The sequence below is a fragment of the Propithecus coquereli genome, unplaced genomic scaffold, assembly GCF_000956105.1.
Source record: "Propithecus coquereli isolate 6110/MARCELLA unplaced genomic scaffold, Pcoq_1.0 Scaffold158, whole genome shotgun sequence".
Lineage (NCBI taxonomy): Eukaryota > Metazoa > Chordata > Mammalia > Primates > Indriidae > Propithecus > Propithecus coquereli.
This window is the reverse complement of record NW_012140302.1, coordinates 577577-648908: the sequence shown is the minus strand read 5'-3', so window position 1 is coordinate 648908 and position 71332 is coordinate 577577.

Here is a 71332-nt window from a genome sequence, read left to right as displayed (position 1 = left end):
AACCACAAGGCTGCTGGCCGGCCCCAAGCCTCGGTTTCCTCAAGGCCCAAAGGGGCTAATGAGAAACAGACCGGAGTGAGCTGCCCGTGAGCATGGATGGCCCAAATGCAGAACCCTGTTGGCCTGAGGGCCCTTCTCCTGGGACCTGGGTGGCCTCATACCAGCTGAGGCTCTCTCTGGGTCTTCCTTGTCATGGATGCAGAGAAGAAACCAGTGAGGCCAGAGCTGCCAGGCTGCCCTGAGATGACACTGGCGAGCCCAGCAGCTGGGAGCGCTGCCCGCCCCACCCAGCCATCGCTGTGCCCCTGCAGGGACAGCTGCGTAGTTTTCCTCAGCCGGTGAAAGAGGTAAGTGGCTGAGAGGAACTGCCCCCCATCCCTCCACAAAGGAGTCAGCCTGGCCCAGGGAGCAGGGAAGGAGGCAAGGGGCGGTGCTCTCTCCACGCCTCCCCGGCCCCAAATCAGATCTCCCGCATCACAGGCAGCTGGGGTGGGCGGTGGTGGGGTCATTAAGAACACAGATTCCTGGGACCGCCCCCCCGAAATCCCAACTAAGCAGGCCTGGGGGGGAGTTTGACCCAGAGTGGTGCAAACACAGCAAAGTGCAATATTCGAACAAGATCAGGCTTTGGAGGTCTGGGTTTGGATCTCTGCTCAATTTCTTCCCATCCTTAAAATGGGGTTAATAATATGACCTCATAGAGATAATAAGATAGATTCTCAATGCACGGTAGAAACAGTAACAGCAATAATAACCGAGCAGCGGCTTTGTGCCAAGCCTGCTCTGTCTTTGCAGGACTCACACCCAGGAGGCCAGGCTGGGGTACTCTGTACAGGGCCCCGGCCCTGCTGTCCCCTCCCTTGTAAATAGCAGACAGGAAGGGCCCCTCCTTTGGGTATGGCCTCACAGCTGCCCCTATTCACCTAGACCAGCAGTCCCAGAAGCCTCTGCTCTCTCGGGAGATGCAACCCAGAGCCCCCAGGAGCCAGACCTCGTTTCCTCCCCGGCTAATTGACTAATCGTCTGCCGCCTTGATAGCTGGAGGTCTGGACTTGACTGGCCGGGGGCTGGGCCCTCACCCTGCCCGTCTCCCTGGCCGGCTCTGAAGGAAGGATTAACATGCAGGCTGGATTCGCTCACCTAAGGCCTTATCGAGGCCCTGTCCTCTGACAAGGGAGGGCAGACGATTTCTGTCTACAGGCAAGGACCTTGGGAGGCTCTGGCCAGCAGGAGGGAGAGGGTAAATGGCAGCGAGGGGAGGGAGAGGAGGTGGCTCTCCCTCCAACCTCGCCTGCCTGGTCTCACCCACCCCTTCCCTTCCCCAGGAGTGTAGCCACAGACTCGAACCATCTCGGCTCACCCTGGAGCGCCGTGTGAGAGTGGGCCCTCAAAGAGCTTTGCTTTGCAGACAAGAAACCCCAGTGAGGGCTGGTGGCTGCCCTAACCGTTAGGTGTGGTGGAGCCAGGCCTCAAACCCAGGTCTCCAGACGCTGGACTGTGGGGCATTGACCCCTCATCTCCTGTCCATGGAGCAATGGCAGAGAAACAGCTCCCCGGGGGTCCCAGGCTGGGTTCCCGCCGGCAGAGCAGTCAGGGAGCGCAGGCTGCATTAGGCCCCCCAGGGAGAGGAGGCGAGAGGGGGACACAGGTGAGAAGGAGCTGGGCCCACGCAGGGAGTTAGCTCTGATGAGGCAGGATGGTTTAGGGCACAGGGACGTCAGAGACACCAGCACTAGGTCAAGAAGGCCTCTGAGGAAAGATGGGAAAGATGAGGCCTCAGCCCAGAGAAGAGAAGGTGTAGGCACTGTGTTGAGTACTCAACATGAATTGCTTCACTGATGAAATGTTACTATGTCTACAACCTCATAACATCGCTATTATTATTCCCATTTCACAGATGACAACACTGAAGCCTAGAGAGTCTCTGGAACTTGCCCAAGTTCACGTAGCTAGTAATGGACATAGCAGTGAACAGCCTGCCCTGCACCCAGCCCTGTCCCTCCAATCTGCTGCTTGCAGGAGTCAGCTAAGAATCCCAAGTCTCAGCCCCCAAGCCCCCAACAGCCCTGGCCTCCCACGCTGCCCATCCCCATGCCAGGAGCTGCTCAGTTCCCATCCCCTCCAGGAAGCTTCCTGGCCATCCCAGATCAATACACAGGCCAGTGGGTCCTGGTCTACTTGAATAGCTGCATGGAGCAGGGCTTAGCATGGGCTCTGGGCTCACACAACCCTGGCTTTGAAATCTAGCTCTCAGCTATGCCTTGTTGGTCACTGGTGCCTCAGGTTCCTCATCTGTAAAATGGGACTAATAGTGGCACCTACTTCAAAGGACAGTAAAGATTCAAAGGATTCACCCAGAGAGGTTAAAATGAGGCTCCGAAAATGAGTGTCTTCCCCAGCATCACAGAGCACACTAGCGGCAGTTAGCACCAGTACTTTCCAGCTGGCAAGTGAGGAATGAGGCCCACATAAGAGGCTGCCCCAGCTCTCTGGGCCCCTAGTCCCATGCTCCTGTCCTTCTGCCATGAAATCACAGGGTCCGCATGGTTGCGAGTGCTCTGAGTCAGGTGCTGGGAAGGCTGGAGAGTGACAGCTTTCAGGGCAGGCGCTCCTGCCCACCCTTCCGGCCCCACGCTCCCTCAGGAGCTGCCTCGGCCTGACCCCAGTGGTCCGTCTGGGATGTGGGGCTGTTTGCAACAGGCGCCTATTGTCTGCTGGCCTGAGTGCACCTGTAGTGCCTTGTCCCAGCCCGGTGAGTCAGCTCTTGGCAGGCCATGGGGCGGCCACTCCACATCATCTCGAGCCTGAAAGAGGACCTTTCTTTTCGCTTTTCTCCTCCTTCCTCTCTCCGCTCTCCATGAAGTGGTCATCTCCTCAGGGCAGCAGGGAACATCATCCTCTGCCAGGATTTCTTGAGTCTCCTTGGCCAGGAGACAGGGTGGGGCCTGGGAAACAAAGAGAGGACAGCCTAGGGCTGGCCAAAGCCCCCGGGCTACTTTAGGGCAACACTTGTGCCCTCAACGCCCCCAGCTTCCAGCGGGGCACGTAAGTCAGATTAAGGGCAGCAACACTTCACTCCTCTGGAGCCGTGTACTTGACAACCGCCACCATGCAGACCCAGACCTGAGATCAGAGGACTTTTCAGCAGACTAAAGATGCCCCTGACAATTGTTTGCCGAGAGTCTAACAATGAAACGTTAGAGCTTCACTGGTTGATTTTTCCCCTACCTGAATCAGAGCCTATCCGCTCTTACCTTCCATACTATTCTAGCAGGCTTGGCTATATAATACCCCAGCTCTTAGTTTCAATTACAGCAAGAGATAGTCTTAATGGGGACTCTGAGGGGTCAATGGAAAATTGGATTATGGTCAATTTCTGTTTAAGAAGGTTTGAGAGTATGTGATACATTTTTTAAAGGACTTTCATCTAAGAACATGCTTTTATTTTTCTGTGTTTTTTGACATTTAAAGAATTAAGTACATAAGAGTTAGTAATGGTAGACTAAGTGATTTAGACCCATACTCCCTCTGAGAACAACTAGAACAGTCGAACAAAATATTCTAAAAGTCTGCCTGAAGGCATCAGAGAGCTAGCAAGGTAGTGGAAAATTTGGGGGCCATGACTAAGACCTAGAGAGGTAAGAGTGGCATTTGAGGCCGTTTTCCCCCTGAGGATGTTTGCCCATTCAGGAGGAGTCAGCTGACAGCCCAAGAAGCTGAACAACTCTTTTGACAGCCTTGTAGTGCTAACAGGACATGGACTGGAGTTCCAGGCTTGCCAGGAGGTGCAACTTAGTAACTGCCTCTCTTGAGCAGGGACCCCAAAAGAGCTACGCCCTAGAAGTTAAGCATGAACTAGAAGTAGACAGCTCAGTTTCCAATCACTCAATCCTTAAAATTGAAGTAGGAGATGCTGTATTATTAGTGCCCTAGGCACCTGGCAGACACAAATGTGAATCCTCCCTGAAGGAAGGTAACTTCATTCTGGTCTTCAATTTCTTTCTACAAACAATTGTGGGCTGCAGTGAGCGATGATCACATCACTGCACTCTAGCCTGGGTGACAGAGCAAGACCCCATCTCTAAAAAAAAGAAAAGAAAAAAGAAAATTCCAGTAGATTGGTGGTCTCTTCTGAACAATGAGATGTTCTATACTTTATCCAAAGATGCTCTATACTTTATCCCAGCAATTGTAGAAATACAATGTCCAACACATAACAAAAATAACCACACACTTAAGGAGTCAGATAACATACTATTATTATAAAAACATCAGAAAAAATAGACGATAGAAACAGACCCATATAGGCTACGTGTATTAGGATAATCAGCAAAGATTTAAAGTAACTATGCTTACTATGTTCAAGGAGATTGTTGTGTTTACTATATCTGCATAACAAATTACCCCAGAACTTAGCAGTGTAAACAGCAACAGTTTTGTTGTCTCATAATTTTGTGGGTCAGCAGTTCAGGGAGGTCTTGCCTGGGTAGTTCTTGCTCAGAGTCTCTCGTGCAGTTGCTGTCAGATGTCAGCTAGGGCTGGATGCCGGAGAGAGCTCCCTCGCATGCCTTGCAGTTGGTGCTGATTGCTGGCCGGGAGCTCTGCTAGTGTTGTTGACCTGAGTACCTATACATGGCCTCTCTAGCACAGCAGTCTCAACTTGGATGTCTTATGTGGCAGCTGGCTTCCCTCAGAGTGAGTGAACCAAGACAGCCAGGAAGAAGACGCATGCCCTTTTCTGACCTAGCCTCAGAAGTCACACAGCGTCATTTCTGCGGAGTTCTTTTGGACACAGGAAGTGACTAAAGCCAGCCCAGATTGAATGGGAGGGATCAGAGACCTTACAACCTCTCAGTGGGAGGAATATTGAAAAATTTGCAGCCAAATTTTAAAAATTCCATGGAGATAAGTGTTGAGCTTCCACAAGTTAAGAAAATTCCAGCCAGTTATGGTGGCTCACACCTGTAATTCCAGCACTTTGGAAGGCCAAGGTGGAAAGATGGAAGGATCACTTGAGTTCAGGAGTTCAAGACCAGCCTGGGCAACAAAGCGAGACCCTGTCTCTACAAAAAAAACAAAAAAGAAAGAAAAAGAAAAAATTTTTTTAATTAGCCAGGTGTGCTGGCACGCACCTGTAGCCCCAGCTACTCAGGAGGCTGAGGCAGGAGGACTGGTTGAGCCCAGGAGTTTGAGGCTGCAGTGAGCTGTGGTCACATCACTGCACTCTAACCTGAGTGACAGAACAAGACCCCATCTCAAAAAAAGAAAAGAAAAAAGAAAGTTTCAGTAGATTGACGATCTCTTCTGTACAATGAGATATTCTATACTTTATCCAAATGAGCTGCGTATCACCCCTCCACCTCAGGAGGATCTCATTAGCCTGGCTGGGCCGGGTCACATAAACATCTCCACAACACAGTGCTCTGCTGGAGACGGTCACAGTGCAGACACGCCCCCGCTCCTCGTCTGCATTCACGGCGACCCCCTACCCGACCCTCACCCCTCCTGAGGTCTCTGCTTTCCCCACAGAGGTGGCAAGGAAACTCTTGACAAAGCCCAAGAATCTTAAAAGCATGAAGCAGCAGAAGTAGAAATGATCTCAGGGGCACATATCCATCCTTGCGCCTCCCAAACCCGACTGATCCTTCGCATACCTGCTAAGATGGGAGATTCTCAGACTGGGAGAAAATATTTGCAACTTCAAAACCTGGCAGGGATTAATACCTAAAATAGTCAAGGAACTCCTGTCAATGAACAAGACAAAGACAGGAAACCCAATAGGGAAAAAATGGGCAAAAGGAAAATACGAATAAGCAGTCACGAAGCGCAATGGCTGGCAATGTATGTGCAAATTCTCTAGTCATCAGAGAGATGCATCTTCAAACAACAATATGCCCCCGCGCCTAACCGAATGCACAAATTAGAAAGGTGGATCATGCCCAACGTGGGGAGACGGGACGCTTGTGTCCTACAGGTGAGAGAATAAACTAGTATAGCCATTCTGAGAGCAACCTGGCTGCATTTAGTGAAACTACGTATGTATGTGCCCTGCGTGCACACGGAATCTCACAAATGGGTGTAGAGCCTGGAAGAATGATCATGCAGGAACGAAAGAGCACTTGTGTGGGGTGCTCATGGCAGCAAAACCTGGGGTAGTAGGAAGTTGGAGGCAATTCAAATGTCTCTCCCTGGGGGTGTGGATAAGTGAGATGGGTGGCTCCCTTCCAAGTGGCAGTTAGAAACAAGCCAGATGTACATACGTAGATCTTAATAGCAATGTTAATGAAAAAAGCAAGGAATGGAGAGTTACAGCATAACACCATTTATATAAATTATAAAACATGCAGAAAACATCACCAGCCAGGATCCAGAGAAGATGCATATTTCGAGACCGATATCGAACACACAGAATGAAGGTCTAGGTCTGGTTAGAGGGGAGAGAATGAGAGTGGAGATGAGGGTGAAAGAGAAAAAAATAAAATGAAAAGTAACAATAAAGAGGGCTTTGAGCAGACACATCATGATCGTATGCTGGGAACCAAAGAGTACAATTAATTCAATTATCTGCATCTGAGGTAAAAATAAATCAACAAAGCAGATTTCCAGGCTTCGACTACAGAGATTCAGTTTCAATAGGCCTGCAGTGAGCCCAAGAATATGGCTCTCAGTGACTCTGTTAATGTCTCCTCCAACATCCTAGATGGGCGATCATCAGTGGCTATTTGAATACACGCAGTGATGGGGAGCTCATTCCTGTACTATTGGGCCATTCTGTTACATAGGACTTCCTGAGGTCAAAATTTATCTCCCTGTACCTTCCCAAACATAGATCCAAGCTATTTTCTGTGGAGCAAATAAAATAATCAAGTCCCTCCTGCTTCCATATGCCAGCCCTTCAGTGAACCGGAGAGAGCTGGCGTATTCCTCTCCCATCCCACCAGGCACAGGCACCTTGCCTTGTCCAAACTCACCGATCCTCCATTCCTCCAGCGTCCCTGCACCTGCAAAAGTTCTCTCCCCCACCCCACCTCCACCCCAGCCAAGCTGTCTGCCTAGGTCTGATCTAGCTCCCAGTGTTTCTCCTCAAACATGGCTCCCTCAGAGAGACGCTGCAGTCTGGGTGCAGCCTGACCAGCTCAGGGCAAGCAGGACATATACCTCCTTCAGTCAGGGCTCTATGCTCCTGTTAGTATAACCTCACATTATAGTCAGTTGCTTTTTTTTTTAAATCAACTCTCAGTGAGTTTATGGTCATCCAAACTCCCAGGTCTCTTTCACTAAAATTGCTAGGAGGCCTGCTCCATACACACAAACACACACACACACACACACACACACACACACACACACACACATGCATATGGCACAAAATAAAGGCACAAAAGATATACAGTGTAAAGCAAGACCCAGCCAACCACCTGGTTTCTTGTGTATCTGTTTGGAGATGATCGGTACATATATAAGTACAGACATATATTCCCAGCCACACAAGGAGAAGCATAGTCTACACTGTCAGTGTGCACTCTCATGTACCTTACTTTTTCACTTAACCAGGTATCCTGCAGAACTTTCCTTACCAGTATATAACTCCTTCTTTGCTCACTCTTTGTGTTGGCCCCTTAGCCTTGTGGATCTACCCAAAGTATTTTTTTTTTTTTTTTGAGACAGAGTCTCACTCTGTTGCCAGGGCTAGAGTGCCGTGACATCAGCCTAGCTCACAGCAACCTCAAACTCCTCGGCTCAAGCAATTCTCCCTCCTCAGCCTCCGAAGTAGCTGGGAATATAGGCGCGCACCGCTGTGCCCAGCTAATTTTTTCTATTTTTAGTAAAGACGGGGTCTTGCTCTTGCTCAGGCTGGTCTCGAACTCCTGACCTCAAGCAATCCTCCCACCTTGGCTTCCCAGACTGCTAGGAGTACAGGCCTGAGCCACAGTGCTGGGTTCTACCCAAAGTATTTAACCAATTCACTACTGGTGGACATTTAGGTTGTTTCCAGTCATTTGCAACATTCAAAGCAATGCTCCCAGGACTCCTTTTGCACATAAACCAGCATTTCTTTTTTCTTTTCATTTTTTGGAGACAAGGTCTCTCTCTGTCACCCAGGCTGGAGTGCAGTGGCACAATCATAGCTTGCTGCAGCCTCGAACTCCTGGGCAAGCCAGCATTCTGCAGGATCAATACCCATGTGCCTTGTGACTTGGATTTCTTTTTTTCACCCCAGAGCTGGCCTTGTCATTATGCCTACTGCTTCTCTCTCTTGTTGGTTTTGCCCATTGTCCCAGGCACAGGCAGACTGGTTTTGTGCTGCAGAGCCTGTTCCTCTCTGCCATGGGTCACCTGTGAACAGGAGGAGGGAGCCTCTCAGGCCTTCATTCAGCCATTGATAAAAATGTCAGCGGGATGGGGCCAAGGACAAGGGCCCTGGGGCAAACCCTAGAGAATTCCAGGTGTCCATTCATCAGTTGTCACCGTGGGTGTGTGCCCCCCGGTTGTCATGGGAGCCGGCCTCACTAGAGTATCCTCACAGGCCTTTGTCACTCTCCTGGCCAAGATCCAGCTTTCTCATGTCCAGCAGCCCAGCGAGAAAGACAGCTGGGGGCGGGTGACACGGCATCATGTGCTCCTAGTAGAACCAGCTGGAGGGGCTGGGGAGGACCCCTGACCTTTGTGGGCAGCAGAGCTAGCAGCCCATCCTGCCTGTCTCTAGCTACATGATTTGGGGCAAATTGCTTAACCTCCAAAAGCCTCAGTTTCCTCACTTGCCAACCGGTGGTAACAAAAGCCACCTCTCCGTGTTTAGAGTAGATATGAAATGGCATGTCTGAGCAGGGTCCTACTACTGTTATCTGTCTTCTTTATCTATTAATTCACGTGCCAAGTCATCAATTCCCAAGTATTGGGACTGGGGGACTGACTTCAAGCTCAGAAGTCTGTCATAGGCCAAGTAGACTCTTCCCACTTCTGAACATCAGAGCGTGGTGGGCCCAGCTCTGGTTTTCTGCCCTCCGTCCGTAGCTGGGATTTCTGTGCTCATGAGCAAGAGGTCTTTCAGCTCTGGAAATGAGACTCCCTCTGGCCCCAGACTTAAGCTCCATGAAGATGGCCTGTTCCATCCTAACATCTCCTCTGGTCTTTTCTGGAACTGACCTATTGGACCCACTCTTCTCTGCTTTAGGTTTGTCCTCCTTGTGGGGAGAGTTGGACCTATCTTTTGCTCCAACAGAGCTGAAAGAAAGAATGCGGCTTGAGGTCTTTATCCCTGAGATCTCAGCCCCGGCTTCTCTGCAGGTGAGCCATGCACTGGTATTTGGCCTACAGTCCATTTGGGCAGATTTCGAGCACAGACTTTCAAAATGGAGTTTGTTTCAGCAGCCCGTGTCACCTGCAGTGCACCCTCCTCCCTCCACCTGGCCGGGCCACAAAGGGTTGGGTGGAAAGGGCTCCATTTCCCAGCCTCTCAAGCCTCCACGCTCCCGATGCCTTCCAAGGTGTAAAGCCATGAGATCCTTGCTCTCCCCTGGTACTGCTTCCCAGCAAACTGCTTTCCTGGAGTCAGGATGCCCATCACCTTGAACTCACTGCTGAGCATTCACAACGATAAGGCCGTTGTCATTTCCAGCTGATGCTCACACGGGCAAGGACCCAATTCAATTCGGCCTCCTTTGTTCAATAATCAAGTGTTACGGGCCCATTCCGGGCCAGGTCCTGCACTAGGCGCTGGGACCACAAAGAGGACTGTGACCTGGCTGTTGCCCTGGCGGAGATGCATGAAGGCCTGGCCAGCATTAGCTGCCATGATGGGCTGCACGTGCCCCGAGCACGGGGCTGGCTGAAACCTCCTTCTGCAAGTTTTCTCTCTGTTGGTTTCATGACTTTCATCAGGTCTCTGGCCCCATCCTGCCAGCTCTGGGCTCTGAGATGAGCAGAACCTTCATCCAATGGGGTGGCCTGAGCCCATGTCTCCAAAGGCATCACTTCTACTCTCAAACGTTTGAAAGGGAGGGACATGGGGATAGGAGCAGTTAGGGAGAGCCAGGACACGAACCCAGGTGTGTAACTTCCAGCCCGGGGTTCTTTCTATTGTTCCACGCCTCCCGCACCCCAGGCTTACTCCCCACTCCCCACTGGCTTCTGTTCTGTTTTCTGGGAGAGGTGGCAGGAAGAACTAGCTCTGTATCAAGCCCTGTGCTGAGTGGACTCAGATCCAAGTCCTGCCTTCCCAGGCGTGTCTCCACCCTTGGGAGTCAGATGTGTGTGTGAACGACTGAGGTCAAGGGGAAGGTGCACTGTGCCCATGGGAGAGGTGTGGTTCCCATGCATCCCAGGCTCAGAGGAGAGTGGGTGCCGTCCAGCTGTGGGGTGCTGGGGGGAGTGCCATGGGCATGCATAGTGAGGAGACTGCAGGGGACAAACTTGGGGAAGCCCCAGGTTGCAGAGCACTTTGCAGCTCTCCTGCAACTTGTCCTCTCACCTCCCATGAGCTGGGCAGGCAGGGAGGCAGCTCCACCAGCCCAGCGAGGAGAACTGAGGCCTGGAGTGAGCAGGGTTTGCACCAAGCAGGGCCCAGCTCTCCAGCAGCCTCTCCCAGGGCAGGAGGCATAGGCCCTGGAAGTCTCAAAGTCTTCCTCTGTGCCCACGGGTCCCCCAGATCTGTTCTCTGTAGGCAGGAGCTACGTTCTCAGCCTGCGTGGGGAGGCTGGGCCCGTCCTTGCTCACAGCACCTCTCCCAGCAGGCCCAGCCAGCCCAGAGGGGAAGGGTGAGCAGACGGGCGGTAGAGTGGACCGGAGGAGCAGCAGCACACCCTGGGGGCAGCCTGAGCCCTGGCAGCCAATTCCTCTGTCCCCACAGTGCAGCAGGAACGGGAGGGGGCTGCTCAGTCTCCCACCTCATGTCTCCCTCAACCCCAGGACCCCAATCTCTCCTCTAAATGGGGGGAGCTGGAGTTTGACATACACAGCTCGGGTCTCACAGGAAATGGGGGTGCTCTGGGATGAACCCCTCTACTTGGCTGCTGCAGGATGGCCGAGAGGCAGCAGGAAGGGTCAGCTCTGGGCCAGGGCCCTGCCAGGCCTTCCAGCCACACTCAGGGAGGGGCCCTGGAAGTGCTCCAGAGATGAGTCTCTTGATCTCTCAGAGCCCCAGTTCTCTCAACTGGCTCATGGAGGCCTCTTGGGACTAAATGACATAACGCGGATGGCAGGGGTAAGACAGTCTGGCACACGGGCAGTGCTCGATGAAAGTCAGTTGCCGCTGGTGTGGTTGTCATTAGTATTATTGCTGCACTCTGGGTCACTCCCACAAGTGCCTGGAGCAGCTCTGGTCTGACGCTGACTGAGGTTAGGGCCATTCTGTTGAGGTTCACAAGGCCGCCACTCTGCGGGGGCATGGGGGGCTCCCCATGAGGAGGTGGCCCCTTCTGATGTGGCTCAGGGAGGGAAGAGAAGGGCCTTGGACAAGATGCTGGACTGCAGGAGGTGGAATCCTGACTCGGCTGCAGCCTCTGAGGGGCTGGGCTCCGAGGGGGGTGTGTTGGGGGAGGGTGGCAGCATGGCTTTGCCACAGAAACGTCACCCAGGAGCCTGCAGAGGCACCCCCTAGGGCGGCCCAAGTGGAAAAAGCCTGGGCTTAGGCGATGCCTGGTCAGCCGCACGGTTGGCCTTGTCTCTGTGTTGATTGCTCTTGGCTTCTCAAACACTCCAGCCTGGCTCTGGCGCTAAGGGGGATTGAAGGACAGGCCCGTGTCCATCATTCCTCCATTCGCTCCTTCCTTCCTCTAGTGACTGTAAAGTCATGGCGCTGAGGACGCAGGGCCAGCGAGACACCCCCCACCTTCAGGTTGCCCTCAACACTCCCCTGAGCAGCCCCCAGCCTCTGCCCCCAAGACCACTGTGAGATGGCCACAGACTCTGCTGAGAGACCCCCATGTGGCAGATCCTTATGGACCAAGCTGCCCCTCTCAATCAGGAGGGCATTGCCAGTGCCAATCCCAGAAGTCCTGGGCTCATCTTTGTAGAAGCAGGTGGCATTTCAATAGTGTCCCATTGCCCACTGGGGAAATGGAAGGTTCCTGTTCCTTCTCTGTGTCTATGTTTGCTCTGTGGTCAAAGTCCTAATGGCCTACCAGCCCCTACAGGATGTAGTCCCTCCTACCTCAGACCTCATCTCCCACTACTTTCCCTCTCACTCATTCCACACTGGTCTCCTTGCTGTTCCTCAAACAAACTGCTCTGCTGCTGCCCCAGGGCCTTTGCACGTGCTGCTCCCACTGCATGGTATGCTCTTCCCCAGTCATGCACATGCTCCCCACTTCACGTTTTTACTAAAATGTTATCTTTGCAATGTGGCCTTCCTTGACCTCCTTATTTAAGATTGCATCATTCTCTCCACTCCCCACTTCTGTCCCCCATCTCTTTTTTCTCCAGAGCACTTGACACCCTCTAACAGACTTCTTTTGTTTGTTTGTCACCCTCCACTAGAAAGCCAGCTCCATGAAGTCAGGGACTTTTGTCAATTTTGCTCACTGCCATTCTAGCGCCTAGAACAAGTCCTGGCCCACAGAAAGTTCTCAATAAATATGTGAATAGGAAAAGGAGGGAATACCCAGAGTCCACAAACCCCAAGGAGACCTCAGCACAGATGTGGGTGGCAAGAGCCCAGTAAGTCTTGCTGGGGGCTGGCCTGCGGTAAGGGCCATGTGAGTGGAAGAGCCAGTGGGATCATGCCCCCTGTCCCCTAACTGTCACCTCATTCTGGCTGCAGCTTCTGTGTCTGTGTCAGTGGCTCAAATCCCACCTCCACAGGAGGCCTGCCCTGGTTAATGCTGCCTGGCCCTTGGTTGCCTTTCACTCCAGCAACTTTCTCCCTACCCCAGGAGACGCCCCTTTGCGAAGCCAAGAGGAATGGAGTGGGGAGAAGGGCCGTTACTCTAACTGGGCACCTACTATGTACCAGGGACATTTCATGCATTTCTCCTTCATGGCAGCCCATTTTACAGGTGAAAAAACTGAAACCCAGAGAGGTTACTTGACTTGCCTAGAGTCACAGAGCTAGAAAGTGAGGCAGCAGCATCCATGCCAGGTCTCTGATCCCTTCACTGCTGCCTACTCCAGGGGTGGCGGGAAGGACCCTCGAGGCCCAGCTGGGAGAATACAGGACTTGTGACCCTGCAGAGCCGTCTCCCGGGACAGCACTGGGCGTTGGGTGGGCTGTGGCAGCCTGAGCCCCGTGCGTGCTGGTGGGCACTTCGGCTCCAGCTACACGGTGAGTCTCCCAGCCTGGGGGCATGGTGGGAGCTCCTTGAGGCCATCGCAGGGGTCAGGGATGGCTTGACTCAGCTCCTGCTGGCTGCCAGCTCCCTCTGCTGGACCCGGCCCTGAGGACGAGCTCAGACACAGGGACGCCACTGTCTGTCTGCACTTGGCCTCTGGCAGTCCCTCCACACTGTATGTGGGCAGTCATGTGCAGGGCACCTGCCAGGTCCTCAAAGAGTCAGAGGAAGGGATCCTCCAGAGGACCTATTCTGGGTGACCCGGGAGCCTCACGCAGGGGAGAGAACAGGAGGGAACTCAACCGTCGCCACCGCTGCGCTCAGCTCAGACACAGCCACTGTGACTGTGGACGGGGGCTGGGTCTCCTCCACTGGGCAGGGAGCTCCCTGAGAGCAAGGACTGTCTCTCCGATCAGACTGGAAACTCCCTGAGGGCAAGGACTCTGTCTGTGTCCTTCAGACTGGGAGCTCCTGAGCGGGTACCCCTGCTCACCTGTGATGTAAACCTGGCCTACCCCCCGAGGCCAGGCCAGCCCCCAGGCATCCTGGAACACCTTCTCAGCAGCCTGGCCATTCCCTGCCCCAGGACACCTGTCTCTGCCACTCTACCTGCTCCCCAGGCTCCTCCTCCCCACCGTCAGAGCAACGCTGACAGTGAGCAGTGCTCGTCAGTGCCACCCTGACCTCGGCAGCCCCAGAGGTGGTGCAGTGAGTAGCCTAACGAGCCGTGCCAGGGATGGGACGTGACTGCCCTCCCTGAGCTCAGCTGCGGGCTTGGCCATGAGGAAAGTGATACCTCAGGGAGGCGGAGTGACCAGTGACATCAGCGTACGTGACTGTCAGCCCAGCTCTCCCCTCTGCCCTCCACCCTCCCCACCCCACAGTGCCTGCTGAGTACACTGACCTTCAGCTCACGGGCACAGGCCTCTCTGTGTGCCCACTCCAAGGACAGGGGCGGGATTCAGGGGGAGCGGGCTGCTCTCTGACTCCTCATCTTCTAAGTGAGCACCCAGGAGCTGGAGGGGGCCACAGGCCCCAGCCCTCCCCAGCCTGAACTTCTGGGTCGGGAGCCAGCTGCCTACTGGGTGACCCCCCCAACCCCCCGCTGGCAGCACTGCCCTGAGGGAATTGGTCATTCTCTTGGCTCTGCTAGCCCTTCCTCCTGAGTGCCTGGCAGGCTTCCGGCGACTGGAAGCCAGTGTAGAGGGCACCTGGCTCCCTATGCCAAGCCTGCTGACAGAGCTGCCAGGCCTGCATCCCTGGGGGCAGAGGCCCAGCCCAGATGGGCAGGGCCGGGCGGCCCAGGGAGGCAAGTTCGGCTACCTTGAATGACCACCATTTGCCCCTGGGGTGCTGTCTGGAGAATCCTGTTGCTGCAACAGCACTTCCCAAGTAGCGTCCCCCTAGACCCCACCCAAGGAGTGCCAGGTCCAGCATCCAGACGTAGCTTCCAGGCCAGGGCAACCAGTCAGAGACACCAAAAACTAGACCAGCAGTTGCCACATTTGTTCCATCATGCACTCCTATCAGTAAATAGGATTTGAGAGTGCATCTTAGTATAGGTATATTTCTTTACTTAAAAATTATGTACGTGAGCACCAACATTGCAGCTAGGCCAAGGTGTAACACTAGTTGGGTGAACAAAAATCATCAGAACAGCAGGACACCGATCAGGGATATCCAGGAACAAGAAAGGCATAGTGAGCCTTGATAAGCTCCCACATTTTCCTGGGGGTGTGGAAGGCTGCACGCACACACAGGGGAGGCTGGAAAGGGCCTTGACCATCTACACTCCCCTGGCTGAGCACACAAAGAATAAAATTTGGAGAAGACTTGTAGTTTGAATGTGCTCCCCAACCCACACATAGATCCATTGGCGGAGGGCAGAAGCCTTACTGGATCAAAGTATTTCAGCATAATCTACGACCAATCGTTGGCTGACCACTAAGCTATGTTGACCCAGGGGCAATTCCTAGGAAGCAGGGCTGAAAAATGAAAACAAGAATCTTAAAAAAAGAAAATGAACTGTGCATAGATATCAGCAGTCTCACACTACAAAGAAGACAAACTCCATAGAATTAGTTTAGGCAAGTCACTAGACAACAACCAACCAAAAATAAATGAAAAAACTCAGCAATAACAATTCTAGTGGTGGTGGTAGTGGTGGCAGCAGCAAATCAGAATTTAGAATTGCTACAATGTGTTGTCTAAAATGTCTAATTTTCAACAAGAAACTATAAGACATGGAAATAAACGGGGAAATGTGATCCATTCGGAGAGAAAAAACAGTCAGTAGAAACTGTCTGCAGGGTGCCCAGATGTTGCATTTGGCAAACAAAGACTTCAAAGTAGCTATTATAAATGTGTTAAGAGAACTAACAGAAACTGTGTGCAAAGAATTAGGGAAATGCTCGTCAAATGATTCATCAAATACAAAATATCAATAAAGAGGTAGAAATTATATATTTTTTTTAAAAAAGATCTGGAAATTCTGAAGTTGAAAAGTACAATAACTGTATTAAAAAATTCACTAGAGGGGTTCACAGCAGCTGTGAGCTGGAATAATAATCAGCAAACCTAAGCATAGATCAGTGGAGATTATCCAACATGAAGAACAGAGGAAAAAAAAAAAAAAAAGAACAGGCTAGGCATGGTGGCTCATGCCTGTAATCCTAGCACTTTGGGAGGCCAAGGTGGGAGGATCACTTGAGCTTAGAAGTTCAAGACCAACCTGGGCAACGCAAGACCCCAGCTCTACAAAATTTTTTTTTTTAAAAATTAGCCAGGTGTTTTGGCACACACCTGTAGTCCTAGCTTCTTGGGAGGCTGAGGCAGGAGAATCGCTTGAGCCCAGGAGTTTGGGGTTGCAGTGAGCTATGATGATGCTACTGCACTCTAACCTGGGCAATGGAGCAAATCCTTATCAAAGAAGAAGAAGGAGAAGGAGGAGGAGGAGGAGAAAAAAGAAAGAAAGAAAGAAAGAGAGAGGGAGGAGGAAAGAAAAATGAGCCTCAGAGCCCTGTGGGACATCATGAAACCTACCAATATACACTTAGAGGGAGTTCCAGAAGAATAGAAAAGAGAGAAGGGGGAAGAATAAATATTTGAAGAAATAATAGCCAAAAAGTCCCCAAATTTGATGAAAAACATAAATTTATACATCTATACAAAGTCCAAGTAAGATAAACACACACACAAAAAATCCATAGACATCACAGTAAAACTGTTGAAAGACAGAAACAGAGAAAATCTTGAAAGCAACAAGAGAAAAATGATGCATTACATACAAGGGAATTATAATAAAATTAACAGCTGATTTCACATCAGAAACAATGGAGGCTAGAAGGAAGTGGGATGGCATGTTCAAAGTGCTGGAAGAAAAAAAACCTGTCAATCAAGTAGTCCATATCCAGTACAAATACCCTTCAAAAATGAAGCTGAAATAAAGACATTCCCAGATAAACAAAGAGTGAGAATTTACTGCTAGCATGCATGCCTTACAAGAAATACTAAAGGAAGTTCTTCAGGCTGAAAGAAAATGACACCAGATAGTAACATGAGTCCACTTGAAAAAATAAAGAGCACCAAGAAAGGTAATTACATAGGTAAATATAAAAGACACTATAAATATATTTTCTCTTTTCTTCTCTCAACTTATTGAAAAGACAATTGCATAAAATAATAATTATAAAACTACATTTGACCCTTGAACAACATGGGTTAGAACTGCATGGATACATTTCTACACAGATTTTTTAAAAATAAACATATTGGAAAATGTTTTGGAGACTTGCAACAATTTGAAAGAACTTGCAGAAGATAAACTACATAGTCTAGAAATATCAAAAAAATTAAGAAAAAGTTAGGTATGTCATGAATGCATAAAATATGTGTATATACATCTATTTTATTATTTACTATCATAAAATATATACAAATCTAATATAAAAAGTTAAAAGTTATCAAAACTTATGCACACAAACACAGACCATACATGGCACCATTCTCAGTCAAAAAAAATGTAAACAGGCCGGGTGCAGTGGCCTGTAATCCTAGCACTCTGGGAGGCCGAGGCGGGAGGATTGCTTGAGCTCAGGAGTTCGAGACCAGCCTGAGCAACAGCGAGACCCTGTCCCTACTAAAAATAGAAAGAAAGAAATTGGCCAAACAACTAAAAATAGAAAAAATTAGCTGGGCATGGTGGCACACGCCTGTAGTCCCAGCTACCCGGGAGGCTGAGGCAGGGGGATCACTTGAGCCCAGGAGTTTGAGGTTGCTGTGAGCTAGGCTGACACCACGGCACTCTAGCCCAGGCAAGAGAGTGAGACTCTGTCTCAAAAAAAAAAAATGTAAACAAACATAAAGATGAAGCATGAAATAATAACTGCATAAGATTAACTAGAGTACACGCTGTACTATTGTAATAATTTCATAGCCATCTCCTGTTGCTATTGCAGTGAGCTCAAGTTTTGTGAGTACCCACTTAAAATGATGTGTGACACCAATCATCTCTGTGTGAGCACTTCATCTCTCCAGGAGATTGCGTGTCACAGTAAAAAGTGATCTCTTGTGGTTCTCATGTATTTTTCATTGTGTTTAGTGTAATACTGTAAACCTTGAATAACATCATGAGATCTATACAAAGTGATGCTGGAAGGGCTCCCAAGAAGCAGAGAAAAGTCATGACGTTACAAGAAAAAGTTGACTGGCTTGATGTTTACTATAGATTGAGGTCTGCAGCTGTGGTTGCCTGCCATTTCAAGACAAATGAATCCAGTGTAAGAACCACTGTAAAAAAAGAAAAGGAAATTTGTGAAGCTATCACTACAGCTATTCCAGCAGGCAAAAAAACCTTGCACCTTTTGCAAAATATCTTTTTATTTTGTACTGAAAGTGCAGCTTTTATGTGAATGCAGAATCGCTATAAGAAGGGCATACTGATAGATTCTAATATGATTCAAGAAAAAGCAAGGCCATTATATGACAACTTAAAGCAAAAGGAAGGTGAAGGATCTAAAGCTGGAGAATTTAATGCCAGCAAAGGATGGTTTGATAATTTTAGGAAGAGGTTTGGCTTTAAAAATGTCAAGATAATAGGAGAAGCAGCCAACCAAGAGGCAGCAGATGAGTTCCCAGAGACCATTAAGAAAATAATTGAGGAGAAATTATATCTGTCTGAATAGGTTTTTAATGCAGAGGAAAGTGTCCTATTCTAGGGGGAAAACGCTACAAAGTACATTTATTAGTAAGAAAGAAAAGTGAGCACCAGGATCGAAGGCAGGAAGGGCTAGGATAATGCTACTGTTATGTATAAATGCAGTTGGGTTTATGATCAGATCTGTCCTTATCCATAAAGCTGCCAACCCCTGAGCCTTGGGGGGAAAAGATAAACACCAGCTGACAATCTTTTGGTTGCACAACGAGAAGGCATGCACAATAAGAACACTTTTTCTGGATTGGTTGTGTGGATGCTTTGTCCCTGAAGTCAGGAAATGCCTTGACAGTTGGGGACTGCCTTTTAAAGTTCTTTTGATATTGGTCAATGCCCTTGGTCACCCAGAACCGCAGGAGTTTAACACTGAAGGTGTCAAAGTGGTCTGTTTTCCCTCAAACACAACATCTCTAATTCAGCCTCTAGATCAGGGGATCATATAAGGAAGAGAACCCAATAGACAGAACATCCTGAAAGTCTGGAAGAACTATACCATTGAAGATGCCATCATTGTTATAGAAAAAGCTGTGAAAGCCATCAAGCCCAACACAATAAATTCCTCTTGAAGAAAACTGTGTCCAGATGTTGTATATGACTCCACAGGATTTACAACAGAGTCAGTCAAGGAAATCACAAAAGAGATTGTGGATATAGCAACAAAAAAAAGGCGGGATGGGAGGGTGAAGAGTTTCAATATATGGATCTTGGAGAAATTCAAGAGCTAACAGACAACACACCAGAGGAATTAACAAGACAACTTGGTGGAGATGAGTGTTTCCAAACCAGTGCCAGATTATGAGGACAAAGATGCAGAAGACACGGTGCCACAAAACAAATTGACAAGAGATAATCTGGCAGAAGCGTTCCGACTATTAAAGACTGTTTTTGCCTTATTTTATTTTATTTATTTTTATTCCAGAATATTACGGGGGTACAAACGTTTTGGTTACATAAATTGCCTTTGCACCACCCGAGTCAGAGCTACAAGCATGCCCATCCCCCAGACAGCTCATGCCGCACCTGTAGGTGTGAATTTACCCACCCCCTCCTCCCCCTCCCACCAGCCTGACACCCAATGAATGTTACTTCCGTATGTGCACATAAGTGTTGATGGATTAGTACCAATTTAATGATGAGTACATGTGGTGTTTGTTTTTCCATTCTTGTGATACTTCACTAAGAAGAATAGGCTCCAGCTCCATCCAGGATAATACAAGAGGTAGTTCACCATTTTTTATGGTTGAATAGTACTCCATGGTATACATATACCAGATGGATTCTTCTATGATATGAGCACAGAAACTAAAGCAAGCAGTGGAAGAAGGATTGGTACAATATAGAAACATTTTTAGAGAAACGAAAAAGCAGAAGAGTCAGACAGAAATTACAATGTATTTCTGTGTAGTTACACCGAGTGTGCCTACCTCTCCTGCCTCCCCTTCCACCTCCTCCACATCTTCCACCTCTGTGAGACTGACTCCTCCTCTTCCTCCTCCTCCTCAGCCTACGCAATGTGAAGGTGATGAGGATGGAGACCTTTATGATTATCTACTTCCACTTAATGAATAGTATATATATTTTCTCTTCCTTATGATTTTCTTAATAACATTTTTTTCTCTAGCTTGCTTTATTGTAAGAATACAGCACATAATACATATAACATGCGCTATATAATGCATATAGTATGTGCTAATTGACTATGCTATCAGTAAGCCTTCTGGTCAACGGTAGGGTATTAGTGGTTAAGTTTTGGGCGAGTCAAAAGTCATCCGTGAATTTTCAACTGTGTGGGGGGTCAGCACCCCAACTCCTGCATTGTTCAAGGGTCAACTGTAAACTGTTGGGCTTATAACACATAAAGATGTAATATATATGATAATAGCACAGTTGGGTGTGCACACCTGCAGTCCCAGCTACTCAGGAGGCTGAGGCAGGAGGATCACTTGAGCTCAGAAGTTTGAGGTTGCAGTGAGCTATGATGATGTCACTGCACTCCACCCTCGGTGACAGAGGGAGACTCTATCTCAAAAAAAGAAAAAAAAATACAAGAAGAAATAGAGAATTCAACAATAATAGTTGGAGATTTCCTTACTCCATTCTCAACAACATGTAGAACAATTAGACAGAAAGCTAGCAAGAATATTCAAGACCTGAAGAACACTACCAACCAACTTAATCTGCCATCTACAGAACACTCCTCCCCAAACAGCAGGAATATACATTCTTTCCAAGTGCACAAAGAATGCATACCCGAATAGACCATATGGTCGGCCATAAAATAAGTCTCAGTAAATTGAAAAGGATGAAAATCACACCAAGTATGTTCTCCAACCACAAAAGAATTAAATTAGAAATCAATTACAGAAGAAAATTTGGGAAATGCAGAAATAGGTGGAAATTAACACATTTCTAAATAACTCATGGGTCAAAAAAGAAATCACAAGGGAAATTTTAAAGTATTTTGAACTGAATGAACATAAAGATACAATGTATCAAAATATATAGAATTCAGTTAAAGCAGTGCTTAACAGTACATTTATAGCTTTAAAAACATATATTAGGAGCTAGACACAGTGGCACATCCCTATAGTTCCAGCTACTCAGGAGGTGGAGGCAGGAGAATCGTTTGACCCCTGGAGTTCAAATCCAGCCTGGGCAACATAGTGAGACCCCATTCCTTAAAAAAAAATGTTAAAGTCTAATAAAAACATATATTAGAAAAAGAAGAAAGATGCCAAATCAATAACCTAAACTTCCACTGTAAGAAATTAGAAAAAGAAGAACAAACTAAACCCAAAGCAATCCAAAGTAAGGAAATAATGAAGATTAGAGCAGAAATCAATGAAATAGAAAACAGAAAAACAGAGAAAATCAATGAAACCAAACTGTAAAGGTCAATACAATTGACAAATCTTTAGCTAGACTGACCAAGAAAAAAGAAAAAGACACAAATTGCCAAAATTGAAATTGAAGGAGGGACCATCATTACTAACCTCCCAGGAGTTAAAAGAATAAGAAACACTGCCAATAACTTTCTGCCAACAAACTGGGCAGCTTAGATGCTTAAAATCATTAATCATCAGAGAAATGCAAATCACAACCACAACCAGATATCACTTCACACCTGCTATTGTGACTAAAGTCAAAAAGACAAACCACAACAAGTGTTGGTCTCCATGGAGAGAAATGGGAACCCTCACACCCTGCTGGTGGGAATGTAAAATGGTGGAGCCACTTTGGAAGATATTTTGGCAGTTTTTTAAAAAAAGTTAAACATAAATTACCACATGATGTGGCAATTACACTGCTAGGTATATAATCAAGATAGATGAAATCCTATGTCCACGCAAAACCCTCAAATGTTCATGGCAGCATTATTCAGAACAGCCAAAAAGTGGAAACCACTCAAATGACCATCCACTGGTGAATAGATCAAGAAAGTGTGGTATGTCCACGTAACAATGCTATTCAACCACAAAAAGAACCAAATACTGATACATACTATAACATGGGCAAACCTCAAAGACATTACTCTAAGTTAAAGAACCAGACACAATTGCCACCTATTGCATGATTCCATTTTTTATGAAATGTCCAGGAAAGGGCAAATCTATAGAGATAGAGAAGTAGATTAGGGGTGGCTTGGGGATCAGGGTAGGAAGCAGGACTGACTGTAAATGGGTAGGAGGGATTTCTTTTGGGGTGATGGAAATGTTCTAAAATTGGATTGCAGTGACAGTTGCACTACAGATCATTGAATTGTACACTTAAAATGGGTGGATTTTATGGTATACAAGTCACACTCAGTAAAGTTCTTTTAAAAATTATATACTTGTATCACTCCAGACTAGAGCAAAACAACAGATAAAAAACAAACAAAAATTATATACTTGTATTACATATGAAATATACATTTATGAAAAAAGTAGAAATGTTAAAGGATGAGATCAAATAAATATAACTTAATTTCTAGTCATTTCTTTCTGAACCTTTCCCACTTTGGAAAACACTGAATTCAACTACAAGGAAGGGTATGCAGTCCGGAGGTTAAGGATGTGGGCCCCAGAGCCAGGCTGCCTGAGTTCAAATCTCAGCTCCGCCATATGCTAGCTGTATACCTTTGGGGAAGCAATATAACCTCTCCGCGTCTGTCTCTCATTTGCAAAACGGTATGATGAGAATAATAATAATTAAGCTCTGGGAAGGGGCAAATGGTCAGGGCCACTCCCAACCCATCCCTAGGGTGACCGCCGGACGCAGGTCCATTGCTCCTTAGGAGCCTTCCTCATCCCCAACTTCTGGGCAAGGCAGGCTCACAAACCAATCCATAAGGTGCCTACTGTGTGCTCAGCACCACGCGGGTAGACTGAAGGGTGATGCTCCCCCACGCCAGACGCACACACTACACAGACTGCTTCATGAGAATTATCTCCATTGCGCAGGACGGGGAAACTGAGGACCAAAGAGAGGAGCCAGTGTCCTCTGTCCTGCGTTCAGAATACACGCAGAGCTTGCGCTTCCCGTGGCCAGAAAGAACTGTGAAAAAGAAACGTCAAAAGTGCAATGGCAATTCTGAGCAGAGAAGGGAGAAGAGAGGGCTGGGGGAGGGTTGAGGAGGGGTGGCTGTGCACGGAGGAGCAGGGTGCGGATTCTGGGGTGCGCAGGCTGGGGCGCTGCGAGGAGCTGCCAGTGAGCGCCAGCCTCTGCAGAGCGGAGAACCGGGCGGCGGCCGAGCCCGCCGGAACTCCCGCGGGCCATGGAGAGCCTCGCCGCTCTCCGCAGGGCCAAGCCGCATCCCCACGCCCATCCGCGCCGCCTACCTCGTCCAATCCGCGCTGGGCCCTCGGATGTTGCCAAACAAGAGGTCATTGACCCCAGGTCGGAAGTGGGCACGACGGGGGGCGGCGGGGAGGAGAGAGAGGAGGGGCGAGCTGCTCCCGGGCTGCTCGCGCTGGCCCGACTGCTCCCAGGTCGGTGCAGAGCCATCGGGCCGCCCAATCACCTGCCCCGCAAACCCGGACTTTCGCCTGGCGCCCCATCCTGCCGCGGTACCCGGTGGGGGGGGGGTGGGCTTCCAGGTGCCTGACCTTTGCCCACCCCTCAACTTTCAGCACCCTCTCCGAGGAACATTCTCAGCGTTAAGCTCGTGACTGCCTTTTAAAAATTGCTTTCACCCCAAACTGACTTCTAGAGGCCACCTGAACCTCCCCACTCCACATCAGAGTTCCAACCAGAGAATTTCAGACGATGCCGCCCAACCTCTGGCTGCTTCTAATTTCCTCCTTCCTCCCAGCTGGCCCATCCCTTCCTCGTCCCCTCCTAACGCTCCCCCATCTCCCTCCCTCATGGCCTAACGCTCCCCCATCTCCCTCCCTCATGGCCGGCTCACAGGCAGGACAGCGCAGAGATTCAGGAGGACAAAGGCCTCCACCCAGGGCTGACCCGGGCCTGATGTGGTTTGAGTTCCCAGTTCTGCCCCTTATTGCTGTGAGATCTTGGACAAGTTATTTGACCTCTCTGTACCTCAGTTTCTTCATCTTTGAAGTGGCAATAATAATAGTATCAATCTCTTAGGCTCACTGGGAAGACTCTGAGTGGGGGAGGCCATTACTATTTACTTCTGACCATCCCCCCTTCTTCCATGTCCCCCCCCCATCCAGTCTGCACCTTCTCCACCAGCAGGAATCAGGAATTACTTAGAGGGGTGAGACCACACACGAATAACACTTCATCACAACTCCTGCCTTTCTGAGACCTGCGGTAGCCGGTAGTGTTAGAGCCGGGTTGCTCCAGCCTAGACTATTGTGACCATTTCTTCCCAGCTGCTCCTTCATTGACTTTAGGTTGGTAGCCTGAGATTAGTCCTGGTGGGACTATTTACACTATGAAAACTGGCAGATGCTACAGATGAAGACTTTTCCCCCCAGAGAGCTGGTCTTGAAAGAGTAACAGCCATTGCCTGGAGGTCAGGGTACCCTGAACCTTAGTCACAGGGGTAAGCCCCTGGGAAAGGGCCAGAGGAGCCCTGCGTGGGGCTGTGGGAAGAGCTAGTCTGCCCCATTACCTTCTTCCTCCCCTCCAGCCCCACTGCAGCCTGTGCCTGGACCACTGAGGTTGCTTCCTGACTGGGGTTCCTGCAGCCACTCAACCCCCTCCAGGGTCCTCTCCACTATCTCTGAGTACAGACCAACCCCTTAGGACGAGGCCAGGCCCCCCAGGTCCTGCAGGCTCTGGCCCCTTTCCTCCTGCTCCTCATCTGAGTACTTCCAGCCTATTTATACTGCTTGTACCTACCTCGGGGCCTTTGCACATATTGTTCCTTCTGCCTAGACTGCTCTTCCCGGCCTCTACACCCAATTCCCAGAGCTAATCTGCCTTCAGACCTCAATGTTTCAATGTTCTTCCCTGATCCCCCACGCACCCCACCCCAGGAACAATGCTTATCACAGTTTTTATCGTTGTTATGTGTGCTATTGTTTCAGGTTTTTCTCAGCCAAAAAGATGGTAAGCTTCAGGAAGGGGCCAGGTTCTGGTTTGTTCAGCACTAAACTCCCACACAGGGTGTAGAACTTAGTAGGTGCCTGATAAATATATATCAAATAGATGAATGAACCAGCGTTCTGGTTGGAACACTGATGTCAGAGTAAGGCGATGCTTTTAGATGCAGTATGGAGGGCTACTCTTAGAGTCAGGGCCTGAGTGAGTGCAGGAGTAAGTCGCTGCTCATCTTTACTCATTTCCTCTTCTGTAGGTCGGGGTAATAATGACAATCACATGCTTGGCTTAACCCCCAGGTTGCTGTGCCATCAAATGCCACAATGGACAGGAGAAACTTCTATGAACAAGTCTGCAAAGAGTTGACAATGAGCTTGGATTCGGATCCCAGCACTGCTGCTTAGTAGCTGGGTCGGCTTGGAGAAGTTACTCAGTCTCTTCGAGTGTCAGTCTTTTCAGCTATGGAGGGCAGTCCCCTCCTCATGGGGTGGAGGGGCAGCTGAGACAGTGTGTCTCAATGATCCAAGCCCGCAAAGTCTAGCGTGGAGTAAGCCTCAGGCTCAGCGGGCAGCCACTGGGGCTGTGACTTTCAGCTCCAGACACACGCAAGAGCTATGTAGAATTGTTTATTCAGAAACCAAAGACTGATATTATAGTAGACATTTTTGTAGGACATCTAGGGCAAAACGTGGGTCAGAGTTTGGGGAGAGGCCACCCTGAGCATCTTTTCTGTGCCAGGCACTGGGCTGTTCACACGCAGGGAGCAGCCAGCCATCTGGGTCTGCCCCTAAGTGGTTCCTTCCACAGGAGCGGCTCTGGAAGAAGGTGAGGCCAGCCACGGTGGGAGCATCTGGGACAGACCCTGGCCACAGGCAGGACTCTGGGGAAATCAGGTCGTAGGACATTCACACAGTATGGGTGAACAGGAACAGGGCAGTGGCTTCTCAGATCTCAGCTTCGGATCACAGGGAAATGGGGCTTCCCCCAGGGCCAGCATGGGTTTGGGGTGGAGGCCACAGCCATGTGGGGAGACTGTGCTGAGCACTTGATTGGGGGTTTAAGGAAGGGAGGTGCTAGGTTCTGAGCATCTTCTATTTGGCAGGCTCTGACCTGGGTGCTTTACACAGCATCAAGACCATACTACCAGGAAGGTGCCATTAGCCCACTTTTCAAAGGAGGAAACTAAGGCTCAGAGAAGTGAGGTGATTTGTTCAAGGTCACACAGCCAAAATGTGCCAAACCAGAATTCTAACCCCGAGCAGGCAGCTTTCCACTGCCCCATCCCGCCACCCCACAGTAGGAGCCTAGCCCCGAGGGGACCTGCCCTGGCTGCCTCCAAGGAAGGAAAGGAAGCAACAGGGCCTAGGGACCTGGACCTCCTCCCCAAATACCCGCTACTTCCAAATATTGGTGGAGACCTCTGTGTGCCTCTAGCAGAATGATATTATTAAGAATATTATTAGCTATAATTTAATAAGAGATGATTATGCACCAGTGAGCTTTCATTAGCTCATTTAATCATCACAACAACCCAGTAGCTGGGTCCCATGATTGTCCCCATATACAGATGAGAAACGGAAGTCCAGAAAAGTTAGCACTGACTCCTCGGGCACCTCTCCTACTTTCTTGGAAAAGAAAGATGGGTTGTTGCAACACTTTGGAACATCAGCCCGGAATCACATAACCAGAAGAGAGGAATGAGTCAGTCGGGAAGTCCTCCCTCGTGTCTACCCCAAGTTCCCCAGGCTGCAGTGAGAGTTTGGCATTCCACAGCTTTTCTGGGCCAGCCAGCAGCCACCCCCCACCACACGGCCTTGGCCCCTCATCTGTTGGGGGTGGGGAGGGGGTGTTTTTCCTTTGTTCCCCAGGCCTGGGGGGAGTGTCCTTACCTCAGAGAGGCCAGCTGAGGTCATGGGTCTGTGCCCCCTCCCTGGGCCAGCCTGGCCATGCTGGCTGCCCCGTCAATCAGGTGCAGCCGGCTCAGCAGCCAGCCTTTTATTTCCTAAATTAAAAGGGCTTGTGATTCCTGATTGAATTAAAGGCGGGAAGGTCAGCTCTGAGACCAGCAGGGAGATTTCAATCACAAGAGACCGGAGGCAGCCAGGGTGGGCAGGGGGGCAAGGCTGAGAGCAGACAAGGCTGGGGGTGAGGGTGGGGACCAGGGCGCCACTGCTTCTCTCTCAGGCTAGACCTAGTCCAAGTATGGTATGAGGGTGGCTAGTCCCACCCCCACCCCCACCCCCACATAATGTTGGTTTGAATTAAAGAAATTTCATCCTCCTCTTTGCCCCTTGTACAGTAGACAACCTACACCACTGGACTAGGCAAACTTGCTTGCTTATCTATTGGTTAAACTACCCTCAGAAAAGTGAATTCCACAATGCTTCTCACTTCCTACTGGCAGCAAGTGCTTTTCTAACTTCTCTTTTAAATTCCATGTTGGACCTTGAGGAGACAAAAAGAGCGAAGCTACTTGCTTTGGAGTCATAAAAGACAGTTAATCAACCTGCTTTTCCTCCACCTGGGGCTCGGGCTCGGGGATGCTGCAGCCCCCCAGTGCCTTCCTAGAGACCTGAATAGACTGGAGAGAGGATTGCAATGAACACCAGGAGGACCCAGTCTTCCCTGGCTGTGTGCTTGAGCGAGCTCATTTGTTTTTTTGCCCTAGGACTCAGTTTCCCTATCTGTACCATGGGCAGCATAGCCGTTACAGGGTTTGCTGGAGTCCTAGCCCTCCCTGGATGGCCACGCTTGGGACATGCCTTCTCGCCTGGGCTGGCACTGCACCGCCCTTGGGTAGCCATGGGGTCCCCTGCCAAGAGACAAGTCAGGAATTATGAGGACCTGAATCCTGTCTCTGCAGGGCGGATACAGAAGCCCCGGAGTGAATGCCCATGTCTTCCAAGGACAGACAAGAAGAAATAAGCTTTACTCATGGCGGGTGGGACTGAGGTTAGACATCAGGACGAATCGACTTCCTTAGTGAGAGTGGTTTCTGGAACTAGATCATACAAAAGCCCTCCTCCCATCCCTACCCTTCACCTCCCCAGCCCCAGTGGTACCTCCATGAGGGCAGCCTTAGATATAAGGGTTGCCCTGCAGCTGGTGAGGCTGAGATTAGATGTAGGAAAGGACTTCCTAGTGGTGGGAGAGAGAAGACCATGGCATACATCATCAAAGCAGGGGCACCCATAGGGCATGTTTAAGGAAATAGGGCATCACAGGCCCCACCTAGGCTGGTGGAGGTGAGCTCTGGGCCCGGAGCCAGAGATCTGGGTTCTCTTCTCACACCTTGCCGGCCTCGAGTAGCAGGTCCTTTGCCTCTTCTGCAGAAGGGTGGTGTCGATGCTATTCTAGCAAACGAGGCAGGCACGGGTTTCCAATGGCAGGATGACACGGGTGACTGAGAGACAGCTTTGCAGGGTGGCTTTTCCCTGTATATCTGAAATTTGCATACCCTTCAAAAAAGTCAATAATATCTTCTTTTACTGCCTGGCATAGGCCATGCCTTTCTCTGCCAGAAGACTCACAAGACTTTTTCCATATACCAGGAGCTGTTTTAAGTACTTTACTTGTATTTAACTCATTTAACCTTCTCAATAGTTGTTATGATCCTCATTTAGAGACAGGGAAACTGAGGCACCCAGAGGTCCAGTAACTTGCACAAGCTTAGCGATAGCAGAGTGACGATTTGAATTAGGGCAGCCAGGCTCTAGAGCAATCCTGACTCCTGAGCTAGAACTCTCTGTGGTGATGGCAATGTTCTGTATCTGTGCTGTCCAGTGTGGCAGCCACCAGCCAGCCCCCTGTGGCTTTCAAGCATTTGCCATATGACTTATGTGATCAGGTAACTGGATTTTACACTGTTACTTCATTGTAATTTAAATAGCCACATGGGGCTAGTGGTTACTGTATTGGACAGTGCAGCTCTAGAGGCTTTAAGGAACCACCAGGCAGGACAAGGTCATTGCCGAGGGTCTTCACATTTGTCCCTCTCATCCTCCACCCGCCTTCCTCCTGGCCACTTGGAGCCACTCTGAGCCTGGACTCCCAGGAAAGCTGTCTTTCTCCCGTAGTCCCCTGTGAGGGCGTCCTTGTCCATCAGTGCGTGTGTGTCCCACCGACATCTGCCTCCGTGTTCTCTACCTGCCCTGAGGGTGTCTTGGAAGGCCAGGACAGTCCCGTGCAGGGGCCAGGTCTGGTTCCTGGTGTCTTGGTGAGTTCCCCATAGGGCATGGCCTGTTGGTGCTCACAACGTCTCTTGACATCAGGGAGTGAGCACTTTCTCTCCCACAGAGGGGACCCAATCCTTGGGGAGATGTGGGTGAACAGCCCTCCCACACCAAGGCCTGAAGCTGGAGGACCCCTCCTGGGTCACAGCCTCTCCTGGTGCCTGAGGTCTCTGAGATTGATGGGGTTTCTGACAGACCTCCTGGTCTGCCCTGCAGGGCTTTGGGCTGCCATATTGTGCCAGATGCTAGAAGCACAGGAAGGAGTCAGCCACAGGCCAGGCAGCTCAGGGCAGATGGGTGATTCCATTCCCACCAGGGTAAGCCCTGGGGGATGCATCTAGGCCATTAGCTCAGAGGAGCTATGGAGAGTTGCTGAGAAGAGGTGGAATTCATATTGGGCCTTGAAGCAGGAAAAGTTTTTGATGAGGTGGGCAGGAAGGAGGAAGGCATGTCCTGCAGAAAGAAAAGCAAAGCTGGAGGCATAGAGGCCTAAAAGTTTGGCTGCATCGCCACGTGGGCAAGAGGTAAGACCTGAAGCTGCCGAGAGCTCGGGGAGAAGAGGCAGCTGGTAACACTCATGCCCATGTGTCCTGAGTGCCCCTGCAGGCCAGCACATACTGTCTCACGTGGTTCTCAGAGCTGTCCTGGGGCAGATGGGCCTTACAATGGGAAAGGGAGGCTCAGAGAGGGGACAGCCACTTGCCAAGCTCACACAGCCAGCAGGATGTGCACCCAGAAGCCTGGTTCACCTACCTGGCTTCCTTCCAAAGACACTTGGACTTTATTCTGCAAACAACAGATTTTCAGGGGGGTCTCGCCAGGCTTGTGCTTTCAAAAGCTCCCTGGGGCTGCCGAGCGGAGGATGAATGGGGATGGGAAAGGCAGGAGGCAGGAGCTGGGCAGGAAGCAGTGGCGTAATTGGGAGGAAGAAGGCCTGGCCTGCCGTGTTTAGGAAGCCGAGTCGGGGAGATGGAGATGCTCCAGACTGCGATGTAGATCCGTGGGCGCTGTGACTGGGGGGGCCAGAGGAGGAAGGTTGGAGAGGGTGAGGGTCGAGTTTACATCATGTTATAGCTGAGGGGCGCATGAGAACTGCAGGGGTCTGGAGCTCGGGAAGGAAAGGCTGAATTAGAGGAAGGGATTTGGAGAAGGCCAAGGCTGATGGTTGAGGCCCTGAGCAAGTTCAGGGAGAAGAGAAGCCACCCCAGCTTCACCCTAGGATTTCCAACTTCCTGGGGACCAGCAGAGGGTGGGGAACCCTAAGCAGATGGAGAGAGAGACCCAGGAGAACAGAGCGTCCCGGGAATGGCGAGGCCAGCATGGGGAGCTCTGAGTAGGCCGAGAAGGTGAGAGCTCAGCCATGCACCACACTTGGTGCTTAGGGCGTCCTGGAGGGGACAGCAGAGGGCAGAGACCAGGGCGCATTCGTGGGGTAAGGAGAGTGGAGAAGGCAGGCCATGGGGAGGGGACAATTTTCCTGGAAGAGGAAGAGGATGGGCATGGCTACAGGAGAGGTGGGAGAGCACCTCTGGGGGACCCCAGGTAGGTAGTCCTGCTACCATGTGGGTAGTCCCCGGGCTTCAGGTCTGCCTGCCCAGGTTCCCCTATGCCAAGTGTGACTTCTCTGACTTCCTCCCCCACGCCCTCCCCAACGCGCTCCAAAAAGTGCTGAGGCCACTGCAGGCCCTGGGAAGCGTTGCTGATTCACTAAGGTGGAGAGTCTGGCAGCCAGAAGATGGCAGAGTCCGCCCTGCCCTGGGGAGGGGAAGCAGGCTGGAGGACGCAGGAGAGGCAGCAGCACACCCACCATTCTGCTCACACGCATCTTGTGCAGGGCTGGAGGTGAGCAAGGGCTGGCTCCAAGACCAGGGAGGAAGATGTACCCATAGATGGCCATCCTCTGGGGCAGAGGGACAGAGAGGTCCAGGAAATAGTTCCCTGCCAGCTGGCGAATCAAGGAAGCCTCCTTGGGGGAGGTGGCATGAGTGCTGGGCCCAGAGGATGGTCTCAGTTTTGCGCAGTGGAGATGGACAGGGAAAGGACATTCCCGACAGCGAGTACACAAGCAGGAAATCGAAAGGCCTTGTCAGCATCTGGCACGAAGCCTGGGCTGGCCAACGCCTCGGGCCGAGGTGTGGAGAGACCAGTGGCAGGGAAGCTGGGTTCAGGAAGAGCTCTGAACATCCAAGTAAAAGAGTTTGAACTTTACCCAGTAGGCAATGGTGAGCTCTTGCAGATTTTGCATCAGGAGAGGCCCCGGAGGGTGTCTCTGTGACTGGGGTGGCTGTGGGAAGGCAGATTGGTCCTTGATGGGAGAGGGAGGGGAGGGAATGTCCATCAGTGTCTCGCAGAGGGCAGGAACCCTAGCCCCACAGTCCAGCTCTCCCACAAGCCAGGCTGGTAAAAATAGCTGGGAATACCACTGGGATAAAAATAGCTGTGGGCCGGGGAACTCACCTGCCCGGACAGGTAGGATAAGTAGGTCATGACTGTGGGGCACCTGGGAGGTGAGCAGGAGGGAGCGGAGCTCCATTCAGAGCCTGCCACTTCCTCCTTCTCCCATGAAGACCTAGCCCCCCAGGCACCTCTGAGCAGAATCTGACAATGGGGGAGGGTCTGGAGTCAGCCCTATAGGCCCATGGGCCACTGCTATCTGTCCCCGGGGGGCACCTCCACCTCCCAATCCGGCTATGGGCATCTTCTGGCACCCTGCCTTGACTTCGAGAATCTGCTTCCAAGAAGAGTCTAGGGCTTGGTTTCTTGGCAACATCACTTGCTAGATTGCCAGTACCATACTGTCTTGATTGCTGAGTTCATATGCACTTATCTCACTATTGCTACTGTTTATGTATTGAACATTTAAACCCTATGCACTGTGCTAACTTCTCCACGGTACCTTTCTGAAATATGAGTCTAATCTCCAAGAGCTAAGCACCTCTATCTTAGAGCCCTTGTCCATACTGATGGGTTTTTAAAAGCTATCATACAGTAAAATTTACTTCTTTTCTTCTGATGTACTGTTCTATGAATTTTAACTTGTGTAGATTTGAGTAACCACGACAACTATGAGGACACAGAACAGTTTCATCATCCCTAAGAACTCCCTGAGGCTGTCTCTTTATAGTTATACCCTCAACCCACCCATAACCCTGGCAACAACTAATGTTTTCCATCATTAGAGTTTTGTTTTTTCAAGACTGTCAAATAGGCTGTGTGTAGTGGCTCAGGCCTATAATCCCAGCACTTTGGGAGGCTGAGGAATGAGGATCATTTGAGTTCAGGAGTCAAGGCTGCAATGAGCTACGATCACGCCACTGCACGCCAGCCTGGGCTGCAGAGCAAGACCTTGTCTCCAAAAAAAAGACTATCAAATAAATGAAATCATACAGTGTGTAACCTTTTGACTGGTTTCTCTCATTTAGTATAAAAGTGTTTGATATTCATCCAAGTTGTTGCATGTATCAATACTGCTCCTTTTTACTGTTCAATGGTATTAGTATTCCATTGTTTGGATGTTTGCTTAACCACTAATCCACTGAAGGACATTTGGGTTGTTTCCAGCTTCTGGCTACTATAAGTAAAGTTGCTATGAACATTCATGTCCAGGTTTTCATGTGAAGAGAAGTTTTCATCGCTCTAGGGTAAATACGTAGGAGTAGGATTGCTGGGTCATATGGTAAGTCTATGTTTAATTTTATGAGAAACTGGTGAACCATTTTTCAAAATGTCTGCACCATTTTACATCCTCACCAGCAATATATGAGGGTCCTGATTCCTCTGCATTCTCATCAGCACTTGGTTTCATCAGTATTTTTTATTACAGCTATTCTAATAGGCTTGTAGTGTTATCTCAGCATGGATTCAATTTGCATTTTCCTGATGGTTAATGATGTTAAATATCTTTTCATCTGTTCATTTGTCATCCTTAGATCCTCTTTGGTGAAGTGTCTGTACAAGTCCTTTGCTCATTTTTTAATTGGGTGGCTTTTTTTCTTGCTATTGAGTTTTGATAGTTCTTTACATATTGTGGATACAGTCCTTTGTCAGATATGTGGCTTGCAAATATAATATTTTTTCCCAGTCTGTACTTTGTCTCTTCATTTTCTTGACGGTATCTTTCTTTCACAGAGCAAAAGTTTTTAATTTTGATGAAGTTCAATTTATCAGTTTTTCCTTTCAGGGATCATGCTCTTGGTATTATTTATGAAGTCCTTCACCCAACCTCAGGTCATGAAGATTTTCACATATGTTGTCTGTTAACAGTTTTATAGCTATACATTTTGATCTATGATCCATTTTGGGTTAATCTTTGTATTGGGGTCAAGGTTTATTTTTTTGCTTATGGATGACCAGTTGTTCCAATATCATTTGTTGAAGAGACTATCCTTTCTCCATTGAATTCCCTTTGCACTTTTGTACATATTAATCATATACATATGAATTAATTTATGAATATTCCACTCTGTTTTATTGATCTCTGTGTCCATATCCATCTTTTTGCCAATAGCACATTGTCTTTATTGCTACGATAGTTTTATACAAGTCTTAAAATTGGGTAGTATGGTTCTTTCTGCTTTATTCCCTTTTTTTTTTTCAAAATTGTTTTAGCTATCCTTTTGTGCTTCTATAAAATTTTGCAATCTGCTAGTTAATATCTACCAAAAAAAATCCTGCTGGGATTTTTATTGGTATTGTGTTAAATCTATAGTTCACAGTGGGAAAATTGATATCGCTACTATATTGAGTCTTCAATCCATGAATATGGTATATCTTTCCAATTATTTAAACCTTTACTGATTTCTTGCAACAGCATTTTATAGTTTTCAGCATACAAATCCTACACATCACACTTGCCCCCTCCACCAGACCATCACCCCCATGAGGTCAGGAACCATGTCCATATTACATACCACTGTGTTCACTGAGTTCCCAAAGGGGCTGCCTGGCAGGCAGTAGGCCCTCACTAAATATCTCTGAATGAAGTACAGTTCTTCCACTTTCATCATTTTATTTAATCTACCTACAGTCCCTACAGAATAAAGATTATACTTCATGGAGGAGAAAACCAAGGCTTGGAAAGGATGTATAGAAAGCATTATTCTAAGATGGCCCTCAAAATTCCGCCCCCCCTCCGCTGGTGTACAAACCGCATAAAATTATCTCCCCTTGAGTGTGGGAGGGACTTATGAATATGATGAGATATCATTCCTGTGATTAGATCACATTATACAGCAAAGGTGGAGGGATTTTGCAGATGTAATTAAGGTCCCTAATCAGTAGACTCTGAGTAAATCACAAAGGAGATTTTCCCGGGTGGAACTGACCTAATCAGACGCACCTTTTAAATGAGAGTCTAGAGAACACAGGTGTAAGAAGACATTCAAAGCAGTAGATATGCTCTTCTGTTGGCCTTGAAGAAGCAAATTTCCATTTGCAGAGAGGGTCATGTAGCAGGGAACAGCAATGGTCTCTAGAAATTGAGGTCCTCAGTCCCACAACTGCAAGGAACTTGGAGGAGGACCCTAAGCCTCAAGTGAGATTACAGTCCAGATAATGCCTTGATTTAAGCCTGCTGAGACCCTAAGTGGAGAACACAGCTATGCTGTGTCCAGAGTTTCTGACCTAAAGAAACTGTGAGATAAAAAATGGGTGTGGTTTTGAGCTGCTAAATTTGTAGTAATTTGTTATGCAGCAATAGAAAACTAATATGGGGGCCTTTCTAAGAGACCCAGAATTGAGACCCACAGAACCTCTCGCTGGCAAGCTCTCGCTGTCCACCACTGGTGTAAGTCCTGATGCCTTCTCCTTTATGGGGGCATGGGGAAGGATGAGCCTTTCCAGTTCACGCCTTTCATTTTGTTTTATTTTTGTTTGGATCTCAAGTTTACAGAATCCTTTTCAATGACAGTCTTATTAATGGTTCATACACAGCCCACTTTTATTTACGTTAGTTAGTTAGTTGGTTTTGCTAATGCAATAAGCATCCATAAACCCCCCACCCAGAATAGCTAGTCCTTGATAATAACCCACATCTAACCACTGCCTCCCATCCTTCCCCTATCCCTTTTTCAGTGGCCACTGTCCTCTGAATCCTGTATGCATCACTATTTTTGCTTAATGATTTATGTAGTTTAATGGCATCCATATGGATTCCATAGAATTATATTTTAAATTTTTACTGGTTTCTAGCTTTATAAAAAGGGTATCATGCAGTACATAATCTCTTGGGACCTTTTCATCTCAACTTTGTGTTGCCAAGATCCATCCATATTGCTCCGTGTTCAAGCAGGTCCTTCATTCGGACCGTGGTGTGACCGTCGCCACGTGGCCACACCACACAGTTCCGCTGCTGATGGGCATTTGGGCGGTTCCCAGGTTTTTGCTGTCGTGAACAGCGCTGCTCGGAATGTTCTTGTACAAGTCCCCTGGTACGGTAGTTTACATCTCAAATTCCACCTAAATAAACTAAAGATGAAGGATTTTGTTTCTTCGACATAGGGGAAAGAGAAGGCTCACAAAACTCCTTGCTAGGGGCCTGCCCTTGACTGCACTCAACTCAAACTGCTGCTCCCAACAGATCCATCTAGAAGCCACCCGCTCCAGACACCCAAACCTGGGGCCACCAGCCCCAGCCGCCCACCAGGGAGCATCAAGTGCTCGCAAGCCCCTCCTCCTCCACCCAAGCGTTGACATGGAAAACCGGCTCTGAGGAAGCTTGCTGACCACAGGATCAGCTCACTCACGGCTGCGGGTAGGACTTTGGCCCCAAATATGTCTCTTTCTGCACTCGGAATGTGCTGGCCCAGAAAGCCCCCTGGCCTAGACCACAGCAGAGCGTGCAATGACAGCCAGTGCGGTGACAAGTTGGCAGAGTAAGAAGCGAGATGCAGCCCCAGGCTAGTCCCTGCCCTGCTTCACAGGAGACTCTGGTTGAGGCGCTGACCCCTCTTGGGCCACAGTGTCCTACATAGCCCAGGGGAGAGGCACACGCAGGGCGATAGGTTTGACATCTGGTTAGAGGGTGGAGAGGGCTGAGAGGATGGCCAAGAAGAGCACTGGCCAGGGCTGAATGGAAAGGCCATTCATGACCAGGGCCCCCAGGACCCCTAAATGTACTGTCAGCATCAAATTGGAAAGGACAACAGCCCCCTTTCCAGGTTGCGATCCTGCCTCAGTGTCCCCCACCTGCCCTCTCTGCAAGAGCAGGCCACACCCACATGAGTAGGTAGGCATGAGTCTAGCCTTTGCAGACAGAACCAAGTCAACACCCCAGTCCCTCCCCTTGCCAGCCATTTGCCCAGGCAGCTTGCTTACGGTCTTCAATTCTGCTTCCTCCTCTGTAAAATGAAAATGATAAAATGCACCATAATGTGTTGATTAATGTGGGCTTCGATCTTGGCCCTGCCACTCACTAGCTGTGTGACCTTGCACAAGTTACTTAACCTTCCTGTGCTTCAGTGTCCTCAACTGTAGAATGGTGTCGAAAGTGCCTCCCACCTCACAGGGTTGTTATGAAGATTAAATGATTTGGCGTTTGTAGAGTTTACCTGGCGCATAGTAAGTGCTCGGTAATGACAATCGGAGCGAAGGGCAACATCTTCCATCCATTCATTCAATTGGCTTTGGCGGGGGCGGTGGGCAGTAAGGGAGGTGCCACACCAGGCACTGTGCCGAAAGCCACGGGGAGGAACAGAGGAGAAAGAGAGCCCTTGGCATTCAAGAACTTACCCCCTGGTAGGAGGAAAAGGCAAGTGCCCCGTAACTACGACACAGGACCCCCGCACTGCGGAGAGGGGCAGAGCTGGGGCGGGGGCTGCCTGTGCAGCAGGCACCCTGCCGGGGAGGGGTCAGGGAGGCTTCATGAGGGAGGCGGTGTTGCGGGACTAGACCTTCAGGAGAGTGGGGATTTATAGAGAGGACGAAGGGGGCAGGGGCACATTATCCGGACACATTAGTGCCGGACAGCACGCAGGAAGGACCCGAGGGCACAGCTAATCTGACTTTTTCACTGTTCAGAGAAGAAACCACGGCCCAGAGAGGGGAGCCATGTGCCTGGAGTCATGCGAGGGCGAGTTAGAGGCAGAGATGTTGGGGCTCCAGGCCGGTGCTCTTTCTGCACCCCACAAATGAAGCTTCCATCACCCTGTCTGGGTATCCATGTGAGCAGGGTGGGCACCACATAAGGGATCACCTCAAAACTGAATGGCTACAACAACAGCCATTTATATCCGCTCGTGTATTTGTGGGGTGGGGACCTGAGGCAGCCTCAGCCCGAGGTCTTGCCCGGGTTCTCTCTGGAGGTTTCCGTCAGACAGTGGCTGGGGCTGGGGCTGGAGCAGTAGGCGCTGTCCGGGCAACGCTTTCTCTTCCTGGCGTCGTCCGCAGGGCCTCCCTGCATAGTCTCTGTGCGCTGGGAAGCTAGTTTGGGCTTCCTCGCAGCATGGCAGCCCTGGGCTCTAGCAGGAACGTTCCAGCTGACGAGGGAAGTTTTAGCATCTTTTCTGGTCTAGGCTTGAGAGTCATGCAGCGTCCCTTCTGCTGCATTCGACTTGTTACAAGCAAATCACAAGCCACTAGGTTCGAAGGGAGGGAAATTAGACTCCAACTCTTGAAAGGAGTGTGGCAAGGTTCTAGAATATCACGTAGGACAGATTTTGGTCATGGCTATTTTGGAAAATAACATCTGCCACACGTACTCTCTGGAGTACCTGCCCCTCGCTCCAGCCCTGCTGTCCCCACTGGGAGGGAGTCGGGGGAGCAGAGGGTGGACCGAGGCTGTCGGGGCGAAGAGGAGCCCGTGGACGCCTGCAGAGAGAGGCGATGCCAAGCCGTAAAATCACGGGATTGAGAGAACAGACAGCGGAGAAGAGATGGCTGTGGGGAGGGATGGCAGGGCAGTCGAATTCAGCCCGTTCCTCTCCACCTTGGAGCTGCTGGACAAGCAGAGACCCCGGCCCGGGGAACGGAGAAGACATTTCTAACCCCAGAACTACCCCAAGCTCAGGCAGGTGCCAGGTCCTAAAGTGTGCAAACCTGGGCTTCCCCTTCCTCGCAGAGAAAGTAAGTGCTCCAAAAATTGTTTTGGTCGTCCGATGGGCGGAAGATAAACTGAGGCCAGACTGGGGAAGAGCAGCCTTCATGGCCTTGAAGCAGCTGCACGCGGTTGCCATTCCTCCAGCAGTGCACATAGACGGCGCGCTTCTGCATGCCAGGGCTGGACAGGTGACAACAGGAAGCGAGGGAGGCAAGAAGCCCGGCCTTCGTCCCAGCGGCAGACGTTGGAGAGGCCCGCTGCCCCCGAGCCTCACAAGGTATCCTGGGCCTGGCCAGTGGTGGTCTGAGGGCCCTTCCTGAAGTTTCCTCAAGCGGCCCCTCCTCCCACCTTGCTCTTGTCAGCCCATTGGAGGAGGGCAGCAGCAGCCCCACTTCCTGCCCACACCTCTCTCTGGAGCCCACCTGGTTGCCAGGCTGAGGATGGGCTGGGACCTGGGCAGGAGGGATGAGCAAGATCATAGCCCCTCTGTATCCAGCAAGTATCATACTCCAAAAAAGACACTGGTCTCTTGGAGCACACCCCGTGGAGGAGGATGGGACGAGAAGCCTGGTGCCCACCACCCAAGGAGGGAAGGGCCCCGCCTGCGCGGGGGCCTTTGTGCTCAATGCCTTGGTTACGCTCCACGCCAGCCTTAGTGGGGGTCCCATTACCTGCCCATCACATAGTTGAGGAAACAGGCTCAGAGGCCACACAGCCAGTAAGAGGTAAAGCTAGATTCAAATCTATGCCCTACAAGCTCTTGGCACAGACTCCACAATTTCCTTAGTTTAAAGAAAGGAAAACTTGGAGGCACCATTTGTATTAGTCAGAGGTCTCCAGAGAGACAGAATCAATAGGAGATATATATACATACATACATACACATGTATATGTGTGTGTGTGTATATACATGTATGTATGTATATATATGGTGGGGGGGGGCACGACATGCTGTCTCAAGCTGCAGACCCTGGGAAGCTGGTAGCATGGCTCAGTCCAGGTCTGAAGGCCTGAGAACCAGAGGGAGCCATTGGTGTGAGCCCTGGAACCCAAAGGCTGGGGAATCTGGAGTTGCTGTCCAGGGACGGGAGAGGAAGAGTGTGTCCCATTGCAGCCGATAGAGCCCCACATTCACCTTTCTCTGTGTCTGTTCTCTCCAGGTGCCCAGCAGATAGGAAGGTGCCCACCACAGGGAGGGCGGATCTTCCCCACCTGGTCCACTCAGACTCACATGCTGATCGCCTCTGGAAACACCCTCTCAGACACACCCAACAGCAATGCTTTCCGAGGTTGCTAGGTATTCCTTAATCCAGTCGAGATGACATCTGCAACTACCCATCACACCACAGACCCTGTCTTCTAAACCCTGGGGTCAGCCGTTGTCCCTGTGATGTCTAGAAGCACTGTGGAAGGGGACTCCCAGGGTGACAGACCTGGGGTGTTTCCAAGGGCCCCCTCACTCTCAGCTTCTGCAAATGGAGGCAGTGCCTGGCGAGGGGCACATGTGGGCGTCATGGCAGCCGGGAGGGCTCAGCCCATTCATCTCTGAGGTCCTGGCATCTGTGGCTCTGCCGAAGGTTTTAGCCCAGATCTGCCCCCCTCCCCCCCACCTATCTCCCAGGCAGGGCTTCCCTTACTCCCTGTCCTCTCTTCCCCTCACCCCCACCCCCGTCATTAACTCCACACACCTTGAGAAGCACAGGGGTGGGGGGTGGGGGGTGTGCAAGGCAAGTTACACAGACGGTGAGAGGAATTCAGGGTGGAGGTGGGGGAGCTGGGGGGATGAAAGCTTCCCCTCAGGCTCCAGCCAGAGGCTGGGCGCATAGGAGGCGCAGGCCTCTGGGAAACAGGGCGGGGGGCAGTGCTTCCTCATACCCCACAGGTCAGAAGGATGCATGACCAGCCCTGTAGTGGGGCCGGGACCAGGGCCCCCGGGATCCAGCTTCCCAGCCCGCGCCCCCAGGTCCTGGCTGTGCCCCAACTAGGCCTGGGTTCCCTGCTCGCCCCCTGTTGCCACTCCCAGGATCAGAAGACAGAAGCAAGACTGTCTCATGTCAACCTAAATGAACTACTGAGGCAAAAATCTCCATCAACGGAGGCTTATTGAGCCAAGATTTCGAGGATGTGCCTGGGAAAAAACGTGAACCGCAGACAAGCTGTGGCTATTTTTTTCCAACGGGGAGGTTGGAAGCTTCAGCAAGTTAAAGGCAGACAGAGAGAAGGAAAAAGGCAGGGGCAGAGGGGCTGACGGGGTGGTGGCTACATTCTTGTGAAGCCCAAGAAATCTACATTTTACATAAAATAAGGGAGTGGAGGAAACATCCATTTTGTAGATGTCGCGGGGTAGGTGGAAGAATGCCTGACTCCATCTTTTCTCCAGTCGCATTACCTGTAAAGACAAACTAATTCACCATTAGTGTGGAATCGGACAGGCTTGAGTTTTAGGTGCTAGACATAGGTACAATATGCACGTCCTTGCTTATGGGAGGTTAGCAGGAAATTTCCTTAATGAATGATCTGTGGGGCCAGCTCTTCACAGGGGCCTGAGCCCGTGATTTTCCTTTTACTCTCAGAACCCCTGTCTGGGGTGGGCTTTTCACTCCTGCATGAGCCTGGACCAAGACCGTCTCTGGGCTTGTGCTACCTGCAGGAGGAATGGGGTAGAGGTCAGTCCCTGCCTCCTGGAGTCATGCACCAGGGGCCAAGCAAGGCCAGGCAGGGCTCCCAGGAGAGGGGGCGTGGTTGCATTAGCTACTGGTGTAAAACGTGCTAATCATGTGACGCACCAGCCTTGAGGTACACCCCCAGCGTCAGGGTCTGGGGAGGTGCTCACACAAATATCAGGTCATCATTATTGTGGGTTTCTGTACAGGGAGGGGCCCAGCTTAGACCTGTGCTTTAAAATAATACTCTTATACCTGTCTGGGCAACACGGTGAGAACTCATCTCTACAAAAAAAGTAAAAATAAAAAATTAGCCAGGCATGGTGGTGCACACCTGTAATCCTAGCTACTCGGGAGGCTGAGGCAGGAGGATTGCTTGAGCCCAGGAGTTTGAGGTTGCAGTGAGCTATGATGATGCCACTGCACTCTAGCCTGGACAACAGAGCAGGACCCTGCCTTAAAAAAAAAAAACAAAAAAACCACCACCACCACTACCAAAAACTACTCATGGGAGAAGGATGGAAGGGCTTCCTTCCATAAGCCCAGGGAGGGCTGACCTCCCACCCTAGTCCCCAAGAACGGGACTCTTTCAGAGCCAGGGCCTCTGTCTTAGCCTGGTTTCCCCTCTAAGTAGAACGTGAATGGGCCTTGGTCTCGGGTACAGGTAGCTGATTTGGAAAGTGATCCCAGGAACAGGAGCGAGGGATCAGAGTGGGGGAAGGAGGGCGCAGGGAGGGGGTTGACCAATTCAAGCATGTTATTGAGTTGGCCACCCCCGGGGGTGGCTGGTGTTGGCCCCACAGGGACCTGGTTAAGAGCCTGTGAAATGTGTCTCAAAACCGTCTTCCCAGGAGAGCAAAAATGTACCGATTTTCTTCTGTACCTCCCATGGGTCTCACTTCTGGGGTGCACACACCTGAGCACTAAGCAGTTCCACAGGTGTCTGTCCACCCACAGGACATCAGAAAAGTCTCTGGCAGGAAGTAGGAGGTTCTAGGCCAAGGCAAGTGGCCACCCGGTTGCACCTTTGCAGAGCCCAGAAAGCCTGAATGGAGCTGGCCACCAAAACAGGGGCTGCAGGGGGCGGTGGGCACCGAGGAGTTTAGACCAGTGTCCGGTACAGGCCCCACCTTTGTGCCTTCACCAGGCCATCAGCAGCGTCAGTAGCATCTTGCAGGGCCAGCTTTTCAGGGTACGAAACATTTTCCCAGAGTCAGAGAAATCTGAGGTGGGACGTCATTGTAGACGTGGGCACACTCTGAGCGCACAGCAAGGTCTCAGAGCTCCGCTCAGCTTTGCCCAGCTCCAGGCCCAGTCTGGCTCCTCTCCCTAAGTGCTTCCCCAGCCGAGGGGCTGGGTCCGGAAGGAAGCAAAGCCCATTCTGCCTGGAACCACAGCCAGACCCCTTCTGAAGAGCCACCCGCTCCCAGCGCTCTGCACGTGTTTCCGGCCGCGCCGGCCTCACTTCGTTTCTCAAGCAGCTCGTTGGGGCTCCTCAGCTTCCTCCTGCTCAATGTCTCTACTTTCTTCCTGGGCCCCACCCCAGTGCCCTCCTGCCTGCCCCCCCCCCCCCCCAGATATTGGCACTGGCTTCCCAGGCCTCCTGTCGCTCAGCTTTTTCCAAGGCTGTTTGGGACCCAGCCCAAACCAGCAATCACAAGTAGCCACTTTTCCTTCCCTCTCACACAAGGTAGCCATTGTCCACCGCACAAGGGAGGACCATCCGTGCTCCTGCTGCGGCAGAGAAAGGATGTTTACCCAGGGTCGTCGGCACCACCTTCGTGCTGCGTCCAGCCACTCCATGTCATGTGCAGGCTAGACACACACCTCCCATGAGCTCACACGGTAGGTGCAGCGAACAGGCATGCGAGGCACAGAATGGGCACATAGGCACAGGACGGGCTCAGACCAGACATAGGCAGCTGCCATTCGAGGCCTTGGCAGGTATGTTCCTTTCTCAGCTGTGGCTCAGGCCCCGAGGTGCTCCCTGCATCCCTCCTTCCCACCCTCACTGATCCTGCCCTCCCAGGTGGGTGCTCTGATTCCCGTTTGATAGACAAGGACACAGAGGCTCAGAGAGTTTCCTTAACTTACCTCAGGGAGGGAGGAACCTGCAGAGAACCCCAGCCTGGTAGAGAGGGGACAGCCAGACCTGAGGAAGTAGGAGGGGGGTAGTGACCTGGTCGAGGTCACATGGAGAATTCCCACTGAGCTGCCTTGGGGATTTGGACCTAGGCATGGTGGGGCCAGCCAGAGGGAGGGTGCGGGGCAGATCTTGACCTGGGAAACACCCTCCCCTCTGCAGGAAAGAAAGGAGACTCCCAGCCAGGACACACCTGCCTTGGAGGGGAGATGTGTAAGGCACCTCTCAGGGGCACCGCTGTCCCTGCCTGCCTTCCCCACAGCCATGATGCCCCAGTGGGCTCCCGGTTGGGGAGGGGAGTGAAGGGGGATTCCCTGTGGGGCAGGTCAGAGCTGTTTTCTGATGATCGCAGCAGTGTCCCAAGACCCAGGAACCCCCAGAAGGAGCCAAGTGGACTTTGTTTCCCGAGGCCAAATGTAACTCAGGCTGTCTAGGGGCCTCTGTGGCCCCCAGAGCTCCTGCCCACAGGCAGGCCAGGCACTGTGGTACTTGGGTAACACTGTAACTGAGATCCTGGGGGTGCAAGGGGGCCTCGGGGCAACATCTGTCACTGCCCAAGCCTTGGTCAAACTTTCCTCCTGCCCTGAGGACCTGCGTGCCCCTCCCCTGTGTGACCCCCCCAGGCCAGTAACCAGAACAGCAGAGGCAGACATGGTGTCAAGGGGTCAGGCTCAGGCCCACACTGTCTGACCTCTTCGCCCCTTCTGGACAGCCCGGGCCGCAGGAACACAGAACCAGCCTGCTCGGGGAAGGCCACTGTCCTCTGCAATGGGGGTTAGATCGGTGTCGTCCTCTCTAGCACTGATGCCTCGCAGCCTTCTCTGTCCCCTGCGAGAGGCTGAGCACCAAACCGTTCCAGAGGAGGACACAGGCATCCCACTATGACTTCCCACTGCCCATACCTGGCGGCCCACAGTTGTCACGGCGCCTCCTGACATCTCTGGGCAGTGTCTGGAACAGGACGTTTCACCAGCAGCCTCTCCAGCCACTGACCTTGGCGGGAGGCACACAGAGAGAGAGGGGACTGCCAGCCACCCCAGACACCTTTGCTGGCTCTGCCCCTGTGCCCTGCTCAGGCTCTGGAGGCCTGGGCTGGAGTGGGAGGTGGTTGGGGGCTGGAGCGTTGGGAGGAAAACTTTCTGATGGGAAGTGATGGGGGCCAGAGCTGAGAAGGAGCCGGGCAAGGTCTCCCTGAATGTCAGAATTCTAGAACTGGGAAATCCTTCCAGCTCAAGACCTTGTGCCTGTGGAGTCTGAGGTGTGTGTCCCTCTGCATCCTCTAGGGAATCAGCTTCTAGAGAAGCTCTCCAAAATCCTGCAATGTTCGAGTCACGAGGCCTCCAAGGTGTAGCCCTCCAAGCTTTCCATGGCTATGAACCAAACCACTCCCAAATATGATGCCTTAAAACAACAGTTTATTAATTTCTCACAATTCCGGCAGCTGTCCTGGTTATTCTGCTCGTCTCAGCCGGGAGCAGGCCACTTAGGCAGCTGCATTTGGATGGAAGGTCCAAGGTGGCCTTGCTGACAGCTGAGGCCTCTGTGCTCCTCAGGTTGGTGCCCCATCCTCCAGGGCCTCTCTCTGCTGCAGAAGAGCCTGGACCTCCTTACAGCATGGCGGCCTGGGGCAGGGGAGGGGAGGGAGGGGAGTCAGCCAGTGCCCCAGGGGCTGAGCCCGGAACTGGCATAGCATCACTGCATCTTTTCAGTCCAAGCAAGGCACCAGCCCAAGCCAGATCCAACGGGAGGGAAAATAGATTCCATCTCTTGGCGGTGGGAGCGGCGAAGACTCTGTGGCCATCTTTCATCCACCAGGGCGGAGACTGACTTCCTCAGTCTCGGGAAAGTCAGGACGGAGCCAGATGGCCTGACAGACCTGGGGACTTAGAGATGGATGAGTCCCCACCCCTGCGCCCGAGGCTCTCTGCCATTAGCCCCCAAACCCTGACTTTCTCCAGTCCTCTGCTCACAGTGACCCTGGAGGCCTGGTCTGTGGGGACAGGGCTGGGGTCAGAGCTACACAGGGAGGTAGGAAGCTTGGGCCCCTCTTTGTGCCAACTGTCGAGGCATCTGAAATCCATCCTGGTTGGGTCCCGGGGCTGTGGGATGTGGGCCCCGCTCCGAGCAGAGGCTCATCCACAAGGGCGCCAGCTGGAGCCAGGCTTGAGCGGAGGCTGAACTTGGGCACAGGGCAGGCTCTACTCAGCTCACTGTGGGCAGAATGAGGCCACCTGTCCTGAAGGGCTGGTCCCAGGGGATGCCAGATTTCCCTCTCGTCTTCTTCCTGGTGGTCCCCTGTGTGGGCGCTGAGTTCCCAGATGCTGGGCAGCCGAGTTGGTCCCCGAGGACCCGTCCCACCTGCAGCGTCTGCTTCCATTTACCGTGTTCACTCGGCCATTTGGCAAATATTTACTCAGCACCTGCTAGATGCCAGGCACTGCGCTGGTTCCTGGGGACATAGTCAGTGAGCAAAATAAACAAAAATCCCTGTGCTCTTGGAGCTCAGGTTTGGAGGGGTAGGTGTTCAAAGACAATAAACAAAACAAATGAGTAAATTATAGAGTGTTGTATTAGCTTCCCCTGTGGCTGCCATAACAAACTGCCACACACGTGGTGGCTTAAAACAATAGAAATTGATCCTCTCACAGTTCTGGAGGCCAGAAGTCTGAAATCAAGGTGTCAGCAGAGCCATGCTCCCTCTCCAAAAGCTCTAGGGGAGAACTTTCCTTGCCTCTTCCAACTGCTGGTGGCTCCTGGCAACCCTTGGCAGTCCTTCACTGTGGCCCCATCACTGTCATCTGCCTCTGTCCTCAGGTGGCCTCCTTCCTCTGCCTCTCTGTGTCTTCTCCTGTTCTAATAAGGACACCAGTCACTGGATTTAGGGCCCACCCTCAATCCATGATGATCGCATCTTTAGATACTTAACTACATCTGCAAAGACCCTATTTCCAAATAAGCTCATACTCGGAGGTTCCGGGTGAACATGAACCCACTACGGTCATATTCACAGGTTCCAGGAGTTAGACATGTATTTTGGGGGCCCACCATTCGACCTACTACAAATGTATTGGAAGACTATAAGAGATCCAGAGAAAAATGTAGCAGGGTAATACAGAAGATGGGTGCCGGGGACAAAGTGGGGAGGCAGCATTGAATGGGGTGCTCAGGAAAGGCCTCCTGAGAAAGTGAGATTCAAATGAAGACCCCAGGGTAGTGAGAGGGTGAGCCGTGTGGCTACTGGGGGAAGAGCATCCAGGCAGAGGGAACAGGTAGTGCAAAGGCCCTGAGGCAGGAGTGTGCCCAGCATATCTGGGGGATAGGAGGCTGGAGCAGAGTGAGCAAGGAGGGGCAGAGTGGTAGTAGGGTGGGATCACGTGGGGCCTTGCAGGTCATGCTTAGGACTTTGCCCTTGATCCTGAGGGATATGGGAGCCAAGGTGGAACAGGAACTGACTTTGTTGTTACAGTATCACCCTGGCTGCCGGGCTGGGCATGGGCTGTACAGGGCCATGGGCTGAAGCGTAACTCAACTGCCCACTCCCTGCCCACCAGGGCTTCCCATGGGCAGCAGGCCCTCCACGGCTCTGGAGGGGCTGCCCAGGACTTTGTCATAAAGAGGTGCCTCCGATCCTCTGCCCACTGGACCCCCTGCCTGCCTGCGGGGCTCGAGTTTCTCCTCGTCAGCTAGACCCACCAGAGCCTGGGAAAGTCAGCTTTCCAGCAAGATTTCCTCATGTTCCGTTTGGAAAAGTTTGCTGCTCCCACCACTCCCTCCCCTGCTCCCAAGGCTGAGCACAGGCGTTGAGACGTTCTGGGTCTCAGAGTAGCCCAGGAGCTGGGGCAGGTGGGGCTTCCAGCCTGCCCCATGGCTACCTGTGACCAGAACTACCCCATTCCCCAGCTGGCCAGGCTTCCCCCTCCTGGGGACCCTTCCCTGCCCCATGCCTGCTCCCTGTGGTATCCGCCATGGACCCCACTCGTCATAGCCCTCTGCCCTGGCTCCTCTGTGGCCTGCTGAGGGGAGGGCACCAGGCAGAGAAGGCGCTGGGAGAGCTGGGAGTGGAGGGAAAGGGCTGGGACACCCTCCTCCAGGATTCTCTCACAAAGGCAGAGCCACTAGTGGGACCCAAGCACATGTCTTGGCTTCTAAGGTGAGTGGAGCATTCCTTAGTGTCTCTGGAGCACAGAGCTTTCCCCTCCATAGCGGCCTCACCTCCATTGCCATGCTGGGGCCTGGCAACACACAGAGACTCTCAGTGTTTGCAGAGCCCGTGGGGATGAGCAGGAGCCTGGGGTTATCTGCCAAGATTGTTTCTCTTGTTGCTTCAGGAGGCCCTCCCACTGCAGAATGGTGGCCAATAAAGTGTCCGTCCTCTCCCCACCCCCAGCCTGCCCCACACTCCTCCCTGTGGTCTCCCCAAGTACCGCAGGACGTTTCCCCAAAGGCCCTAAGACACAGACCTACAGAAACCTCACAGCCAATCCTCCCCAGTGGATTTTCAATCCTGGGCTCTGTAGAAGCTGAGGTATGGGGGCTGGATCGGGTTCTGTCCCCGTGTGACCAGAGCGGCCACCCCTCCCAAGCTCCAATCCTGAACAAAATGCATAATTTGAAGCCAAGCAGAAACAGACCTCTGTCCCTCTGCAGCTGTGGCCTTTGGGCATCTCCTCAAGTTTCTGAGTCTCAGTTTCCTCATCTGTAAAATGGGGATGCACCATGGTGTGTGGTGGTAAGATTCACCTCAGACAACGGATGGGAGAAGACTCTGAATAGTCAAACGGCTGCCATGACAAGCACGTGGATGTCCCAGGCACAGGGCTCAACTCTTCCGCAAAAAAAATCTCAGCCGACCCCCAGGGATTTCTGATATGATGTCTGTGTGGTGCAAACAAGCCTGTACGAGTTGGAGCAGGAATTCCCCGGCCCTGACAAGGCAGAAATCTATCTGAGCTTGGGGGTGCTGAGAGGGGGCCCCTCAGCCATTAGCCCTCCTCCTCTCCTCACTCCAGATGCTGCTTTGATAGTGACTGCAGCTGACGAGAGAGATCTCCTCCTACTGACTGAGCACACTAAGGACAGGGCTCTGTCTCTCCCCTCAGACTGGGGCTCCCTGAGGATAGGGCCGTGTCTGCCCTAAGACTGCGTCTCCCTGACAACAAGGCGCTGTCTGGCCCAAGACTGGGTTTTCCTGAGGACAGGGCGCCGTCTGCCCTGGGACTGGGGCTCCCTGAGGACAGGGCCCTGTTTCCCTCAGACTGGGGCTCCCTGAAGACAGCGCTGTGTCTCCCCGGGACTGGCGCTGCCTTAGGTCGGGTCCTGTTGCTCTCTCACCATCATCCCTCCTAGGGGCCCAGGTTCTCTCATAAGCTCAGCATGGCTCTGGTGCGAGTGGAGCCCCATCTGAGGACCCCCAACTCCTCATTGCTTTAAAACTGGGGCCAGGGCTGAGAAGAGAACGCGCTGGCCTCCCCTCACTGAGCTGGGAGAAGCTGACAACCTGGGTAGGGCCCACTGCTTCTTCCAAGGGTTTCGTGTGGAGGCAGGAGATGGAACAATCGGCCTCCTCTGGGTTCCTCCTTCCTTCTCCAGAACACCTCATCCACCCTCCTACGGGACTCTCCCAGGCTGTGAGGAGCTTCAGGGTGTGGTGTGGGGGGCTCAGGAGCCAGAAGTTGTGTCCTGAGGGGCCCTGCATGTGCTCTTGAGAAAGCTCGTGCCCCTGCGCCCCTGGCTCCCAGCCTGGGACTTGCTGCCCAGAAGCAGGAGGAACAAGGGCTTAGCCTCGTGTGGGGGCCACAGGAGCGGGGAGGACGAGCTCCAGGGAAATCACGGACCGAGGCTGCCAGATTGTGGGGGGCGATGGCATCATGGGAAAAGAGCTTTCAGGGGTCCCCCCACCAGGCCCAAAGATCCAAGGCCACTGACCACCGCCCTAATCGGGAGCCACCATGGTCTCCTTTGGGGAAACTGCCTGATTGCAGAGCCCATGCCTCCCTGTGTGTCTGCGCACCCCTCCCAGGCCCAGCATCTCGCGGGGCCTGCCTTATCTCCCAGGAGCTCAAACACCATATACAGGTCTCCTCTCCGAAAGCGCCCGTGCTGGGCCTTGCATACAGCAGACACTTGATAGAGCTAGTTGGCTGACAGTTCCAAACGGAGACTTCTCATTGCAGCCCTAGTCTGTCTTGACCAAGTGCTCAAGCAAATGACCCTTTATCTGCACCTCCCTCCTCAGGAGTCCCCCCGCCTCCTGTTGTCCCATGCCTCCGTCCCTCAGACCCAATCGCCCTGTTCCTTTGGGGGAGGCAGGAGGCAGGAGGACAGCGATGAGCTGATGTTAGAACCTTGTCCTGGGGGTCGAGAGCAGAAAGGAGCCCCAGTCTGAGGCGCACACAGTCCTGTCCTCGGGGAGCCCCAGTCTGAGGGGGACAAAGCCCCTGCCCTCTGGAATACCTGGCTCCAACAGGGAAGATACAGTCTCAGTCCTTCAGCAGCCACCAGTCTGAGCAGGGAGACCCAGACCTGCCGCTTCAAGACTGGTCCGACTTGGCCTTCAATACCTCAATCCCCACCCAGGGAGTGATAACCAAGAGGTCACCTGGGCCATCTCCTGCCTTCGGTCAGGGTCCTTCTAACTCACCCCAAGGACCGAGGACAGAACAGGCATGGCACAGGAAGGAAGTTTGGAGACCCCTAAGTGACCACTAGCCGGCAGACCCCTTCGTTGTCACCTACGTGGCCCCAGGCTCTCCCAGAATCCTGCTAAATAGTATCCCTCTTCATTCAAGAGTGACCCCCGGGAGTGGCCTTGCCCTGTCCTGTGAGCCCCTTCCCTTGCCCCAGACGCAGATAGTGGCTGAAAGACAGGCCCACAGGGCGAGGGAGTGGGGGAGGCCCGACAAGCTGGCCTCCCCCAGCTCCTGTTTTGGCGGAGGCCGGCCAGCAGCTGTTTGGTCTGTGGGCCCTGGGTGCAGAGGGGACCCTGTGAGGTGGGGGCACCCAGGCCCAAGGACCCGCTGGGTTGGGATAGCCCATACCCTGGCAGGAAGGCCAGTGTGTGAGCGCCCCTGCTGAGGTCCCCTGCTGCTAGGCCATAGGTAGCCCTTCTCTGGCCCCTCCGAATATCCACATCACTCTATGGTCCCCACCCCAGGAGACAAGGGGCTCCCTGCACCTCCCCAATAGCTTCTACCACACATCATGATCCGTCAGGTCTTTGGTATTCTTCTTTCAAGGGGCTGTGTCTCCGCAGGAAACTGAGGCACAGAGGCTAGCAGAGACCTCCCCCAAACCCCATCTGCCCACACCCCAGTGGCAGTGTGGTGGAGTGATAAGGACCTAGGGGACAATTTATGGGGACTGAACATGAGCTGTGCATTAGACGATAGCAGGAAATTGTTTCATTCAGTGTAAGAATGGCATGCCAGTTTATGTAGAAAATTGAGTTCAGTTTTTAGAGATGCATTCTGCAGTGATTGGGGTGATATGCTAGAATATCTATAATTCACTTTAAAATATTTCAGCACAAAAAAGATGAAGCAAATCTGGTAAAATGAACATCGTTCTATCTCGGTAATGGGTACTTGCAGGGTTCATTGTACTATTCTCTGTATTATGTGATGTTTAAAATTTCTCAAAATAAAAAGTAAAAAAAAAAAAAGAAAGAAAGAAAGAAAAAATAAACTCTGTTCTATCCTGGGTTTGAATGCCAATTCTTCTACTTCCTTGCTGTGTGACCTTAGGCAAGTCACTTAACCTCTCTGGGCCTCATTCTCTCTACCATTACATGGTACAGCTATATGCCTCTCAGGGTGTTATGAGACTTAACCATAGTAACAGATGGGAGCACTAGCAGAGTGCCTCGCACACAGGAAATGCTCAGTTAAAAATGGTTGTCTGTCAACTGGAGGGGAAGCTGGTGGGGGTGGGGGGGTGGGGAGGTGTCCTCTCGAGCTCTGAATCTCAGTTTCTCAGCTCTCAGTAAGCAGTCGTTAACGACATTACTTGGGTCAACAGCCACACTCCCAGCCCCTACTCCATGCCATGGGTTGTGTTGGATGCTGGGGAGGGGGACAGCTCTGGGGAGCAGGGCCCGACTACACAGGACCAGTTGACACCAGTTCCTTAGAAGGAACACTGCAGTTAGCTGGCCCCCTCTCCATTTTTATCCCGCCCAGGAACAGAGCAACTCCCCTTGGCCATACCCAGTCACAGGCTTTGAGGACAGGCGGAGCTGGGGGGCGACCCCCTCAACACCCATCTCCAAGGAGCAGGGCAGGGAGGAGCGGGGGCCCCATCCCAAGGACAAGGGCCGTAGGGCATGTGGCTGGTAATGGGAGAAGGCCATGCCTTTCCTATTTTGGGAGGCAGGAGGCAGCAGGTGGCTGGCTGGTGCTGGGACATGTGAACCTTCCTGTCAGGGGCCATGTGACCAGCAGCAGGACAGCCTGGCACTACCAGACACAGCCCAGGCCCCACATGAGCCCACCAGCAAGACGCACGTATGCTGCGGGCGGTGGAGATCCAGTTTCTCCACCAGGGGCAACCTCCATAACTCAGCCTGGAAGGGGGATGGGGCCACCTGGCACCCTCCTGCCCCCATTCCCCAAGGAAGCAGGCCCTGGGGACTGCATATTCCGAGGAGCTCCCAGTCTGGTGGAGAGATGCGACCTGGACCCTCCCAATCCTGTGGGAGACACAGTCTGTGCCCTGAGGGAGCCCCCAGTCTGAGGGAGGAGACACAGCCCTGGCAGCAGAGAGCTCCAAATCTGAGTGGGGTGGCCCGGTCTGAGGAGGGGGGCTGTCCGCCGCGAGGGCACAGGGGCTGCAGGGGCTGCAGGGGCTGGCGGCAGCCCACGATGTTGCAGGTTCTGGCAGGAGCCAGGTTATTTTGGGGTGGGCAGGAGAAACAGGCGACTTCTCAGACTAAAATAGCCTTCCCTGGGTGTCATTCCTGAGACTTGCTCAGATCCCAGTGGCATGCTGGTCACACGGTTATGCTCCTCCCGCCCCTCCCAGCCAGGGTGGGTGGGGCCAGGTTGGCAGTCCTACCCTGGCACAGAGGGAAGCTGGGGAAGCAGGGATGAGCCTTGTTTCCTAATCAGGGCAGAGTGGAAATATGGATCCAGTCTCCAGGGCCACCGAAAGCTGCCCACCACTTGCCCAACCCCTCATTCCTAAAGGGGCTGCCAGCCCCTCCCTCAGCTCCATGAAGCCCTCTGGCTCCACCTGCCTCCCCAGTGGTGTAGCCAGTCAGGAAATTCCTGCCATCTGGGGCTCCCCGAGGATAGGGCCATGTCTCCCCTCAGACTGGGGCTCCCCGAGGGCAGGGCCGTGTCTCCCCTCAGACTGGGGCTCCCCGAGGGCAGGGCCGTGTCTCCCCTCAGACTGGGCTCCCTCGTGGTGAGGCTGGTCTTTCACCACCTTGTTTCTGGTACAGTGGGAAGAAAGCTGATCCAGGACTCAAGAGCCCTGGGTTCCAGTGTTGACTCTGGTGTCACTTTGCCCTCACAGGCAGGCTCCTGCCTGGCCTGGCTATCTAGAGCAGAGATGCTTTGCTCACAGATCCGAGTTCAAACCCCAGCGTGGACACTTCCAGACTTCATCACCTCAGGCCACTTACTTAACCCCTGGCCATTCCCTGGGTTATGGGAAGACAGTGTCCGGTCCAGGGTAGTGAAAAGGAAAAGCAAAGAAAGGCCTAGTGGGCCAACTCTCAGGCCAGTTGTGGGTTGGGCAGAGCCCTGGGCCCCATGACCCTGAAGTCTGGGGCCAAGACTGGCCCAGGAAGGCCACAGAGTGACCCAGGTCACCGGGCTGGCCAGGGATCTCCCGGGATTCTGGCCGCAGTTCTAGGAACAGGGCACAGTCTGAGCACTGAGAGGTAACACTTGCTCGCCCTTTTCCCTTTGCCATTCCTACAGTCTGGCCTCCTCCCTTTGGCCACCAGCTCTGGCTGTCTCTGGTCCCTGTCCCCTGTTAATTCCTATCCTTTCCATGCCCTGCCACCACCACTATGCAGAGGAATCCAGATGCTTTGCACGTGTGACGTTTGGCACGGTGTGACCCCTCTCAGCTGGGCAGGAGACTGGGCCGGGCCCAAACAACATAAATATGTCCCAGGAGTTTACATTGTGTGGGCCGCGAGTACACACCAGTCAGCTGGCTGCTGCCCCTGTTTATTCCCTGGGGGTTCATGGCCGGGGCACCACCATAGGAGGAGGGTGGAGGGGGTCCTTGGGTGGCTGCAGCTGTGTGGACGTCAGTGCACTAAGAATCGCAGGAAAACCCGTAGGCTTCACAGGCCACCCCTCCTGCCACATCCCAGCTGCCCATCCCCGCTCCATGGAGGATGCTCTGGTGCACGTGCGAGTCTGAGTACAGAGGGGCCACCCTGAGCTCGTGGTTGGGGTCCTGTTGGCCGTCCTCCCCCTTGACCCACAGCCCTGCCCCAGGATCCCAGCTCAGACCTCAGTGCATTTTTCTGAGGTCAGACCGAGCTGGGCCTGGCGTGAGTTAATCATTATTAATACTGTTCCTGGAACTTTTCCAGGGTGTTTGACTTTTCTGAGCACTTCTCATCACTCGGCATCTTCCCCATTGTCTCTGAAAAGCAGGCTCTGCTGGGATTACCCATTGCCCGCATGGGAAGGTTGAGGTCCAAAGGGTACACTGACTCCACCCATAGCCCCACCCATGGTCCCACCCATAGCCCCACCCATGGTGCTTGCGTTCAAGCTCAACCAGAGGCCCAGTAGAGACGATAGCCCCACAGTGGCCATGCACAGTGATCCACTTTACAGAGGAGGAAACTGAGGCTCAAGGCGGTCAAGGGACTTGCTCGCAGTGGCTCAGCCGGTGAAGACAGGATTCAAACTCAGCTCTGTGTGGCTCTGACTGCCCTGCATGGTCCTTTCACCCACAGCCCACCTCCTACCCAGAGAGCTCAGACGAGCAGGCAGGGGGACCAGCACATTTCTTGGAAAGCTCAACCCTTCCCCAAGATGTTTATATTAGAAAGTCAGAGTGTATCCATTAGCGTATTCATCCTCATTGGAAACAGAGTCCTGTGCCAAACACTGGTGGAAGGAAGAGCTAATAATGATAACAAAAATAGCAATAATTACTATTTATTGAGCACTTGCTGTGTGCCTGCTTCTGTTCTAAGTGTCATACAATATATACAACATCTCAGGGAATCCTCACTGTAACTCTATGAAACATGGGATTATTATTAAATCCAATCTACCGTTGGGAAAACTGAGGCACAAAGAGGGAAGGTGTCTTGTCCAAGGTCGCATGGCTAGTATCAGAGTCAGGATTGGAACCCAGAGCCACTGTGCTCTGTGTAGGGGATCTGGGCGGAGCTGACTATGTAGAGGAGTAGAAACAGCATGGTTGTGAGCGCCAGCACATGCGCGCGCGCGCACACACACACACACACACACACACACACACACACGCGCGCGCACACACACACACGGCAACCAGGGAGGGGCAGGCAAATTGAGCCACAGGGTCCAGGAGTAAGCAGGGTGCTGCAGGGTGGACTCAGGAAGGGATCCTGGTGAAGATGGGATCTGCAGTGCTTAAAGGAAGTGAGACTTGTGGACCACTCCCTGTGGCACAGGGCCCTGGGGCAGGACTAACCTCCAAAGGTCACCCCTGTGACCTGGACATAGTGAGTGTTGAATGAGAGTTCTTGGAATGATTGAATGATGATAACGCGGTGGTCGTGATGGAAGTGTCAACCAAGAAAGGAGCAGTGTGATGGTGCCCATGGCGACGGCAGCGATGTCGGTGACGGAGGAGGCGGCGATGGCGGTGCAATGGTGGAGGCGACAGAGCCGGGAATGGAATCAGCAGCAAAGGCGGGAACGTAAACACCGTTTACTTTGCTATCCCGCACAGCCCTTGACGCGTACACCAGCCATCACGCGTTCTTCATCCTCATTTTAATTTTCATTTTACAAATGATGACATTGAGCCACGAGCAAGTCAAATCCTGCTTGTCCGAGGCCACAAGGCCAGGGAGCAGCGGAAATGCAACGGGCCCAGTCACTCTGCCTTCAGGGCCAGCGGTTCTCAGCTTCCCCCCATGCAGAGTGAGGGGCCGGGGCAGCGTCGTGATGCCGTGGTGGGCGGTGAGGCAGAGGCCATTCTGCAGTCCCCACACGGCGAGCACAGCGGTCCTCGGTTTGAGGGAGGAGGGTGGAGCAAGACTGGATGACAGAGAAAGCAGTTCCAATCCTGGCCCTACCACCCATGTGCTGTGACCTTCTCTGGGCAGCAGCCAAGGTAGATGTCAGCTGCCAGGTGACAGCAGGCCTGCTGGGCAGAGCCAGTGGAACCTGGCAGGAGCCACGCACACCAAGGGGATGAAGTCAGGGCTAGGAAATAATCCTGGGGTCAGAGGAAGGCTTGCTTTGGGTGACATTCCTGGAAAGTTCTGCTCTGATTGGCTTGAGGTTGGGGCTCCTGCATAGGCCTTTCCAGTGAGGAGAAAACGTATTAATAAGCCCTGCCCCTGCCCCCTGCCCTCATCTGGGGAGTAGGCGAGGCTTCCTGGGGCTCCTGGGTGGTGAGTTGTGTTGAGGGCTGGGACAGGACAGGGACTGAGTCCTTAGATCTAGGTAGGGGTGTGCAAATGCCCTGCAGCTCACGGGCTACATTTCCCACCCACCCGCCCCAAAGCTCCGGAGCCATAGCCTTGGGGGGCTCATGAGAATTGGCCAGCAGGAGTGGCAGTGTGCATGGGAGTGCACGAGTGTGCAAGCATGCACACGACCTGCATGCATAGCGGGTGCACACATGTGAGGTGCTGAACAAGGTTACAAGGGTGCTAATGGACTTCTGGTGGTGCCCAGGTATATATGAGTTGGTCTGGAATGTCTCAGCCGCTGGGGAGGGGAGTGTGTCTTCACGTGCCCTTGTGAGCACCGAGGTGACGTGTGGGCAGCTGCAGGGGGCTGACTGAGTCCGAGGGGAGCCGAGGCCCTTCCAGGCCTTTCCCTCTGCAACTCATTAGCACCCAAAGCCTAAATTTACTGCCGTTGCTCCCTCACTTGCCGGCTCTGACCTCATTAGGCCTCTGCCCCTTTCCTGAGATCGGAGGGCTGGGAAAGAGGGATGACTCCTAATCTGCAGAGTAGGATCCCTTGGGGGAGGAGGGAAAGTCCTGGGGGGAGGGGAAGGGGGACGCTGGGGCACAGAACTTAATATGGTCACAGGGCAGGCCGAGGAGGATGTCGTCTCCTATTACACCTGCCACCTGGCCCCCATCCATGTGACCAGCTCCTGCTGGTGAGGCGTGGGCAGAGCAAGGAGCACCTAGTCCTGGACATCGCAGCGTGCCGCCTGCACTCTGCCCCCTCCACATGCACTCAGATGGAGCCCCTCTCCCAGCTGATCCTCCTGGGAAGAGGGAGTGTCCAACCAGTTCTCTGCTTGGTGTGGCTCTGGCGTGACTCGGCTGGGTGGCCCTGACCAGTAGGCCTGCTCAGGAAGAGAGGGACGGTTTGGGGACACCCACTGATCTCAGCACAGCTGCCAAAGGGACAGCTTCCTCTGGTACATATGCACCACCCCCACTCTGCTCACCCCCAGAACCATGGCCCCACTCTATGGGACACCTCCTCTGGGCAGAGCCCTAGGCTAGGCCTAGAGGTGACAGCCAGAGTGAGAAAAAGCAGGGATGGCCAGGTGAGCAGCCCCCTCCCAGAAACTCCAGGAGACCCGGGGTGAATGCTACGAAAGGCAGGTTCAAGGCCAGCGCTAAGCCCCTCCTACAAATGGGGCTCACACTGAGGGAGGACACGTCCTGTCCTCAGGGAGCCCCAGTCTCAGGGGAGGCCCCAGCGTGATGGAATCGTCATGCCACTTGCTCTCTCTGGAGTTTTCTGTGTGACATTGGAGTTTTTACTCAGCATCTTAGAGCCTCTGTTGTTTTGCCTGTATAATGGCAGCACGGCCACATACCTCAAAGATATCTGTCTGGTGCATGCCTGGCAGCTCACAATTGTTGAGTAAAAGGTGGCTATTCTTTTTATTTTTTTTTTTATTTAATGTTTTCAATTTACCTTTTTTTTTTTTTTGAGACAGAGTCTCACTGTGTTGCCTGGGCTAGAGTGCCGTGGCGTCAGCCTAGCTCACAGCAACCTCAAACTCCCGGGCTCAAGCGATCCTCCTGCCTCAGCCTCCCAAGTAGCTGGGACTACAGGCATGTGCCACCATGCCCGGCTAGTTTTCTCTATATATTTTTAGTTGTCCAATTAATTTCTTTCTATTTTTAGTAGAGACGGGGTCTCGCTCTTGCTCAGGCTGGTTTCGAACTCCTGAGCTCAAACAATCCGCCCGCCTCGGCCTCCCAGAGTGTTAGGATTACAGGCGTGAGCCACCTCGCCCAGCCTATTCTTTTTCAGTTGAGGTTTTCTTGCAGAAGAAATCTTTCCTTATTGTCTGTAACTGGGGAAGCCAATTGCAGTGGGAGCTCATGCACCTCCCATTCCCATCCCAAAGACCAATGTCTGGAGGGTCTGGCTGCCTTGACCCTCATGGCCTCCCAAGCAGCCCAAGGCTTTCATTACAGTCAACAAATAGTGCAGCCCAGGGACAAGGCAAGCCCTGCAGCCTCCCATCCCAGGCCAGGTCACGCCAGGGCTATAGGGGGAGGAGGAGGAAGCAAGGTCCCTCTCACTAGCCACCTGCCCCCTGCCACTCCTGTCTGTCAACCTACGGACTCTGGACAGCCTCAGGCCTGGCTTCATGGGGCCTGGGTGATGAACCCAGTCAAACCCACAACTGTGAGTGGGGACAGGACGCTGGCAAGAGGTGTGCATGTGTTTGTCTCCAGACCAGTCACAACTGAAGGGTGGAATTCCCTCCCACATCCACTGAATGATGATGCCACATGCTTTTCTCCCAGGAACTAAGCCCTTCCCTGCACTCGAGAGTACAGACTCGAACTGAAATGCCCTCAGAAAACACTGTCCGGTGGCTTCTGGTCATTGACTTCCTGAGTACCCAGTTTTTTAAATTTATGTTTTATTGAGGCGTCAGATTTATGCATCAAACTGCACAAATCTTAAGGGCAATTCCATCCCCTAGAGGTAACCGCCATCTGACTTTTATCACTATAGATCTGCTTTGCCTGTTTGGAACCTCATGTGAATGGAATCATAGAATATGCACTCATTTCTGTGTGCTCATATTGTTCAGCATTGTATCTGTGAGATTCATCCATGTCACTCATGTGACAGTAGCTCTTCCTTTGTCCTTGCTGAGTAGTATTCCATTGAGTGGATATACCACAATTTATTTACCTATTGTACTGATGATGGACATCTGAGTTGTTTCCAGTTTTTAATTAATATGATTAAAACAGCCACAGCATTCTTGTACATATATTCTTGTAACACATAAACATGGCAACCCATTCTTGAGATCAGATTTTCTTTTCTTTTTTTTTCAACACTTGATCGGGGGGCAGAGATCAGATTTTGAGGGGGATGTGCGGTTAAGAATTCTAGGAAGGGAAGGAGGGATTAAAAATTACTGAGCTCCTACTCTGGGCTCTGAGTTTTTTTTCATCCGCTGGACCAGTGACAAGAGAAGGAAGACAGAGGCAGAGCAGCACCCGAGGAGAACCACGCTAACCTCATCCCCGAGTCTGGAGACCGCTGCTTGTGTGTTTACGTGTGTGCATGTGCGTGTGATTGGATTTGTTTCCTGGGGCTTCCATAACAAATTACCATAAACTCAGTAGCTTAAGACAACAGAAATGTATTCTCGCACACTTAAGGAGGCCAGAAGTCTGAAACCCAGGTGTTGGCAGGGTCTGTGTCTTCCGGTGGCTGCGAGACAGGATCTGTTGCATGCTTGTCTCCTACTTCCTGGTGGCCGCTAGCAGTCCTTGGTGGTACTTGGCCTGTAGCTTCATCACTCCACTCTCTGCCTCTACGGTCACACGGTCTTTTTCTCTGTGCATCTCCATGTCTCTGTCTCCAAGTCTCTCTCCCTATAAGGACACCAGTCATTGGATTTAGGGCCCACCCTAATTCAGTAAAATTTTGTCTGAACTTGATTACATCTACACAGGCACTATTTCTAAGGTCACGTTTCCCTGCTACTATCCAACCTATCTTCTGGCGGGGGACACAATTCAACGAGCAGCAGTGATTCTGACTACGTGTTCGTGACCGTCTGAGACGGTCAGTGTGCAAGAGTGTCTGTGTGTAATGTGCATAAGCATGAGGGAGTACCGAGCGTGCTGTGTGTGTGCTTGTGAGAACATGTCCGTGTGGGCCATCCTGGCTGTGGGCACGTGGACATGAGTGTGTGTGCACATGCACTTCTGTGTCCATGCTTGGAGACCCTGCTGGACAGGCTGAGGAGGGCGGCAAGGAAAGATGGTGGCAGCAGTTTGAGAAGGCGCTTGGGGCCAGCCCGGTGAGCAGGCAGGGCCTCGCCTCGTGAGTCCGGAGGCTAGCCGTGGATGCCGGCTCTGAGAAACAAGGACAAGGATGTGTACCGAGCTGGGGTGCGGGCTGGTGGGCCCAGGCGGTGGCTCCCTACAGCAGTGCCTCTTTTCAGGTCCCCTTCCAGGAACGTTCCTAGAAGGCCCCTCCACCCAAGCTCCTGTCCCTTGCACCTAATTTGCCTGGACAGGGAGGGAGGCACTGGCTGACTCACCCATCCCAGGGTTGAAAGCTAGCACTCAGCTACCTTTTGTGCCAATCAGGTAGGAGCAAGGCAGGTAGCCAGTCCCGCCCTGGCCCCACCCCCAGGACAATCCAGAGCAGCACCAATCACACCCCTCACGCCCTGCCGTGCCTCTCAACCTCTGTACTGCACCTGGGCTGGAGCTGGACCCCAGGAATAAGACAGGTGTGAGCATGCGGTCAGTCAGGTGAGGCCCAGGGCAGATCTCGTAGGCAAATCCACCACCAAGTGACAGGATATTGGGAGCATCTCCCGAATAGTAATGTTGGCACAGAGCCTGCTCTGAGCTGGGTTACCTTATTTAAACTTCCTAACCAAGTTTAAATGGTGTTCTCATTATCCCCATTTTAGAGACGCAATCACTGAAGCTCCAAGGAGTTACGTGATCTAAGATTATACACATTTGTTCATATTTGCTGGAATTTTTTAATTCTCTCTGGAAATCCACATCCTCCACCCCCACCCCAGACTCAGACCACAGCTGCTCTCACCACAGCCCACCCCATACACACCCTTGAAGCGCAGTCTTCCTCCCATTCTTCCCCAGGAAGATCCCCGGGCCCATGGGGCGGGGGATGTTGGGGTGGTCTCTCCTCCCCTCCCATCCTCCTGGGTTCCTCTGTGAGGTCCTGGTTTTGGTGTGGCAGCAAGCTTATTGCCTTTTTGAGTACTCTGTATTGGTGGGTTTTTGTGCACATACCTGGAGGAGGGGGTGTCTGGGCACGAGGGTACAACTTCTAGTGGGTTTACTTACCCACCAGGGACACGTGTGGGTGTAGCTGCAGTGGGACATATGTCGCACGGGTTGTAGCTATGTGTGTGCGTAGACACAGGTGTGTGAGCCCACGTGAGTGTTCATGAAGAGCCTGCCCCCTGCATGCTCGGGGGTCTGCAGAATGCCTCTCCCCCTTCCCAGATAACTGCTACCATCCTTAGTTAAGACTCCTGGGCCCCAGGTAAGAGCCTGATGAAAACCGCCTGTGACTGGGACAGAGACACCTGAGTCTCAAGCCCCGCCCAGACTGCTAGTGCCCTTGAGCGGGCATCACCCCACCCAGGCAGCGGGAGTGTCCTTGCCCAGTGGGATGGGGCGACACGGGGGAGGAGGCAGCAGCGCCGCTTTCAGCTCCCTAGATGGAAGGCTCCTTGCCCCAGCCCTCGGTAGGTTGTAGGGAAGCGGGGTCGAGCCAGGACTTGGCACTGACTACAAAGGGTGGAGGACACCCCCCAGCACTGCTGCCACAGCCGGCCGGGGGAGGGGCTGTGACGTTCAGTGGCCTCATGCTGCTGAGAGGAAGTAGCTAATTGCCGACCTGATGACTGGTGCCCGAGGAGTGGGGTGATGATGCCGCCGGCGGAAGCAGGCGCCCCGGTCCAGGGAGGGGGCCCTTCGGCGACGGGGTGGGCCTGCACTCTGCGGAGGGTGAGGCTGAGGTGGCGGTAGCCAAAGGAGAAGCGGGCAGCGGTTTGTTGAGGCTGTGACCGTGGGAAAGGGCTTCTTCAGGGCTTCCCTCGCTTCAAGGGAAAGGAGTTCCGAGGGGATGAGGGGAGATGGGAAGGGGCTTCAGGGGGTGAGGGTGGCAGAGGTTTCCTCTTCTTGCTCCCCCTCTGCCTACACTCCCCCCACCTTCCCATCCCTGCCCTCCCCCACCTTGGCCCCCTCTTTGGTCCTGCAGCCAAAGTTGGTGAGGAAGCAGAGGATGACGGAGGGTCTATTCACCAGAGGAGCCCCAGGCACAAGCCGCCTCCACTGCTAAAGGCAGAGCATCCAGAAGAAGCGGTGAGACTTCAGCTGTCCTCAAAGACAGGAAAAGAGGGTGCTTCAGGCAGAAAGAACAGCACAAGCACCAGGCAGTGGGTTTGGTGAGGCTGATGGAAGTCTGGGGCTTGGCTGCAATGGCTCTGAGAAGAGGTGGGCAGGACATTCTGTCCTGAGGGCCACAGTGCCCTTTCCCGTCAGAAACAGTGGGTACCCAGCAAGCAGTGCTTTTCCCAGATGCTGGCCACAGCCTCTGGCCCTGGCATACCTGGCCCTCGACTGCCTGAGCAAGGGCCAGGACCAGGTCAGGAGCCTCACAGGATGGGGACCCCACCCCCAAATTCCAGATGCATCAACCTCAGAGGACCGAGCCTTGAGTCCCCAGAAAAAAGACCCATCCATCTGTAGGTCAGTCCTCTGGGCCCCTAGCGCCCCCTATGGGCAGGAAGCAACGCGAGTCTGGGGAGGAGACTTCATCATCCTGGAAAGGGACACAAAATGACCCTCCGGTAGCACACAGACCTTGCCTCAGGGACACCCTCCACCCCCCCGTGTGAGGAAGGAGATAGGGACTCTGAACTCAGAGCTCTAGGCTGATCAGGGAAATTCAGCTTCTGTCCTCAGAAAGCTCCCAGTCTGATGGAGGAGACACGTTGTGCCCCAAGAGCTCCACTCCGAAGGGTGAAACTCAGCATCTGCCTTGTGGAAATGTCCAGACTGAGGGGAGAGACACAAGCCCTGCCCTCGGGGATCTCTCAGATGGGGCAGACACGCTGGATTTTCGGGAGCCCCTTGTCTGTTATCAGGACATGAATTAGACATTTCAGTGCCTCCAGAGCTGTCCGGAAAAAAATACAAGACGTCCAGTTAAATGGAATATCAGATAAAGAATGAATAATGTTTTAGTATAAGTATATCCCATACCACGTGTGGGCTATACTTATACTAAAAAATTTCAATTTAACTGGACGTCTTGGATTTTTGTTTGTCAAATTTGGAAACCCTAGGTGCCTCCGGTTTGAGGGAGGAGAGAGGGCACCCCCTCCATCCCAGACATGGGAAAGCAGGTAAACACCGCGGCATGCTCAGGGAGGCAGGGGTGGGGCAGGAGGAGAGTCCTGGGGCTCCAGCTTGCAGCAGTTTAAAATTCCTTCCAGGCCAGATCCCTAATCCCTCGGTGCACAATGGCCGCCTTCTCCCCCGCCGCCCGCGGGGCCGTGGCAGTGCCACCGCCGGCCTCTTTAAGCCCCTTTGAAGCCGCCAGAGCCCCGCGCCGCGGGAGGCCCCGCCGCTATGCCAGCTATGCCAGCTATGTCCCCGCCGCCGCCGGCCACCACCGCTTCCCCATTAATACTGGCTAATCTGGCTAATAAATAAACTCCCCTCCCAGCCCCAGACCCCCGCTGACCCCTCCCCGCTCCCCCAGCGTTGATTTCAGGCTCGGCTGGAACAAGCGGCCCCACTCCACCCGCTACTCCCTTCTGACGTCTCTGACTTTTTTCCTATCACTGTCCTAGGTCTGTTGCTCGTCTCTGATTCCCTGGGACATTTGGGGTTTGGGAGGTCTCGGCCTCGCCCACTGCGTTTGCCTCGCTGGTTTCCAGGTCACCGCGCACCAGGGGCAGGCGCGGGGCCGGCGCAGACACGACTCGGGCCGGGAGGCTCGGGCCCCGCCCGCCCCGCGCGCCACTGTCCGCCGCCGGCGCGCGCCGAGGATCCGGGCAGGTGACCCGCTGCGGGACGGCGCCCGCGCCTCCTGCGGCGGGAGTCCGTTCTCCGCGGCCTCTGCCGCCCCCTGCGTCCCCGCCCGGGCTTCCGAGAGTCTGACTCAGGGCGAGCCGGCATCGCTTCACCTCCTCCAACACACCCGGAGCGCGCGGAGAAATTACAGGATTGCAGGGGCACGGCTAATGCGCTCTAATTACCCACCTCCGATGTCATCCGCGGCGCTCCGCGGCGCTGGGCCAACGCGCCCGCCCTAATTAGGCCGCCCCTCCCGGGTCCCGAACGCCGCCCTGCACCACCCTCCGCCCTACCCGGGTCCCCAGGACCACTGGCCGCGGCCTCCAGCCGCCCTCTGGGACTGCCCCTCAGCCCCAAGAGACAGCTACGAGGGCTTGCCTGAAGCTGGAGGGAGTGCGGGACTTGGGGACCTGGCGACTTGGGGAAGCCGGCTCCCCCCCCACACACATATACACACACACACAACCTATGGTCCTTGCAGGTGTCTGCTGGGAGAGACCGGGAGCATGGGGATGGGGCAGGAAGCTGTCTCCCTGACGGAAACACTGAGGTCTACTGGAAAGTTCATTGTCAGCGGGAGAGCTGGGGAGGACATGCAGGGCAACAAACACTACCCCCATTTTGCACTTGAGGCAGGAAAAGTGAAGGCTGTCAGGGAAGGCCACCCAGCCAGAACTTCCAGATCAACTCATTTAACGGTGGCGGTGGCACTTTGTGATAGAGCACCACAGGCTCTGTCCCCTGGCAGGGAAATTACCTTTCTGCAAAGAAAAGTGATGTCCTCCATCACAGACCTGGAATGCCCCCCAGCTGGCCAGCTGGGGCCTGTTGGTCACAAGGGAGCTGGTGAGGAATGGGGTGGCTCAGGTGCCCCATCCCAGGAAGGGTCCGAGAAGACCTGAAGACACAGAAGCCAGGCCTGGAGGTGTAACTTGACCATCAGCTTCTTCACTCCAGCCAGGCTCAGGTCTCTCCCTACCAGAAATTCTTTCCTGATGTGGGTGGGGAGGGGGTTGCAAACTCATGGTCTTGGGCCAGGTTTCATCTTCGGTGAAGTTTGTTTGGCTTGCAGTGAGTATTCGCCTTTTATAATGTGTGAGAGCCTTCAGACAATGTGGGTTCTCCGATTGCCCCCGCAGCTGGCCGAGGCAGACCCCAGATTGAGACCAGCCCGCTAGCCCGTGCCTTTACCCTGAGCCTCGGGGCTAGGACCTCAGTGTGCGTGTTTCTTGGTGAGCGTGCCTGAGTGAGTGTGCCTGGAAGCCCCCCTTCTCGGTCATCTTCAGGCTCCCCACATGTAGTGGTGGTGGTGGCGGCCCATGCTTCTGGACGCCCCTCCGGCACCCCCTTTTTTCATCTTGAGTTTCAGTCCGTGCCTTGGGTAAGCTCTGTATCTTCTCCAGCAGGGAGAAGGGGGCGGCCACTATTTTTCTTCCATGAAACTAGAGCTTGCTTGAGAACAGGCAATTGGATCTCTCCCTTGAGACTTGGAGCTCACTAAGGGATGGGGAAGGGGGGGGGAATGTGGGAAAAATATCCTCAACACACGGAGCTCCCTGAAGGCAGGGACTGTGTCTGTCCCCTTCAGACTCAGGGCTCCCTAAGGACAGCAACTCCGTCTCCCCCATTTCGATGGGTTCTCTGAAGCCAGGGCTCTGTCTCTACCCTTGAGATTGGGGTTCCCTGAAGACAGGGTCTATGTCTCCCCTCAGACCAGGGCTCCCTGAGGACAGGGCCATGTCTCCTCCTCAGACTGGGGCCCCCCAAGGATAGGGCCATATCTCCTCTCAGATCGGGGCTCCCCGAGGAGAGGGCTGTGTCTCTCCTCAGCTGGAACTCCCTGAAGGCAATGGCTTCTCCCCTCAGATGGGACGTTTGTACCTCACCCCACCCTTCGGCTCCCCGTGGCACCCAGGCATTCCTCCCAGGACACCATTTGTCATGCTTTGATGAATGAAACCTACTAAGAATAACTCAGTCCTTGCAGTCTCTAAAGGACAGGGAAGGGGGAGGGAAGAGGCTGGTGGTTGTGGAGGGGCTGGGGCAAGATGGACACCATCCAATTCATTCAGTAGCATTTCCTGGGTGCCCAGCTGGACACTGGGGAGAGACACGGTGAGCGACACAGAGCCCCCTACTATGCCATTGCTGTTGGTAACAGCCAGGAGGCTGTCCACAGGACCCCAAGACAGAAATTTTGGCCCCTCCTTCACAGCCTTCCCACCCCAGCAGTCATCACCTCAGGGCCACCCAGCCCCCTCCACGCCTGGACACGAGCTCCCTCCACCACCTCCCCTGAGTGGAGGGGACACTTTGAAATCAGGTGCTTGGAGGGGGGTGAAGGGGCTGCTCCCAGTGGGGGCGTGAGTAACCCAGAGGGGGGACTGCCTTTCCCCTGCCCCCTTCCTCCTTCACTCTTCCTCACCTGCCCCTGGCCACTCCAAAACTCCAAGCCTCCCACTAAGACTTGAGTGACCTTTCCAGCGCAGCTGTTCTCAGGGGGCCCTCGGGAGCGGGAGGCTGTGACCTTAACCCACTTCTCTGGACAGTGCTTTCCTGGAACTCCACCCCCACCTGCCACCTCCTGAGAGGGACATTTCAGCCTGGTCTTGGCAAAAACATCAGCCTATGAGCCAGGCAGCCTGGTACGGTACCAGCTCTGCCGCTGACACCGCTGTGACCTTGAGGAGCACATTTGCTTCTCCAGGCCTCAGTTTCTCCATACGTAAAATGAATTTTGTTTAGTTTTTTTGGTTTTCAAGTCTTATTTTTTTTCAAATAATGAATCCTCTTGCTTAAATAGTAATATATGCGGCAACTCTGTTCTCTGTGGCAACAAGGGAAAAATCGAAGGTTCTATGGTCAGAATAGGGGTGAGGGGCCCGAACCCTGGCATTTAGTCCGTGACACACACGCGGGCACGGAGACATGTGCATGCGGATCAGCGCCAGGGCACTGCAGAGCCCAGGTCACAAACCTCTGAAACCCTTTCCTGTCTGAACATTCTGGGGCCTGACAGGGCCAGGAGCTCCAGAACCCGGGGTGCTGGCAGCTGCAAGGGGCAGACAGTGATCGTGGGCCGTCAGGGCCTTGGGCGAGGGGGCTTGAGCCAGTGGGGGAGTCCTCCCGACACCAAGTCCAGAGCTGCAGCCCCTGCAGACCCCACTGCCCTCCCCACCAGCCCAGCCAGAGCTCAGGTAGGCTGGTTTAACACTGAGCCCCCTCGTGGTCGGAGGGCGGCAGGGGGGAGGTCAAGTGCAGCCTGAGAGCGTCCCTTCTCTGTGAGGAGGAGGCACAGGTTGGCTGGGAGGCTCTGGAAGCTTTTCTCTGGTGTCCCTCTCACATGCCTCGGGGGAAGGCCAGAGTGGCAGGATGGGATGGCCGGCAGGGGCCCCCAAAGTGGCTAAGGCTGGTGGCTGACCCCAGGAAGCCTGAGGGACAGCGTAAGTAGGGGAGACGTAGGGAGCAGCACATTCGATCTGCAAGTGTGAGAATTTGGTGCCAACTGGGAATGCGGGTGAGACAGGGCCCAGCAGACCCTGGTGACAGGAAGGCAAGAGTGAGGACAGCAGCAGGTGAGGGCCCGGGGGAGAAACACGGCCCTCATACAAGGCAGGCCTGGGCCTGGGCTCGCAGGAAGGGCATCGGGCATGAGTGCCCAGCCCCTCCTTGCTGCAGGTGGGCTGTGAGTCAGGGGTGCTGAGAAAGGCCCTCTCAGCCCCAGATGCCCAGGTCTCCACACAGGAAGCACTGCCCCCTCCCCTACTCCCCTGGCAACCTGTATCTGCAGGCTCTGGTGAGGCCACTGCTTCTGATTTCCCTCAGGGCACAGGGCCGGGCAGCTGCTGCCAGAGTATCCCCCAGTCCCCACCTCCCTGCATGGAACGAAAGGGAGGAGAAGAGAGACCTCCCCATCCCTCGCTAGACACACACATGCACTCAAATACACACTGGGTTTGTCTCTGGGGAGCCCCTAGAGACTGCAGTCTTGGCCCTGGAAACTCCTAGACGGCTGCTATGTGCCAGGCTCGGCTCTGGGCACTGAGGCCGCAGCAGTGGAAAAGTAGCCGAGTTCTCTGCCTCCATGGTGCTCACGTTCTAGGGCGGCAAAGACAGACAATCAACAAGTGAAAAAATAATAGTGCTCAGGTCATGACAGATAAAGAGGTGTTGGGGTGGAGAGTGAGGGGTGGGGGTGGCTGTTTCAGATGAGGTGGTCGAGGACACGGGGAGCATTGTAGGGGGGAAGGGCATGCCTTTAACCCTCCCTTGGGTGAAGCAAAGACATGAAGTGTAACCATAATGTTTGCACCTTCGTAATACCTTGAAATAAAAAAAATTAAGTTAAATTAAAAATTAAAAAAAAAAAAACTGTGTGTGTGAGAAGGTGACATTTGAGTGGAAACCTGAGCAACAAGGACCCAGTCATGCTTTGCAGTCAAAAGGACTCCAAAAATGTACAGCACTGGTAAACAGAAAAGCGCATGTGCCCATAAATGCTAAAGGGCAGGGAAGTGAGAACTACAATGTATTTCTGGAGCATCTGTTGTATGTCCAGCTCAGTGATAGGAAATTCATGGGCATCATCTCCCACAGCCCTCTTCGGAGCCCCGTGTGTCGAATCTCATTATCTTCACTTTGCAGACAAGAAGTGTGAAGTCCATAGAAATGGCTGTTTCATTCGTTGAATAAGATTTGTTGAGTATTGGCCTCTGAAAACACTGTAATAAATCGCATATGGACCCTGCCTTCTTAGAGCCTCTGGTTTGTGAGAGTGAGCGGGGAGGCGGGGAGGGCGTCCTGGAGGAGACCATGTCTACACTGAGTGTGAAAGTCAAAGGCAGGGCATGGTGAAGGGAGTTGGAGGGGCTGGAGTTCCAGGCGGATGGGGCGGCCTGCGTCGCCGAGGCCTAGAGCCTGGAGCACAGTGTGGCTGGCAGGGGACAGCAAGTGGTTCAGAATGGCCTGGCCCGGACCGGAGGGGTGTGGGGCAAGCTGAGGCTGGGACTGGGCACAGTGCAGGGTCTGGGCTTCCTTCACAGGAGACTGTGCCACCAAAGTGCTCTAAGCAGAGAGGTGGCAGGGTCAGATGTCTTTGTAAAAGGCTTCTTGCAGGGGCCAAGGCGAGGAGCAGGGCTGGAGGGGGTGGCACCAGCGGCAGTGAGACTGGTGGGCAGAAGTGAAGGACTGAGAGGGGGTCCCAGCCAGGTCCCTGAGGGGCTGGGGTGGTGAGGAGGACCCTGCAGGCAGGCAGGAGGGCAGAGGGGGCTCCCTGGTGTGGCAGTCAGGTAGGGGGGAGCGGAGCCTTGGCCAGGGCTCTGGTGACCTGGCTGCCTCTGAGCAACGGTGTTACCAACGGCAAAAAGGTGGGTGCCAGCCAACAGCAGGACCTATATACAACTCCCACGGGCTCATCACACTTCTCCCACATGTGCGCACAGGTGTGCACCCCGCACAGACTCACAAACACACATGCAGCTGGCCCCACTCCTCCATCTGTATTGAAAACGGTCTGAGGAGGGTCACAGGACCAGGTCGGAGATCACAGAATGGTGTCACCCAGCATAGCTCAGGCCTCCAGCCCTAGGAACCTCTTTCTGGAGCCCCAGGGCAGATGCCACTCCATAGACCCTCCCAGGCACTCAGGCCCCCTGGGTCCCCCACCTCCCCATATGCCCTGACACTTTGCTTTCCAGCACCTTGTCCAGGGTGTGCAGACAGGATGAGCAACACCCTGCTGGTCACATTAACAGGGAGTGCATCCCGGGCTTTGCAGCCAGCAGCAGGGTCCACACTCAGAGCAGACCCTGCTGGGCTGGAGCAAACAGCCCATGTCAGATAGATGAACATGCACAGGGCCAACGTGAGGACTGGAACCCAAGGTCGAACACTCAGCTCAGGGACACAGTCTGGGGGAGGCCACACATAGGAACAGTGTGCGTGAACATTTCTGGGAGGGGTCTTGTCCCTCAGGAGCAACGAACATGAAGACTTGGGTTGCACTAATGGGAGAGTAGCTTCCAGCCAGAGAGGAGGGCCCCTGGGCTCTGAGCTGGCCAGGTGCTCCTGGAGCAGTGGGTCCAGCCTGGGCATCTCCCTCTCAAGGGGACAATGACAAAAAGGGTGACAGGGCAGGGAGGTCCAGAAAACCCACCATATGAGGAACTGCCACAGGGCGTTTAGCCCCAAGAACAAAAGACCACTGTGTAGATCGTGTCCCACTTTCGTGTGCTCTGCCTGGAGCCTTCCCTGGGCCCTGTAGCGCTCCCCAGAGCAGCTCGCCAGTTGGCTGCTCAGCCGTTTGCGCCGTGGGGTCGCCCTATCCAGACTGTAAGCTCCGTGAGGTCAGGGACTGTGTGCGCTTTGCCTTACGATTGTTTTCCTGGTGCCTGGCACATCACAGAAGCTCAGTAAATGTCTACAGAGGGAGAGAAAAAAGGAGGGAAGGAAGGGAGGGAAAGAAGGAAGAAGGAAAGGGGAGAGTGGAGCATGCCTTGAGCTCTCCGAGGGCTGCCGTATAAAGGAGGGTTAAACCGGCTCCCATGGGCAGGAGGTGACACTAGCCAAAGGTAAACTTAGGGAGTCAGATTTGAAATCATCAACAGCAAGAAGTTTTAAAAGTCAGATGGCCACGATGTGCACTGGGTGGTCCCAGAAGACTGAGCTTCTCCGGAGGGAGTCTAAGCAGAAACAAGAGGAGCACTTCCCAGCCGAGCCATTACTGCGGTAAAGGAACTGACGAATGGTGAGCCAGTGAATGAATGAATGAATGAATCAATGAAAAATGACCAGTGAACACTGCAGAGAATTTCACATCCTGGGCAGAAGTCCGGAGACGTCTGACCTTTGTCTCAGAACTGAGTCTATGAGACTGGCACGGTGCCAGGCCTTGTGTAGACAGTGAGCCACGGCCCTGTCCTCACCGCCCAGGGAGAGGTGCACGCAGCGCATGCGCATACGCAGGAAGCACCCTACCATGCTGCCTGACACTCACAGCAGGGCAAGGAGAGGTGTCTTGGGAGAAGCTCAGCCCTGACTCCCCTCCCCACACCTTCCTAGCTTTCCCAAGGAGGTCGCATTCCAGAACCTTTTTGGGGCCACTTTCCCAGGGGCGCCCCCTTCCTATGAGTCTGTCCTGAGGTCGATGCCCCTCTGACAGCCTCCTCCTCAGGGTTGAGGGTGGGGTCAGACCTGGCCATCCTGCAGAGGCCTGGGGTGGGCACCCCAACGGCCCCAGCTCGGTGTGCACAGCTGCTCTGGCTCTGAGCCCCCACAGAAGCTTGAGATAAGACAGACGTATGGCCAGTCTCTGCCCAGCAGGCCCTGACCCCCGCCTGCGAGCTTCCTGAGAGCAGGGATCATGTCTCACCTGCCCGGGGCTCCCACCACTGACAGAGTGAGTGTCAAGTGAGTGCGAGGTGAGCGGCACAGGGAGCCAGAGTGGCAGAGCTGCCGTGGGAAGGGACGCTCTGTCAGGGAGATGGAGATGAACTGCTTTCCTAGCGGGCTGCAGTAGCATCTGGATGGGGACTGAGAGGAGCACACAGGCGCCTTGGGGCCCCCAAGGCTGGCACTGGGTCGGACTTGTCTTCTGTCCGTGCTCGGGGCCTGCCCTGTCTCCAGCAGCCCTGCTGTGGCCGGTGACCCGGCAGTGACTCACAGCCAGCTGTGGGCACAGAAGGGAGAAAGTGGCCCCCGGCTGAGCTCATGTACTTGCAATTAGCCCTCTACTCCCCCTCACCGCAGAGAGCCTCCCGCTTCCCAACCGCAACGTGGCTCCCGCTGCTTATTTTAGCCTGATGAAGCCTCTTGAAATGTCAGAGCTGCGCCCGAGCTAGGGATCATCCGGTTCAACCCTTTCATCCACCCAGGGAGAAAGTGGGAATTCACGGAGAGTAAGTGACGTGATTCAGGTCACACAGCGAATTGATGAGGCCAGAAATGGACTTCGGGCTCCGGGAGCCCAGATCCATCTGTCCTGAACTCCGGGGGCCGATCTGCCTCAGGCAGCCCCTCAGCAGACTTCTGGAGCCCCTGGAGCCAGCACACGAGTACTGGAATCTT